This window comes from Triticum urartu, chromosome 7A, assembly GCF_056163025.1.
Source record: "Triticum urartu cultivar PI428250 chromosome 7A, HENAU_Tu73, whole genome shotgun sequence".
Lineage (NCBI taxonomy): Eukaryota > Viridiplantae > Streptophyta > Magnoliopsida > Poales > Poaceae > Triticum > Triticum urartu.
This window is the reverse complement of record NC_141879.1, coordinates 480,147,181-480,219,269: the sequence shown is the minus strand read 5'-3', so window position 1 is coordinate 480,219,269 and position 72,089 is coordinate 480,147,181.

The window sequence follows — 72,089 nt, the reverse complement described above, 5'->3', positions numbered from 1 at the left end:
ACAAGGTTTGGTAGTAACTTGATCTGAAGTTTCATGATCATCATCATTAGCTTCCTCACTGATTGGTGTAGGAATCACATGAACTGATTTCTGTGATGAATTACTTTCCAATTCGGGAGAAGGTACAATTACCTCATCAAGTTCTAATTTCCTCCCACTCACTTCTTTCGAGAGAAACTCCTTCTCTAGAAAGGATCCATTCTTAGCAACGAATATCTTGCCTTCGGATTTGTGATAGAAGGTGTACCCAACAGTCTCCTTTGGGTATCCTATGAAGACACATTTCTATGACTTGGGTTTGAGCTTATCAGGTTGAAGCTTTTTCACATAAGCATCGTAGCCCCATACTTTAAGAAACACAACTTAGGTTTCTTGCTAAACCACGGTTTATATGGTGTCGTCTCAACGGATTTAGATGGTGCCCTATTTAACGTGAATGCAGCTGTCTCTAAAGCATAACCCCAAAACGATAGTGGTAAATCGGTAAGAGACATCATAGATCGCACCATATCTAATAAAGTACGGTTATGATGTTCGGACACACCATTACGCTGTGGTGTTCTAGGTGGCATGAGCTGCGAAACTATTCCACATTGTTTCAAATGAAGACCAAACTCATAACTCAAATATTCACCTCCACTATCAGATCGTAGAAACTTAATTTTCTTGTTACGATGATTTTCCACTTCACTCTGAAATTCTTTGAACTTTTCAAACATTTCAGACTCATGTTTCATTAAGTAGATATACCCATATCTGCTCAGATCATCTGTGAAGGTTAGAAAATAACGATACCCGCCGCGAGCCTCTACACTTATCGGACCGCATACATCAGTATGTATTATTTCCAGTAAGTATGTTCCTCGCTCTTGTTCCGGAGAACAGAGTCTTAGTCATCTTGCCCATGAGTCATGGTTCGCAAGCATCAAATGATTCCAAAAGCCCATCAGGATGGAGTTTCCTCATGCGCTTTACACCAATATGACCTAAACGGCAGTGCCACAAATAAGTTGCACTATCATTATTAACTTTGCATCTTTTGGCTTCAATATTATGAATATGTGTATCACTACAATCGGGATTCAACAAAAATAGACCACTCATCAAGGGTGCATGACCATAAAAGATATTACTCATATAAATAGAACAACCATTATTCTCTGATTTAAATGAATAACCGTCTCGCATCAAACAAGATCCAGATATAATGTTCATGCTCAACGCTGGCACCAAATAACAATTATTTAGGTCTAAAACTAATCCCGATGATAGATGTAGAGGTAGCATGCCGACGGCGATCACATCAACCTTGGAACCATTTCCCACGCGCATCGTCACCTCATCTTTAGCCAATGTTCGTTTAATCCGTAGCCCCTGTTTCAAGTTGCAAATATGAGAAACAGAACCAGTATCAAATACCCAGGCGCTACTACAAGCTTTAGTAAGGTACACATCAATAACATGTATATCAAATATACCTTTCACTTTGCCATCCTTCTTATCCGCCAAATACTTTGGGCAGTTCCGCTTCCAGTGACCAGTCCATTTGCAGTAGAAGCACTCAGTCTCAGGCTTAGGTCCAGACTTGGGCTTCTTCCCTTGAGCAGCAACTTGCTTGCTGTTCTTCTTGAAGTTCCCCTTCTTCCCTTTGTCGTTTTTCTTGAAATTAGTGGTCTTGTTAACCATGAGCACTTGATGCTCCTTCTTGATTTCTACCTTCGCAGCCTTTAGCATCGCAAAGAGCTTAGGAATTATCTTTTCCATCCCTTGCATATTATAGTTCATCATGAAGCCTTTATAGCTTGGTGGCAGTGATTGAAGAACTCTGTCAATGACACTATCATCATGAAGATTAACTCCCAGCTGAGTCAAGTGGTTGTGGTACCCAGACATTCTGAGTATGTGTTCACTGACAGAACTATTCTCCTCCATTTTTCAGCTATAGAACTTGTTGGAGACTTCATATCTCACAACTCAGGCATTTGCTTGAAATATTAACTTCAACTCCTGGAACATCTCATATGCTCCATGACATTCAAAACATCTTTGAAGTCCCGATTCTATGCCGTAAAGCATGCCACACTGAACTATCGAGTAGTCATCAGCTTTGCTCTACCAGACGTTCATAACGTCCGGAGTTGCTCTTGCAGCGGGTCTTGCACCTAGGGTGCTTCCAGGACGTAATTCTTCTGTGCAACGGACACAGTCCGTGTAATTCCTACCATCGTGTTTCAACTTAGCTTTCTCTAGAAACACATTAAAATTCAACGGAACGGTAGCACGGGCCAATGATCTACAACAACATAGAAATGCAAAAAACTATCAGGTACTAAGTTCATGATAAATTAAAGTTCAATTAGTCATATTACTTAAGAACTCCCACTTAGATAGACATCCCTCTAGTCATCTAAACGATCACGTGATCCATATCAACTAAACCATGTCCGGTCATCATGTGAGATGGAGTAGTTTTCAATGGTGAACATCACTATGTTGATCATATCTACTATAGGATTCACGTTCGACCTTTCGGTCTTAGTGTTCTGAGGCCATATCTGGATATGCTAGGCTCGTCAAGTTTAACCCAAGTATTCTGCACGTGCAAAACTGGCTTGCACCCGTTGTATGTGATCGTAGAGCTTATCACACCCGATCATCACGTGGTGTCTCGGCACGACGAACTGTAGCAATGGTGCATACTCAGGGAGAACACTTGTACCTTGAAATTTAGTGAGGGGTCATCTTATAATGCTACCGCCGTACTAAGCAAAATAAGATGCATAAAGGATAAACATCACATGCAATCAAAATATGTGACATGATATGGCCATCATCATCTTGTGCCTTTGATCTCCATCTCCAAAGCACCGTCATGATCTCCATCGTCACCGGCTTGACACCTTGATCTCCATCGTAGCATCGTTGTCGTCTCGCCAACTATTGCTTCCACGACTATCGCTACCGCTTAGTGATAAAGTAAAGCAATTACATGGCGATTGCATTTCATACAATAAAACGACAACCATAAGGCTCCTTCCAGTTGCCGATAACTTTTACAAAACATGATCATCTCATACAACAATTTATATCTCATCACGTCTTGACCATATTACATCACAACATGCCCAGCAAAAACAAGTTAGACGTCCTCTACTTTGTTGTTGCAAGTTTTACGTGGCTGCTACGGGCTTATAGCAAGAACCGTTCTTACCTACGCATCAAAACCACAACGATTTTTCGTCAAGTGTGTTGTTTTAACCCTCAACAAGGATCGGCCGTAGTCAAACTCAATTCAACTAAAGTTGGAGAAACAGACACCCGCTAACCACCTGTGTGCGAAGCATGTCGGTAGAACCAGTCTCATGAACGCGGTCATGTAATGTCGGTCCGGGCCACTTCATCTAACAATACCGCCGAATCAAAGTAAGACGTTGGTGGTAATCAGTATGACTATTATCGCCCACAACTATTTGTGTTCTACTCATGCATATCATCTACGCATAGACCTAGCTTGGATACCACTGTTGGGGAACGTAGCATGCAATTTCAAAAAAATTCCTACGATCACGCAAGATCTATCTAGGAGATGCATAGCAACGAGACGGGGAGAGTCTGTCCATGTACCCTCGTAGACCGAAAGAGGAAGCGTTATGTTAACGCGGTTGATGTAGTCGAACGTCTTCACGATCCAACCGATCCAAGTACCGAACGTACGGCACCTCCGTGTTCAGCACACGTTCAGCTCGATGATGTCCCTCGAACTCTTGATCCAGTAGAGGGTCGAGGGAGAGTGATGACCCACAAGTATACGGGATCTATCGTAGTCATTTCAATAAGTAAGAGTGTCAAACCCAACGAGGAGCAGAAGGAAATGACAAGCGGTTTTCGGTAAGGTATTCTCTGCAAGCACTGAAATTATTGGTAACAGATAGTTTTGTGATAAGGTAATTTGTAATGGGTAACAAGTAATAAAAGTAAATAAGGTGCAGCAAGGTGTCCCAATCCTTTTTATAGCAAAGGACAAGCCTGGACAAACTCTTATATAAATGAAAACGCTCCCGAGGACACATGGGAATTATCGTCAAGCTAGTTTTCATCATGCTCATATGATTCGCGTTCGTTACTTTGATAATTTGATATGTGGGTGGACCGGTGCTTGTGTACTACCCTTCCTTGGACAAGCATCCCACTTATGATTAACCCCTCTTGCAAGCATCCGCAACTACAAAAGAAGTATTAAGATAAACCTAACCATAGCATGAAACATATGGATCCAAATCAGCCCCTTACGAAGCAACGCGTAAACTAGGGTTTAAGCTTCTGTCACTCTAGCAACCCACCATCTACTTATCACTACCCAATGCCTTCCCCTAGGCCCAAACAATGGTGAAGTGTCATGTAGTCGATGTTCACATAACACCGCTAGAGGAAAGACAACATACATCTCATCAAAATATCGAACGAATACCAAATCCACATGACTACTTATAGCAAGATTTCTCCCATGTCCTCAGGAACAAACGTAACTACTCACAAATCATATTCATGTTCATAATCAGAGGGATATTAATATGCATAAAGGATCTGAACATACGATCTTCCACCAAATAAACCAACTAGCATCAACTACAAGGAGTAATCAACACTACTAGTAACCCACAGGTACCAACCTGAGGTTTTGAGGCAAAGATTGGGTACAAGAGATGAACTAGGGTTTGAGAGGAGATGGTGCTAGTGAAGATGTTGATGGAGATTGACCCCCTCCCGATGAGAGGATCGATTGTGATGACGATGGTGATGATTTCCCCCTCCCGGAGGGATGTTTCCCCGGCAGAACAGCTCCGGCAGAGCCCTAGATTTGTTTCTCCAGGTTCCGCCTCATGGCTGCAGTGCTTCTCCCCGAAAGCTTGCTCCTGATTTTTTCCAGGGCGAAAGACTTCATATAGCCAAGGATGGGCACCGGAGGCCTGCCAGGGGGCCCACGAGGTAGGGGGCGCGCCCAGAGGGGTAGGGCGCGCCCCCCACCCTCGTGGATGGTGGGTGGCCCCCCTCTGGTACTTTCTTCGCCCAATATTTTTTATATATTCTAAAACTGACTTCGGTGGAGTTTCAGGACTTTTGGAGTTGTGCAGAATAGGTCTCTAATATTTGCTCCTTTTCTAGCCCAGAATTCCAGCTGCCGGCATTCTCCCTCTTCATGTAAACCTTGTAAAATAAGAGAGAATAGGCATAAGTATTGTGACATAATGTATAATAATATCCCATAATGCAATAAATATTGATATAAAAGCATGATGCAAAATGGATGTATCAACTCCCCTAAGCTTAGACCTCGCTTGTCCTCAAGCGGAAGCCGATAACAAAAAATATGTCCACATGTTTAGAGATAGAGGTGTCGATAAAATAAAATACGTACATGAGGGCATCATGATCATTCTTATAACAGCAACATATATATACTGTCATGTGATTTCTTATGCTAAAGTAACAATCTATTCACAATGTCAAGTATGAATCAGAAACTTCATTGAGAACCAACAAACTATAATCTCAGCCATTGAAGCAATTGCAATTTATCATAACATCGGAAAGAGTCAATATAAGAGCTTTTCAGCAAGTCCACATACTCAACTATCATTTAGTCTTTCATGATTGGTAACACTCACGCAATACTTATGGGTATGAGTTTTAATAGGACACAGAGAAAGATAGGGGCTTTAGTGTTGCCTCCCAACCTTTTACCTCAAGGGTAATGTCAACAATAATAGTTTATGATAACTTACATCCAATTGGATATATATATCAGGATCCTTCCAACACAATGTGCTTGCCAAAGGATAAAATGTAAAAAGGAAAGGTGAAGATCACCATGACTCTTGTATAAGGTATAAGACAAGAATAAAAGATAGGCCCTTCGCAGAGGGAAGCAGAGGTTGTCATGTGCTTTTATGGTTGGATGCACGAAATCTTAGTGCAAAATAATGTCACTTTATATTTCCACTTGTGATATGGACCTTTATTATGCAGTCCGTCGCTTTTATTGCTTCCACATCACAAGATCATATAAAGCTTATTTTCTCCACACTAATAAATCATACATATTTAGAGAGCAATTTTTATTGCATGCAACAATGACAACTTACTTGAAGGATCTTACTCAATCCATAGGTAGATATGGTGGACTCTCATGGAAAAACCGGGTTTAAGGATATTTGGAAACACATGTAGTATCTCTACTTGGTGCAAAGCATTTGTCTAGCATGAGGGGGAAAGGCAAGCTCAACATGTTGGATGATCCATGATAATATACTTTATTTCGGATATAAGAAAACATAACCCATTACGTTGTCTTCCTTATCCAACATCAACTTTTTAGCATGTCATATTTTAATGAGTGCTCACAATCATAAAAGATGTCCAAGATAGTGTATTTATATGTGAAAACCTCTCTTTCTTTATTACTTCCTATTAATTGGAACGATGACCAAAACTATGTTTGTCAACTCTCAACAACTTTTATTCATCATACTCTTTTATATGCGAAGTCATTACTCTCCATAAGATCAATATGATCTCTTTAATTCTTTTTGTTCTTTCTCTTCTCTTTTTATTTTTATTCCCTCAAGATCATAGCAAGATAACCAAGCCCTCGACTCAAAACTAATCTTTATTATATATAGCTACCGAACCTGATTACATAGAAGGATCATAAAGCATAACTCAAAACTAGATCATACTAAAACTTTGTTCTACTAAATCAAGATATTACTAAAAGGATCGAACTAAGAAAAACGGTAAATATAGGAGTGTGATGGTGATACGATACCGGGGCACCTCCCCCAAGCTTGGCAGTTGCCAAGGGGAGTGCCCATACCGGATACTCAATTCTCCTTCCTTGGAGGTGGTGATGATGGAGTTGTTGATGAAGTCGTGTCACACATAGAGCGTAGAAGATCTTCCAATTTGTAAATGATGCCCTTGAGTGTGGTGATGTATTCTTGCAACAAAATATTTTCACGAGTGAGATACTTGTTTTGCACCCGAACTATTTCAATCATCTTGAAAGCTTCAATTTCAGTAGGGGTAAGAAGATTGTAATGAGGTTGAAGGATGTCTTCTTCTTCTGCTGCCGGAGCTTGATCCTCCATGGCCTTCTTGATCCTATCATCCTTGTTGATCTCCCCCTTCTCTCTTCATCTCTATCTTCATTAGCGAAGCATCTTTGCCCTCATTGTTGGAGGAGGGGGACGACATGATGCATGGCCTTGACAACTCTGGCAGAAAACAACTCAAAACAAAAACAGAGGATATTTGCGTGGTACGGTAGTCAAAACCTTCGGGAGATTATATAATGAATTTTTACTGACCAAAAGAAGTATCGTGCAAGAAAACGGAGTCCGGAGGGCACACGAGGTGCCCGCGAGGCAGGGGCGCGCCCAGGGGGTACGACGCGCCCTCCACCCTCGTGGATGCCTCGTGTTCCTTTCGGACTACTTCTTATTTTCCTATTTTCTTAAATATTCCAAAACGGAGAAAAAATGCCATTAGAACTGTTTTGGAGTCGGTTTACTTACTATACCACATACCTATTCCTTTTTGGAGTCTGAAACGTTCTGGAAAGTGTCCCTTGTATGTTCCTCTAGGGTTACGGTTTCAATAACATTGGTTTCAACATTTATTGGATTACCTAAGATATAATGTTTGATTCTTTGACCATTCACCACCTTTGGATTTGTGCCCTCGAAGTTGTTGATTTTTATGGCACCGGAAGGATAGACATCCTCGATAACGTAAGGACCTTCCCATTTAGAGAGAAGCTTTCCTGCAAAAAACCTTAAATGAGAGTTGTATAGCAAAACATAATCACCTACGTTAAACTCACGCTTTTGTATCCTTTTCTCATGCCATCTTTTAACTTTTATTTAAACAGTTTGACATTCTAATAGGCTTGGGTTCTCCATTCATCAAGCGAGCTAATGTCAAATAGCCTCTTCTCACCGACAAGTTTGAAATCATAATTGAGCTCTTTAATGGCCCAATATGCCTTATGTTCTAGTTCGAGAGGTAAGTGATATGCTTTTCCATAAACCATTTTATACGGAGACATACCCATAGGATTTTTATATGCAGTTCTATAGGCCCATAATGCATCATCAAGTGTTTTGGACCAATTCTTTCTAGATCTATTAACAGTCTTTTGCAAAATTAATTTAATCTCTCTATTACTCAATTCTACTTGACCACTAGACTGTGGGTGGTATGGAGATGCAATTCTATGATTAACATCATACTTAGCAAGCATCTTACGAAAAGCACCATGAATAAAATGTGAACCACCATCAGTCATTAAATATCTAGGGACTCCAAACCTCGGAAAAATAACTTCTTTAAGCATCTTAATAGAGGTGTTATGATCGGCACTACTAGTTGGAATAGCTTCTACCCACTTAGTAACGTAATCAACATCAACTAAAATATGTGTATACCCATTAGAGGAAGGAAACGATCCCATATAATCAAAACCCCAAACATCAAATGGTTCAATAACAAGTGAATAGTTCATAGGCATTTCTTGACGTCTACTAATATTACCAATTCTTTGACATTCATCACAAGAAAAGACAAACTTACGGGCATCTTTAAAAAGAGTAGGCCAATAAAAACCGGATTGCAATACCTTATGTGCAGTTCTATCTCCAGCATGGTGTCCTCCATAAGCCTCAGAGTGACACTTGCGTAGGATCTGTTCCTGTTCATGCTCAGGTACACAACGTCTAATGACACCATCTACTTATTCTTTATAAAGGTGTGGGTCATCCCAGAAGTAATGTCTTAAATCATAGAAAAACTTTTTCTTTTGCAGGTATGTGAAACTAGGTGCTATAAATTTAGCAACAATGTAATTAGCATAATCAGCATACCATGGAGCAGTACGAGAAGCATTTATGACAGCTAATTGTTCATCGGGAAAGCTATCATCAATAGGTAGTGGGTCATCAAGAACATTCTCTAACCTAGATAAGTTGTCTGCAACGGGGCTCTCAGCTCCCTTTCTATCTATAATGTGCAAATCAAATTCTTGTAGTAGGAGAACCCATCTAATAAGTCTAGGTTTAGCATCTTTCTTTTCCATAAGATATTTAATAGCAGCATGATCAGTGTGAACAGTTACTTTAGAATCAACAATATAAGGTTTGAACTTATCACAAGCAAATACAACTGCTAAAAATTCTTTTTCAGTAGTGGCATAATTTCTCTGGGCACTGTCTAGAGTTTTACTAGCATATTGAATAACATTTAATTTCTTATCAACTCTTTTTCCTAGAACAACACCTATAGCATAATCACTAGCATCACACATAATTTCAAAGGGTAAATTCCAATCAGGTGGCTGAACAATAGGTGCAGAAATCAAAGCTTTCTTAAGTATTTCAAATGCTTCTACACAATCATCATCAAAGACAAAAGGAACATCTTTTTGTAAGATATTAGTCAGAGGCCTAGAAATTTTTTAGCAGTCTTTAATGAACCTCCTATAAAAACCGGCATGACCAAGGAAACTTCTTATACCTTTAATGTCCTTAGGACACGACATCTTTTCAATAGCATCAACTTAGCTTTATCAACTTCAATACCTCTTTCAGAAATTTTATGTCCCAAGACAATACCTTCATTAACCATAAAGTGGCACTTCTCCCAATTCAAGACAAGATTAGTTTCTTCACATCTCTGCAAAACTCGGTCAAGGTTGCTTAAGCAATCATCAAAAGAAGTTCCATAAACAGAGAAATCATCCATGAAAACCTCAACAATCTTTTCACAAAAGTCAGAGAATATAGCAGTCATACATCTTTGAAAGGTAGCATGTGCATTACGTAAACCAAAAGGCATACGTTTATAAGCAAAGGTACCGAAAGGACAAGTAAAAGTGGTCTTTTCTTGATCCTCTTTTGACACAGGTATTTGAGAGAAACCAGAATAACCGTCTAGAAAGCAAAAATGTGTATGTTTGGATAATCTTTCTAGCATTTGATCAATAAAAGGTAAAGGGTAATGATCCTTTTTAGTAGCCTTATTTAGTTTGTGAAAATCAATTACCATTCTATAACCTATAACAATTCTTTGTGGGATCAATTCATCTTTATCATTAGGGACAACAGTAATACCTCCCTTCTTAGGGAGACAATGGACAGGACTTACCCACTGACTATCAGCAACAGGATAAATTATACCTGCCTCTAGAAGCTTTAGTATTTCTTTCCTTACCACTTCTTTCATCTTAGGATTTAACTGTCGTTGGTGATCAACAACCGTTTTAGCGTCTTTCTCCAATTTTATTTTGTGTTGGCATAGAGTGGGACTAATGCCCTTAAGATCATCAAGAGTATATCCAATAGCAGCTCGGTGCTTCTTCAGAGTTTTCAATAATTTCTCTTCTTCCTGCTCTGAAAGGTTAGCACTAATAATAACAGGATATATCTTCTTTTCGTCAAGATAAGCATATTTAAGAGCATCAGGTAATTGTTTAAGCTCAAACACGGGATCACCCTTGGGTGGAGGAGGATCCCCTAGAATTTCAATAGGCAAATTGTGTTTCAAAATAGGTCCCTGTTTAAAGAATACTTCATCTATTTCCCTTCTTTCATTCATAAACATATCATTTTCATGGTCTAACAAATATTGTTCTAAAGGATCATTAGGAGGCACGGCAATAGAAGCGAGACCAATAATTTCATCTTTACTAGGAAATTCTTTATCATGGGGTTGCCTACGAAATTTAGCAAAATTAAAATCATAAGACATATCCCCTAAACCAATAGTAACAACATCCTTTTTGCAATCTATCTTAGCATTAACAGTATTCAAGAAGGGTCTACCAAATATAATGGGACAAAAATCGTCTTGTGGGGAACCAAGAACAAGAAAATCAGTAGGATATTTAACTTTCCCACACAAGACTTCAACATCTCTAACAATCCCAACCGGTGAAATAGTATCTCTATCGGCAAGCTTAATTGTAACATCAATACCTTCTAACTCAGCAGGTGCAATATCATGCATAATTTCTTCGTATAAAGAATGAGGTATTGCACTCACACTAGCACCCATATCACATAAACCATGATAGCAATGATATCCTATTTTAACAGAAATAACAGGCATGCCTATAACAGGTCTATGTTTATTTTTAGTGTCTGGTCTAGCAATTCTAGCAGCTCCATCACAGAGGTAAATGACATGCCCATCAATATTATCGACCAAGAGATCCTTAACCATAGCAATACTAGGTTCAACTTTAATTTTCTCAGAGGGTGTAGGTGTTCTAGCATTACTCTTATGAACCACATTTGAAGCTTTAGCATGATCCTTTATTCTAACAGGGAAAGGTGGTTTCTCAATATAAGTGGTAGGAACAATAGGATCAACATTATAAGTGATAGTCTTTTCTTCAACTTTAATAGGTTCAACTACTTTTACTTCAATGGGAGGATGATATTTAAACCACTTCTCCTTAGGGAGATCGACATAAGTAGCAAATGATTCACAGAAAGAAGCTACTATCTCAGAGTCAAGTCCATATTTAGTGCTAAATTCACGGAAAACATCGGTATCCATAAAAGATTTAACACAATCAAACTTAGGTGTTATACCTGACTCCTTACCTTCGTCGAGTTCCCAATCTTCAGATTTGCGTTTAATTCTTTCCAATAAATCCCATCTGAATTCAATAGTTTTCATCATAAAAGAGCCAGTATAAGAAGTATCGAGCATGGAGCGATTATTGAGAGAAAGCCGAGCATAAAATTTTTGAATAATAATTTCTCTTGAGAGCTCATGATTGGGGCATGAATATAACATTGACTTAAGCCTCCCCCAAGCTTGAGCAATGCTTTCTCCTTCGCGAGGCCAAAAATTATATATATATAATTACAATCACGATGAACCAGATGCATAGGATAAAACTTCTGATGAAATTCTAATTTCAATCGGTTGTAGTTCCGTGATCCAATATCATCACATAGCCTAAACCATGTCAATGCCTTTCCCTTCAAAGATAAAGGTAAGACCTTCTTCTTGATAACATCCTTGGGCATACCTGCAAGCTTAAATAATCCACAAACTTCATCCACATAGATTAGGTGCAAATCAGGATGCAATGTTCCATCTCCTATAAAAGGATTAGCTAGCAGTTTCTCTATCATACCCGAAGGAATTTCAAGGTAAACATTTTTAGTAGGTTCAGCAGGTTGAGGAGCAACTCTTTGCTCTACTGGGGGGTGAAGATACCCCGAACAAGCCCCTCAAAGGATTATGTTCCATAGTAACAAGTGAAAGTAAATTTCAGCACACTATACAAATTTTTCCTTACCAAATTCCACCTACCAAAGGCGCTTCACTCCCCGGCAACGGCGCCAGAAAAGAGTCTTGATGACCCACAAGTATAGGGGATCTATCTTAGTCCTTTCGATAAGTAAGAGTGTTCAACCCAACGAGGAGCAGAAGGTAATGACAAGCGGTTTTCAGTAAGGTATTCTCTGCAAGCACTGAAATTATCGGTAACAGATAGTTTTGTGATAAGGTAATTTGTAACAGGTAACAAGTAATAAAAGTAAATAAGGTGCAGTAAGGTGGCCCAATCCTTTTTATAGCAAAGGACAAGCCTGGACAAACTCTTATATAAAGGAAAACGCTCCCGAGGACACATGGGAGTTATCCTCAAGCTAGTTTTCATCATGCTCATATGATTCGCGTTCGTTACTTTGATAATTTGATATGTGGGTGGACCGGTGCTTGGGTACTGCCCTTCCTTGGACAAGCATCCCACTTATGATTAACACCTCTTGCAAGCATCCGCAACTACAAAAGAAGTATTAAGGTAAACCTAACCATTGCATGAAACATATGGATCCAAATCAGCCCCTTACGAAGCAACACATAAACTAGGGTTTAAGCTTATGTCACTCTAGCAACCCATCATCTACTTATTTCTTCCCAATGCCTTCCCCTAGGCCCAAACAATGGTGAAGTGTCATGTAGTCGACGTTCACATAGCACCATTAGAGGAAACACAACATACTTCTCATCAAAATATTGAACGAATACCAAATTCACATGACTACTTATAGCAAGACTTCTCCCATGTCCTCTGGAACAAATGTAACTACTCACAAATCATATTCATCTTCATAATCAGAGGGGTATTAATATGCATAGAGGATCTGAACATATGATCTTCCACCCAATAAACCAACTAGCATCAACTACAAGGAGTAATCAACACTACTAGCAACCCACAGGTACCAATCTGTGGTTTTGAGACAAAGATTGGGTACAAGAGATGAACTAGGGTTTGAGAGGAGATGGTGCTGGTGAAGATGTTGATGGATTTTGACCCCCTCCCGATGAGAGGATCGATGGTGATGACGATGGTGATGATTTCCCCCTCCCGGAGGGATGTTTCCCCGGCAGAACAGCTCCGCCCGAGCCCTAGATTGGTTTCTCCAGGTTCCGCCTCGTGGCGGCGGTGCTTCGTCCCGAAAGATTGCTCCTGATTTTTTCCAGGGCGAAATACTTCATATAGCCAAGGATGGGCACCGGAGGCCTGCCAGGGGGCCCACGAGGCAGGGGGCACGCCCAGGGGGGTAAGGCGCGCCCCCACCCTCGTGGATGGTGGGTGGCCCCCCTCTGGTACTTTCTTCGCCCAATATTTTTTATATATTCTAAAACTGACTTTGGTGGAGTTTCAGGACTTTTGGAGTTGTGTAGAATAGGTCTCTAATATTGGCTCCTTTTCTAGCCCAGAATTCCAGCTGCCAGCATTCTCCCTCTTCATGTAAACCTTGTAAAATAAGAGAGAATAGGCATATGTATTGTGACATAATGTGTAATAACAGCCCATAATGCAATAAATATCGATATAAAATCATGATGCAAAATGGATGTATCAGAGAGTTCCGTCAGCACGACGGTGTCGCAACAGTGTTGGTGATGTGATCCACGTAGGGCTTCGCCTAAGCACTACGACGCTATGACCGGAGGAGTAAACTGTGGAGGGGGGCACCGCGCACGGCTAAGAAACAACTGTTGTGCCTTTGGGGTGCCCCCTGCCCACATATATAAAGGAGGGGGGAGGAGGAGGCCGGCCCAAGGGGGCGCGCCAAGAGGGGGGAGTCCTACTAGGACTCTGTTCCTAGTAGGATTCGGACCCCCTTTCCTTCCAACGGAGAGGGGGAAAGGGGAAGGGAGAGAGAGGGAGAAGGAAAGAGGGGGGTCGCGCCCCCTCCCCTTGTCCAATTTGGATTAGGCAAGGTGCCCTGTGCCTCCTCCCGTGGCCTGCCTCATCTCCTCCACTATGGCCCATTAGGCCCATTAACTTTCCTGGGGGGGGGGGGGTCCGATAGCCTCCCAGTACTCCGATAAATCCCCGAACCTTATCGGAACCATTCCGATGTCCATATATAACCTTCCAATATATCAATATTTACCTCTCTACCATTTCGAGACTCCTCGGCATGTCCGTGATCTCATCCGGGACTCCGAACAAACTTCGGTCACCAAAACACATAACTCATAATACAAATCATCATCGAACGTTAAGCGTGCGGACCCTACGGGTTCGAGAACTATGTAGACATGACCGAGACACATCTCCGGTCAATAACCAATAGCGGAACCTGGATGCTCATATTGTCTCCTACATATTCTACAAAGATCTTCATCAGTCAAACCGAATAACAACATACGTTATTCCCTTTATCATCGGTATGTTACTTGCCCGAGATTCGATCGTCGGTATCATCATACCTAGTTCAAGCTCGTTACCGGCAAGTCTCTTTACTCGTTCCGTGATGCATCATCCTGCAACTAACTCATTACTCACATTGCTTGCAAGGCTTATAGTGATGTGCATTACCGAGAGGGACCAGAGATACCTCCCCGATACTCGGAGTGACAAATCCTAATCTCGATCTATGCCAACTCAACAAACACCTTTGGAGATACCTGTAGAGCATCTTTATAATCACCCAGTTACGTTGTGACGTTTGCTAGCACACAAGGTGTTCCTCCGGTATTCGGGAGTTGCATAATCTCATAGTTAGAGGAATATGTATAAGTCATGAAGAAAGCAATAGCAATAAAACTAAACTATCATAATGCTACGGTAACAGATGGGTCTTGTCCATCGCATCATTCTCTAATGATGTGATCTGATTCATCAAATGAAAACACATGTCTATGGTCAGGAAACATAACCATCTTTGATCAACGAGCTAGTCAAGTAGAGGCATACTAGGGACACTCTGTTTTGTCTATGTATTCACACATGTACAAAGTTTTCGGTTAATACAATTCTAGCATGAATAATAAACATTTATCATCATATAAGGAAATATAAATAACAACTTCATTACTGCCTCTAGGGCATAATTCCTTCAGTCGCGCCTTAGCAATTGCTAGATCAACTTCCGAGGGGTTATTGACCATGCCGAAGCACGATCAACCTGACCACGAGGGTCTATTTCCTGCAAGCAAACAAAGAACAAGCAAGAAACTGAGATTGCAATCTGGATACTGCGAATATAAGAGAAAAACTTTATTGATGAAGGTGGGGCTCTGTGGCATCTCGGTCTGGCCATTGAACACAATCTGGATACACGAACTTTTATTCTAAACAAAACCCAAAGTCTAAACGATGCCCTAAGGGTTGTATATATGGAGGAGTAAGGGGGAATTTCGTGGCCCCTTGTAGGAGGGGTCCGAAACCAACCCTAACTTTGTTTCCCCACACATACGGACTCTTAAAACAACCTTTACTTAAGTATTTCGAAATTACATGTGCCTAGCCCAAAAATAAGGTGGCGCAACACCTAAAATAAGTTATGGACAAAAGTTATGAAGGAGCATCTTGTATATTCTATCCATGTCCTTGTAGGTCATCAGTGAGGCTTCAAAGTGCTCAAATATGCACTAGAAACGCCATTCCGGATCCCTTCGCACGCGCCTTCATCTCCTTGCTTGATCCTACTCCAGTGTTCATCCCTCTTGTCCATGCTAGGCCCTTCATTAGTAATCAACACAAATGTATCCAATTTAGGAAGCATCATATTCTCATGAACATTAGAATTGTCACCAAGAAACGAAAGTACCTGGTAATTCAACTGGCGTGCGCGAGCTCTAGTAATTGGCTCTAGTAATTGGTCCAGTATGTATAACAACAGGGGTTATGGGTGTAACAATGGTATTGATATCCTCATCATCCTCCCCTTCTTGAAATGAAGTCGTCCTCGACGGAAGCTCATCTTCCTCACCCAAATAAGGCTTCAAATCTGCAATGTTAAAAGTGAGACTAACCCCCAAAATCTGCAGGCAGCTCAAGTTTATATGCATTATCATTTATTTTCTCTAACACCTTAAAAGGACCATCAGCACGTGGCATTATCTTTGATTTGCGCAAATCAGGAAATCTATCCTTACGCAAATGTAACCAAACAAAATCTCCAGGTGCAAACACAACACGTTTTCTACCCTTATCTCTAGCAAGTTTATGTTTAGCATTCATACGCTCAATGTTCTCCTTAGTTAACTCATGCATTTTTAAGATCAATTCAGCACGTTGTTTAGCATCAAAATTAACCTTCTCCGAAGATGGAAGAGACAAAAAATCTATAGGTGCAGGAGATAGGAAACCATTCACAATTTCAAAAGGGCACATCTTAGTAGTAGAATGCAGCTAACGATTATAAGCAAATTCAATATGAGGCAAGCATTCTTTCGAGATTTTCTTGTTATTCTTCAAAACAGCCTTAAGCATAGTAGACAATATTCTATTGACTACTTCAGTTTGTCCATTAGTTTGGGGGTGACAAGTAGTACTAAAAAGCAGTTTAGTCCCCAACTTAGCCCATAAACATCTCCAAAAGTGGATAAGAAATTTAGTATCACGATCGGAAACAATTGTATTTGGCACACCATGCAAGTGAATAATTTCACAAAAGAACAAATCTGCAACATTACCAACATCATCACTTTTATGACATGGTATGAAGTGTGCCATTTTCAAAAATCTATCCACGACAACAAATATGCTATTCCTCCCCTTCTTTGTTTGAGGTAATCCTAAGAAAAAATCCATAGATATATCCTCTCAAGGAACACTAGGTACAGGCAAAGGCATATATAAACTATGAGGATTGAGTGGTGACTTAGCTTTTTTTCAAAATAGAGTGACTTAGCTTTTTGACATGTAGTGCAGCGAGCAACAAAACGCTCAACATCCCGTCTCATGTTTGGCCAAAAGAAATGTGTAGCAAGTATATCCTCCATCTTCTTCATGCCAAAGTGTCCCATTAGTCCTCCTCCATGCGCCTCCTGCAACAACAAAAGACGAACGAAGCTAGCTAGAATGCATAGCTTGTTAGCACGAAACACAAATCCATCATTAACGACGAACTTGTTGCATGTTCTCCCTTCTTTACAATTCCGCAATACATATTTACATTCAACATCATGCACATATTGATCTTTGATGGTCTCCGAATCAAATATTCTAAAGTCAAGTTGTGAAAGCATAGTATAACGACGAGACAATGCATCAGCAATAACATTTTCTTTACCCTTCTTGTGTTTAATGACATAAGGAAAAGTCTCAATGAATTCGACCCATTTAGCATGTATATGGTTCAGTTTTGCTTGACTACTAATGTGTTTCAAAGATTCATGATCAGAATGGATAACAAATTCTTTGAGCCATAAATAGTGTTGCCATGTTTAATTCTAAAGTCCGAACAAGAGCATATAATTCTTTATAATAAGTAGAATAGTTCAGACTAGGCCCACTTAATTTTTCAGAACAGTATGCAACAGGTTTGCCATCTTGTAATAACACACCTCCTAATCCAATTCCAATAGCATCACATTCAAGCTCAAAAGTCTTATTAAAATCCGGAAGTTGAAGTAAAGGAGCATGTGTTAACTTACCTTTCAATACCGTGAAGGCTTCTTCCTGTGCGGTACCCCAAAAAAAAGTCACATCCTTCTTTGTAAGCTCATTCACAGGTGCATCAATGGTGCTAAAATCTCTCACAAAACTCCTATAGAAATGGCGAGTCCAAGAAAACTCCTCACTTATGTGACCGTTTTGGGCTGCGGCCAACTCTCAATGGCTTCAATCTTGGCTTTATCAACTTCAATTCCCTGTGGAGTAACAACATATCCAAGAAAAGATACTCGGTCGGTGCAAAAGGTGCACTTCCCAAGGTTACCAAACAAACATGCATCACGTAGAGCAATGAAAATAGCTCGTAAGTGTTTCAAATGTTCTTCCAAAGATTTGCTATAAATCAGTATATCATCAAAATAGACTACCACAAATCGTCTAATAAAAGCACGTAAAACTTGGTTGGCTTGATGATTCTTTTCCAGTTTCTTGCTTGTCCTCAGCTGACTGACATTGTTGTAGACAATTGGTTGGTGGTGTGCTGCCAGTTAGTCACTTATCAGTATTATAGTTCATCTGTTTTAGGTGAGAGATAATTTCATGGGTAAAAAGTATAGTTAGGGGGTGATCCACCATTCCACGAGACTTGCACTTGCCTCTGCTTTTGGATGCTTTGTTCTTTTGAGTTTTCTGTATCAGCAGTACTTTGTGTTAGAGGCTTGGCGTGCTCTCCACTGCCCAGATGCCTTTAGTCGGCGGTCAATGGAGTGGATCATGTCCACTGGAAAAGGCTACGCGCGTGAGCAATTGAGCATGTTGGATCTCTATCGCTCCTACCTCGTCAGTCATGGATCATGTTCACATCGTTCCTTACACATTCTTGTATCAAAGTTATATATTTTTGTTAGTCCAACTCCAACGGACGTCCGTTTTGTCCGGATTATGTCCGTTTGCGGTCGTCCACCCATTTGGTATGCCCAACGGGCCGCAGCATCTCAATTTTTTCGCATTTGGACTTTGAATTTAAACAAAAAAATATTAAAGATAATTTGAAACGATATATATTACATTAACTTAAACATCCATGTCCACAAAGTCACGTCTGAAATATTGAAAATAAACCTGAAATAAAAAACAATGAAAATAAACCTAGAATTAAAAAAGAAAAAAGAAACCCTAGATCGGGTCGTCCGTCGTCCATGGTGAGGTCGTTGTACATGGTGGATGCCATAGGTAGGGTCGTCGTCCAACCATGGTGAGGTCGATGTACGTGTTGGCTGCCATAGGTGGGGTCGTCGTCCAACAATGGTGAGGTCGATGTATGTGGTGGCTGCCATAGGTGGGGTCATCGTCCAACCATGGTGAGGTCAATGCACGTGGTGGCTGCCATAGGTGGGCTGGTGGCCTCGTCGGTGCCTGCCGAAGTGGGGCGGGCGACGCCTTCGGTGGCCATCGAAGTGGGGCGGGCGGCTCCTACTCTGGTTGTGGCAGGCCCGGTAGCCCTGGCTCGGCGGCCGCCCATGGGGACGACAATGATGGTGGGCTGCATGGCACCGTGGATGTCCACGTCCATGAGTGCGCACCAACGTCGGGTTCTAGGTCATGATGGGGGGCTCCTCCATCACCTGCCCCGTGACCTCCAGCTTTGGTATGACGATGTTTTCGGCGGTCGACAGGGCCATCATGAAGTCTAGGCCCTCCCACTGGGCGCAGTCGTGCCCCGCACAGAGTCGATGAGCACCTTCCTCACCAGCTCCTCCTCCTCGACGGACATGGTGGGAGGTGGTGGTGGCGGGGACGACGAGGGGAAGGGTGTGGGAAAGTGCGCGCGAACCTGCGTGCGGTCGTGTGACCGGGCAGTCTGGGAGCATGCGCGCAGCTAGCAGAGCATGCCCATGGTGGGCTCGGAGCACGACCGACAAAATAGGTTTGCCAACGCAGATCGTGCTCGTCCCAGAACAAGTGTCCCGCATGGGGGAATCCACGACGTACATGGACCTGTTAAGGAGGTTCGGACGAAGGCACGTGCGGCGGCGGTTGATCTCCACCAAGCAGGTGCGGCCACTCACCGGGATTGGCGGCATGGGCACCTCATCTGGACTTACGTGCTAGTTGTTTGGGAGATGCATGTCGCTCCACTTCCTGTCTCTCAGTAGCGCAGGCAAATCTCCGCCTTGATATATGGCCACGCGCGATGGGGCCGCCGACGGGAAGATGGAGAAGGCGGGCGGCAAGGTGGAGTGGACGGCGACGCTCCACGGTGACGTGGAGGATGAACACGCCTCATGGTCGTGCTTCCCCTTCTTGTCGAGGATCCACTTCCACATCCCCATGGCAAGAGGCAGCGGCGGGGGAGGGGGGGCGAGGGTGGTGCAGCGGCCGGAGCTAGGGTTTGGGTGTTAAGGCTTGAGGAGGCAGTAGTGGATGGAAGTGGAAGTGCACTGGCCGGTCCACGACTTCCACATTAAAAAGGACGGGTGGGACAGCTGGGCGGCTGACTTGCGGGCCTCATCCGGCGTGCGGATTAAATGGTACCAATGGAAAACAGTTGGAGGGCCGACAGACGGGCCCGGGGCAGACGAGGAGACAACACGCGTGCGTTCGTCCAGTGTCCGTGTGGATGCAAATCCGTCCCAAGTTTGCGCCGGATTTGGGTCGAGCCGGACACGAGCTGGATAGTATTTGCGGTTGCGGCTGATACGTACATTTTGCATCATGTTTTCTTACTGTTATTTATAATATTTTTATCCATAATAATGCTTTTTGGAGTAATTCTAATGCCTTTTTCTCTCATAATTTGCATGGTACACACTAAGAGGGAGAATTTCGGCAGCTGGAAATCTGGATCTGAAAAAGCTACGTCAGGCCACCTATTCTGCACAACTCCAAATGAGCTGAAACTTCACGGAGATTTTTTATGGATTATTTAAGAAATATTGGAGCCAATAAACACCTGGGCGCGCCCTGGTGGGTTGTGGCCTCCTCGGCCCACCTCCGGTGCCCATCTTCTGGTATATAAGTAATTTTGACCTAGAAAAAATAAGGAGAAGACTTTCGGGGCGGAGCGCCGCCTTCTCGAGGCGGAACTTGGGTAGGAGCACTTTTTCCCTCCAGCGGAGTGATTCTGCCAGGGGAACTTCCCTCCCGGAGGGGGAAATCATCATCATCATCATCATCAACAACAACTCTCCCATCTTGGGGAGGGCAATCTCCATCAACATCTTCACCAGCACCATCTCATCTCAAACCCTAGTTCATCTCTTGTATTCAATCTTGTTACCGGAACTATAGATTGTTGCTAGGGGGGGTGACTAGTAGTGTTGATTACATCTTGTAGTTGATTACTATATGGTTTATTTGGTGGAAGATTATATGTTCAGATCCATGATGCTATTTAATACTCCTCTAATCATGAGCATGTTCATTATTTGTGAGTAGTTAATTTTGTTCTTGAGGTCACGGGATAAATCATGTTGCAAGTAATCATGTGAATTTGATATGTGTTCGATATTTTGATAGTATGTATGTTGTGATTCCCTTAGTGGTGTCATGTGAACGTCGACTACATGACACTTCACCATATTTGGGCATAAGTGAATGCATTGTGGAGTAGTAAATAGATGGTGGGTTGTGATAGTGACAGAAGCTTAAACCCCAGTATATGCACTATTCCGTAAGGGGCTGATTGGACCCAAAAGTTTAATGCTATGGTTAGAATTTATTCTTAATACTTTTCTCGTAGTTGCAGATGCTTGCGGGAGGGTTAGTCATAAGTAGGAGGTTTGTTCAAGTAAGAACAACACCTAAGCACCGGTCCACCCACATATCAAATTATCAAAGTAGCGAACACAAATTAAACCAACATGATGGAAGTGACTAGATGAAATTCCCGTGTATCCTCAAGAACCCTTTGCTTATCATAAGAGACTGTTTGGCCTGTCCTGTGCCTCAAAAGGATTGGGCTACCTTGCTTCATACTTATTGCTACTATCGTTACTTACTCGTTACAAATTATCTTGCTATCAAACTACTCACTACTTACCGTTTCAGCACTTGCAGACATTACCTTACTGAAAACTACTTGTCATTTTCTTCTGCTCCTCGTTGGGTTTGACACTCTTACTTATCGAAAAGAGCTACAGTCGATCCCCTATACTTGTGGCTCATCAAGGCTATTTTCTAGCTCTGTTGTCGGGGAGTGAAGCGCCTTTTGTAAGTGGAATTTGGTAAGGAAACATTTATATAGTGTGCTGAAATTTATTGTCACTTGTTACTATGGAAAACAATCCTTTGAGGGGTTTGTTCGGGGTATCTTCACCTCGTCGGGAACCACAATTAGTTACCCCTCAACCTACTGCACCTACTGAAAATATTGAATATGAAATTCCTTCGGGTATGATAGAGCAACTGCTAGCTAATCCTTATGCAGGAGATGGAACAGAACATCCTGATATGCACTTGATATTGAAGGAAATATGCCCTAGAGGCAATAATAAAGATGTTATTTATATTTCCTTATATCATGATAAATGTTTATTATACATGCTAGAATTGTATTAACCGGAAACATGATACATGTGTGAATACATAGTCAAAACAAACTGTCCCTAGTATGCCTCTACTTGACTAGCTCGTTAACCAAAGATGGTTAAGTTTCCTAACCATAGACATGTGTTTTCATTTGATGAATGGGATCACATCATTAGGAGAATGATGTGATGGACAAGACCCATCCGTTAGCTTAGCATCATGATCGTTAAGTTTTATTGCTATTGCTTTCTTCATGACTTATACATGTTCCTCAGACTATGAGATTATGCAACTCCCGAATACCGGAGGAACACTTTGTATGCTATAAAATGTCACAACGTAAATGGGTGATTATAAAGATGCTCTACAAGTGTCTCCAAAGGTATTTGTTGGGTTGGCATAGATCGAGATTAGGATTTGTCACTCCGTGTTTCGGAGAGGTATCTCTGGGCCCTCTCGGTAATGCACATCACTATAAGCCTTGCAAGCAATGTGACTAATGAGTTAGTTACGGGATGCTGCATTACAGAACGAGTAAAGAGACTTGCCGGTAACGAGGTTGAACTAGGTATGTGCTACCTCTTGAGCATGCGTTGGTTTTCCCTTGAAGTGGAAAGGGTGATGCAGCAAAGTAGCGTAAGTATTTCCCTCAGTTTTTGAGAACCAAGGTATCAATCCAGTAGGAGACTACACGCAAATTGCCTAGTACCTGCATAAACAATCAAGAACCTTGCAACCAACGCGATAAAGGGGTTGTCAATCCCTTCACGGCCACTTGCAAGAGTGAGATCTGATAAAATATAATAAGATAAATATTTTTGGTATTTTTTTTGTATAGATTGAAAAGTAAAGATTGCAAAATAAATACTAAACTAGAATTATAGATTGGCAACAATAGGTAGACCCCAGGGCCATAGGTTTCACTAGTGGCTTCTCTCAAGATAGCATATATTATGATGGGTGAACGAATTACTGCCGAGCAATTGATAGAAAAGCGCATAGTTATGAGAATATCTAGGCATGATCATGAACATAGGCATCACGTCCGTGTCAAGTAGACCGAAACAATTCTGCATCTACTAACATTACTCCACACATCGACCGCTATCCAGCATGCATCTATAGTATTAAGTTCATAAGAACATAGTAACACATTAGGCAAGATGACATGATGTAGAGGGATAAACTCAAGCAATATGATATTATGATATAAACCCCATCTTTTTATCCTCGATGGCAACAATACAACACGTGTCGGTTCCCTTTCTATCACTGGGATCGAGCACCGCAAGATTGAACCCAAAGCTAAGCACTTCTCCCATTGCAAGAAAGATCAATCTAGTAGGCCAAACTAAACCGATAATTCGAAGAGACTTGCAACGATATCAAATCATGCATATAAGAATTCAGAGAAGAACCAAATAGTTTTCATAGATAATCTTGATCATAAACACAATTCAACGGATCTCGGCAACACACCGCAAAAAGTATTACATCGAATAGATATCCAAGAACATCGGGGAGAACTTTGTATTAAGAACCAAAGAGAGAGAAGAAGCCATCTAGCTAATAACTATGGACCCGAAGGTATGTGGTAAACTACTCACACATCATCGGAGAGGCTATGGTTTTGATGTAGAAGCCCTCCGTGATCGAATCCCCCTCCGGCAGATCGCCGGAAAAGGCCCCAAGATGGGATCTCACGGGTACAGAAGGTTGCGGCGGTGGAAAAGTGGTTTCCTTGCTCCCCCCGATGTTTTCAGGGTATAAGAGTATATATAGGCGAAAGAAGTAGGTCGGTGGAGCTACGAGGGGCCCACGAGGGTGGGGGCGTGCCCGCCTGCCTCGTGGCCGCCTGGTTGCGTCTCTGACTTCCACTCCAAGTCTCCTGGATTGCGGTTGTTCCAAGAAAGATCCTCGCGAAGGTTTCATTCCATTTGGATTCCGTTTGATATTCCTTTTCCGCTAAACACCGAAATAGGCAAAAAACAGCAATTTGCACTGGGCCTTCTGTTAATAGGTTAGTCCCAAAAATAATATAAAAGAATATATTAAAGCCCATTAAACATCCAGAACAGATAATATAATAGCATGGAACAATCAAAAATTATAGATACGTTGGAGACGTATCAAGCATCCCCAAACTTAATTCCTGCTCGTCCTCCAGTAGGTAAATGATAAAAACAGAATTTTTGATGTGGAATGCTACCTAACATAATTTTTAGTGTAATTCTCTTTATTGTGGCATGAATGTTTAGATCCAAAATATTCGAGACAAAAGTTTAATATGACATAAAATAATAATACTTCAAGCATTCTAACCAAGAAATAATGTCTTATCAAAATAACATAGCCAAAGAAAGCTTATCCTTACAGAATCATATAGTTTGGCCATGCTTCATTTTCGTCACACAAAATGCTCCCATCATGCACAACCCCGATGACAAGCCAAGCAATTGTTTCATACTTAGCCTTTTCAAACTCTTTCAACTTTCACGCAATATATGAGTGGGAGCCATGGACATAGCACTATGGGTGGAATAGAATATGATGATGGAGGTTGTGTGAGAAGACAAAAAAGAGAAAGTCTCACATTGACGCGGCTAATCAACGGGCTATGGAGATGCCCATCAATTGATGTCAATGCAAGGAGTAGGGATTGCCATGCAACGGATGCAGTAGAGCTATAAATATATGAAAGCTCAACAAAAGAAACTAAGTGGGTGTGCATCCAACTTGCTTACTCACGAAGACCTAGGACATTTAGAGGAAGCCCATCATTGGAATATACAAGCCAAGTTCTATAATGAAGAATTCCCACTAGTATATGAAAGTGACAAAATAAGAGACTCTCTATCATGAAGATCATGGTGCTACTTTGAAGCACAAGTGTGGAAAAAGGATAGTAACATTGCCCCTTCTCTCTTTTTCTCTCATTTTTTTGGGCCTTCTCCTTTTTTATGGCCTCTTTTTTTGGGCTTGTTTGGCCTCTTTTAATTTTTTTATTTTTCGTCTGGAGTCTCATCCCGACTTGTGGGGGAATCATAGTCTCCATCATCCTTTCCTCACATGGGACAATGCTCTAATAATGAAAATCATCACACTTCTATTTACTTCCAACTCGATACTTAGAACAAAATAGGACTCTATGTGAATGCCTCCAGCGGTGTACCGAGATGTGCAATGAATCAAGAGTGACATGTATGCAATAATTATGAAGGTGGCTTTGCCACAAATACGATGTCAACTGCATGATCATGCAAAGCAATATGACAATGATGGAGCGTGTCATAATAAAGGGAACGGTGGAAAGTTGCATGGCAATATATCTCGGAATGACTATGGAAATGCCATAATAGGTAGGTACGGTGGCTGTTTTGAGGAAGATATAAGGAGGCTTATGTGTGATAGAGCGTATCATATCACGGGGTTTGGATGCACTGGCGAAGTTTGCACCAACTCTCGAGGTGAGAAAGGGCAATGCACGGTACCGAAGAGGCTAGCAACGATGGAATGGTGAGAGTGCGTATAATCCATGGACTCAACATTAGTCATAAAGAACTCACATACTTATTGCAAAAATATACAAGTCATCAAAACCAAGCACTACACGCATGCTCCTAGGGGGATAGATTGGCAGGAAAAGACCATCGCTCGTCCCCGACCGCCACTCATAAGGAAAGCAATCAAAAAACACCTCATGCTTCAAATTTGTCACACAATGTTTACCATACGTGCTTTCTACGGGACTTGCAAACTTCAACACAATTATTTCTCAATTCCACAATTACTCAACTACCATGACTCTAATATTACCATCTTTATATATCAAAACAATTATCAAGTATCAAACTTCTCATAGTATTTAATGCACTCTATATGAAAGTTTTTATTATACCCATCTTGGATGCCTATCATATTAGGACTAATTTTATAGCCAAAGCAAATTACCATGCTGTTCTAAAAGACTCTCAAAATAATATAATTGAAGCATGAGAGATCAATAATTTCTATAAAATAAAACCACCACCATGCTCTAAAAAGGTATAAGGGAAGCACTAGAGCAAAATTATCTAGCTCAAAAGATATAAGTGAAGCACGTAGAGTATTCTAATAAATTCCGATTCATGTGTGTCTCTCCAAAATGTGTGTACAGCAAGGATGATTGTGGTAAACTGAAAAGCAAAGACTCAAATCATACAAGACGCTCCAAGCAAAACACATATCATGTGGTGAATAAAAATATAGCCTCAAGTAAAGTTACCGATAGACGAAGACGAAAGAGGGGATGCCTTCCGGGGCATCCCCAGGCTTAGGATTTTGGTTGTACTTGAATTTTACCTTGGGGTGCCTTGGGCATCCCCAAGCTTAGGCTCTTTCCACTCCTTATTCGAAAATCGATCAAATCTTTACCCAAAAACTTAAAAAACTTCATAACACAAAACTTAAACAGAAAATCTCATGAGCTCCGTTAGTGTAAGAAAACAAACCACCACTTTAAGGTACTGTAATTAACTCATTCTTTATTTATATTGGTGTTAAACCTACTGTATTCCAACTTATCTATGGTTCATACCCCCCGATACTAGCCATAGATTCATGAAAAATAAGCAAACAACACACGAAAAACAGAATCTGTCAAAAACAGAATACCCTGTAGTAATCTGTATCAAACGTATACTTGTCGAACTCCAAAAATTCGGAAATAAATTGGTGGAGGTGATTAATTTATCTATTGATCATCTTCAAAAAGAATCAACCTAAAATCACTCTCCAGTAAAAAATGGCAGCTAATCTCGTGAGCGCTAAAGTTTCTGTTTTTTATAGCAAGATCACAAAGACTTCACCCATGCCTTCCCAAAGGTTCTACTTGCCACAAACACTAACCAAAACATAAAACCACATATAAACAGAGTCTAGATGAATTATTTATTAGTAAACAGAACCTAAAAAGCAAAAGCAAAAATAAAATTGGGTTGCTTCCCAACAATCGCTATTGTTTAACGCCCCTAGCTAGGCATTGATAATTTTAATGATGCTCACATCAAAGACAAGAATTAAAGCACAAAGAGAGCATCAAAGAACACGTGATAAACACATATAAGTCTAATATACTTCCTATGCATAGGCATTTAAGAAGCAAAGAAATTATCATATCAAGCAAAAATTAGCATATGCAAGGAAGAAGAAAGAGACGATAGCAATCTCAACATGATGAGAGGTAATTTAGTAAGATAAAAATTTCTACAACAATATTTTCCTCTCTAATAATAATTACATGTATGATCATACTCAAATTCAACAATATATCTATCACATAAAATTTTCTCTTCATGATCTACATGCATGCAAAGTTGACACTCTTCCAAAATAGTGGGATTAACATTAACTAAAGTCATGACCTCTCCAAACCCACTTTTAGCAAAAAATTCATACGACTGAAAATCCTCCAAATATGTGGGATCTAAAAGTTGATACTCTTCCAAACCAACTTTCAATATTATTGAAAACACTATTATCAATCTCATATTCATCATGGGGCTTAAATAAATTTTCAAGATCATAAGAAGAATCACCCCAATCATGATCATTGCAACAAGTAGTAAACATAGAAAAACTAGCATCCCCAAGCTTAGGGTTTTGCATATTATTAGCACAATTTACATCAAGAGAATTTATAGTAAAATCATCGCAATCATGCTTTTTATTCAAGGAGCTATCGTGAATCTCTTCATAAATTTCTTCATCACAATTTTCAGATTCACGAATTTCAAGCAAAACCTCATAAAGATAATCTAGTACACTCAAATCACTAGAAATTTGTTCATCATAATTGGATCTCTTAAAAAGATTAGCAAGGGGATGAGGATCCATAACCTTTTAGCAAGCAAAGGTGCAAGCAAAAAGAAGGCACATGGTAACACAAGATCGAATGGGAGGAGGGCGAATAAAACGGCAAAGGTGAAGTGGGGGAGAGGAAAACGAGAGGCACATGGCAAATAATGTAATGGGAGGGATAAGAGTTTGTGATGGGTACTTGGTATGTCTTGACTTGAGCGTAGATCTCCCCGGCAATGGCGCCAGGAATGGCTAGTTGACGGGATATCAAATCTTAACTTGACTTGGCGCAAATCTCCCCGGCAACGGCGCCAGAAATCCTTCTTGCTACCTCTTGAGCATGCGTTGGTTTTCCCTTGAAGAGGAAAGGGTGATGCAGCAAAGTAGCGTAAGTATTTCCCTCAGTTTTTGAGAACGAAGGTATCAATCCAGTAGGAGACTACACGCAAATCGCCTAGTACCTGCACAGACAATCAAGAACCTTGTAACCAACGCGATAAAGGGGTTGTCAATCCCTTCACGGCCACTTGCAAAAGTGAGATCTGATAAAAGATAATAAGATAAATAATTTTGGTATTTTTGTTGTATAGATTGAAAAGTAAAGATTGCAAAATAAATAGTAAACTAAAATTATAGAGTGGCAACTTATATGATGTAAAGTATATCCGGGGGCCATAGGTTTCACTAGTGGCTTCTCTCAAGATAGCATATATTACAGTGGGTGAACAAATTACTGTCGAGCAATTGATAGAAAAGCACATAGTTATGAGAATATCTAGGCATGATCATGAACATAGGAATCACGTCCGTGTCAAGTAGACCGAAACAATTCTGCATCTACTACTATTACTCCACACATCGACCGCTATCTAGCATGCATCTAGAGTATTAAGTTCATAAGAACAGAGTAACGCATTAGACAAGATGACATGATGTAGAGGGATAAACTCAAGCAATATGATATAACCCCCATCTTTTTATCCTCGATGGCAACAATACAATATGTGTCGGTTCCCTTTCTATCACTGGGATCGAGCATCGCAAGATTGAACCCAAAGCTAAGCACTTCTCCCATTGCAAGAAAGATCAATCTAGTAGGCCAAACTAAACCGATAATTCGAGGAGACTTGCACAGATATCAAATCATGCATATAAGAATTCAGAGAAGAATCAAATATTGTTCATAGATAATATTGATCATAGAACCACAATTCATCGGATCTCGGCAGACACACCGCAAAAAGTATTACATCGAATAGATCTCCAAGAACTTCGAGGAGAACTTTGTATTGAGAACCAAAGAGAGAGAAGAAGCCATCTAGCTAATAACTATGGACCCCGAAGGTCTGTGGTAAACTACACACACATCATCGGAGAGGCTATGGTGTTGATGTAGAAGCCCTCCGTGATCTAATCCCCCTGCGACAGATCGCTGGAAAAGGCCCCAAGATGGGATCTCACGGGTACAGAAGGTTGCGGCAGTGGAAAAGTGTTTTCCTGGCTTCCCCCGATGTTTTCAGGGTATAAGAATATATAGGCAAAAGAAGTTGGTCGATGGAGCTACGAGGGGCACATGAGGGTGGGGGCGCGCCTACCCCCTGGGGCACCCTCCTGCCTCATGGCTGCCTCGTTGCGTCTCTGACTTCCACTCCAAGTCTCCTGGATTGCATTTGTTCCAAGAAAGATCCTCGCGAAGGTTTCGTTCTGTTTGGATTCCGTTTGATATTCCTTTTTTGCGGAACACTGAAATAGGCAAAAAAACAGCAATTTGCACTAGGCCTTCGGTTAATAGGTTAGTCCCAAAAATAATATAAAACAGATAATATAATAGCGTGGAACAATAAAAAATTATAGATACGTTGGAGACGTATCAGTATGATGATACCGACGATTGAATCTCGGGCAAGTAACATACCGATGACAAAGGGAACAACGTATGTTGTTATGCGGTTTGACCGATAAAGATCTTCATAGAATACGTAGGAGCCAATATGAGCATCCAGGTTCCGCTATTGGTTATTGACTAGAGATGTGTCTCGGTCATGTCTACATAGTTCTCGAACCCGTAGGGTCCGCATGCTTAACGTTCGATGACGATTTGTATTATGAGTTATGTGATTTGATGAACCGAAGTTTGTTCAGAGTCCCGGATGAGATCACGGACATGACGAGGAGTCTCAAAATGGTCGAGACATAAAGATTGATATATTGGAAGGCTATATTCGGACATCGGAATGGTTCGGGAGATGTTCGAGTATTTTCGGGAGTACCGGGAGGTTACCAGAACCCCCGGGAGAAGTTATGGGCCTTATGGGCCATAGGAGGGAAGCACACTAGCCCACAAGGGGCTGGTGCGCCCCCCCCCCCCGCCTTGGGCAGGAGGCCTATTAGGACTAGGAGAAGGGGGCCGACCCCCCTTTCCTTCTCCTTCTCCCTTCCCCCTTTCCTACTCCGTGTGGGAGGTGGAATCCTACTAGGACTAGGGAGTCCAAGTAGGAATCCACACCTTGGCGCGCCCCCCTAGGGCCGGCTGCCTCTCCCTCTCCCTCCTTTATATACGGGGGCAGGGGGGCACCCTAGGACACACAAGTTGATCTTTTAGCCATGTGCGGTGCCCCCCTCCACAGTTACACACCTCGGTCATATCGTCGTAGTGCTTAGGCGAAGCCCTGCGCCGGTAACTTCATCATCACTGTCACCATGCCGTCCTGCTGACGGAAATCTCCCTCGGCCTCAACTAGATCAAGAGTTCGAGGGACGTCACCGAGCTGAACGTGTGCTGATCGCGGAGGTGCCATACATTCGGTACTTTGATCGGTTGGATCGCGAAGACGTTCGACTACATCAACCGCGTTACTAAACGCTTCTGCTTTTGGTATACGAGGGTACGTGGACACACTCTCCCCTCTCGTTGCTATGCATCTCCTAGATAGATCTTGCGTGATCGTAGGAATTTTTTTTGAAATTACTGCGTTCCCCAACAGTGGCATCCGAGCCAGGTCTATGCGTAGATGTTATATGCTCGAGTGGAACACAAAGAGTTCTGGGCGATAATAGTCATACTGCTTACAAGCAACATCTTACTTTGATTTGGCGGTATTGTTAGATGAAGCGGCCCGGACCGACATTACATGACCACGTTCATGAGACGGGTTCTACCGACGTGCTTCGCACAGAGGTGGCTAGCGGGTGTATGTTTCTCCAACTTTAGTTGAATCAAGTTTGACTACGCCCAGTCCTTGTTGAAGGTTAAAACAACACACTTGACGAAAATCGTTGTGGTTTTGATGCGTAGGTAAGAATGGTTCTTGCTAGAAGCCCGTATCAGCCACGTAAAACTGGCAACAACAAAGTAGAGGACGTCTAACTTGTTTTTATAGGGCTTGCTATGATGTGATATGGTCAAGACATGATGTGATATAAATTGTTGTATGAGATGATCATGTTTTGTAACAGAGTTATCGGCAACTGGCAGGAGCCATATGGCTGTCGCTTTATTGTATGCAATGCAATCGCCATGTAATTGTTTTACTTTATCACTAAGCGGTAGCGATAGTCGTAGAAGCAATAGTTGGCGAGACGACAACGATGCTACGATGGAGATCAAGGTGTCGCGCCGGTGACGATGGAGATCATGACGATGCTTCGGTGATGGAGATCATGAGCACAAGATGATGATGGCCATATCATGTCACATATTTTGATTGCATGTGATGTTTATCTTTTATGCATCTTATTTTGCTTAGTACGGCGGTAGCATTATAAGATGATCCCTCACTAAAATTTCAAGGTATAAGTGTTCTCCCTGAGTATGCACCATTGCTACAGTTCATCGTTCCGAGACACCACGTGATGATCGGGTGTGATAAGCTCTACGTTCACATACAACGGGTGCAAGCCAGTTTTGCACATGCAGAATACTCGGGTTAAACCTGACGAGCCTAGCATATGCAGATATGGCCTCGGAACACTGAGACCGAAAGGTCGAGCATGAATCATATAGTAGATATGATCAACATAGTGATGTTCACCATTGAAAACTACTCCATCTCACGTGATGATCGGACATGGTTTAGTTGATATGGATCACGTGATCATTTAGATAACTAGAGGGATGTCTATCTAAGTGGGAGTTCTTAAGTAATATGATTAATTGAACTTTAATTTATCATGAACTTAGTTCTGATAGTATTTGCATATCTATGTTTTAGATCAATAGCTCGCGTATAACTCCCCTGTTTTATTTTTTGATATGTTCCTGGAGAGAACTAAGTGGAAAGATGATAGTAGCAATAATGGGGACTTGGTCCGTGATCTGAGGATTATCCTCATTGCTGCATGATGACCCACAAGTGTAGGGGATCTATCGTAGTCCTTTCGATAACTAAGAGTGTCGAACCCAACAAGGAGCAGAAGGAATTGACAAGCAGTTTTCAGCAAGGTATTCTCTGCAAGCACTGAAATTATCGGTAACAGATAGTTTTGTGATAAGGTAATTTGTAACGGGAAACAAGTAATGAAAGTAAATAATGTGCAGCAAGATGGCCCAATCCTTTTTGTAGCAAAGGACAAGCCTGGACAAACTCCTATATAGAGAAAAGTGCTCCCAGGGACACATGGGAATTATCGTCAAGCTAGTTTTCATCACACTCATATGATTTGCGTTCGTTACTTTGATAATTTGATACGTGGGTGGATGGTGCTTGGGTACTGCCCTTCCTTGGACAAGCATCCCACTTATGATTAACCCTATTGCAAGCATCCGCAGCTAGAAAGGAAGTATTAAGGTAAACCTAACCATAGCATGAAACATATGGATCCAAATCAACCCCTTACGAAGCAACTCATAAACTAGGGTTTAAGCTTCTGTCACTCTAGCAACCCATCATCTACTTATTACTTCTCAATGCCTTCCTCTAGGCCCAAATAATGGTGAAGCGTCATGTAGTCGACATTCACATAACACCACTAGATGAGAGACAACATACATCTCATCAAAATATCGAACGAATACCAAATTCACATGACTACTTATAGCAAGACTTCATGTCCTCAGGAACAAGCGTAACTACTCACAAATCATATTCATGTTCATAATCAGAGGGGTATTAATATGCATAAAGGATCTGAACATATGATCTTCCACCAAATAAACCAACTAGCATCAACTACAAGGAGTAATCAACACTACTAGCAACCCGCAGGTACCAATCTGAGGTTTTGGGACAAAGATTGGATACAAGAGATGAACTAGGGTTTTAGAGGAGATGGTGCTGGTGAAGATGTTGATGGAGATTGACCCCCTCCCGCTGAGAGGATCGATTGTGATGATTTCCCCCTCCCGGAGGGATGTTTCCCGACAGAATAGCTCTGCCGGAGCCCTAGATTGTTTCCGCCAAGGTTCCGCCTCGTGGAGGTGGTGTTTATCCCAAAGCTTCCCTTGATTTTTTCCAGGGTGAAAGACTTCATATAGCAGAAGATGGGCACCGGAGGCCTGCCAGGGGGCCCACGAGGCAGGGGGCACGCCCAGGGGGGTAAGGCGCGCCCCCACCCTCGTGGATGGTGGGTGGCCTCCCTCTGGTTGATTCTTTTGCCATTATTTTTTATTAATTCCAAAAACTGCCTCCGTGAAGTTTCAGGACTTTTGGAGTTGTGCAGAATAGATCTCTAATATTTGCTCCTTTTCCAGCCAGAGTTCCAGCTGTCGGCATTCTCCCTCTTCATGTAAACCTTGTAAAATAAGAGAGAATAGGCATAAATATTGTGACATGATGTGTAATAACAGCCCATAATGCAATAAATATCGATATAAAAGCATGATGCAAAATGGACGTATCAACTCCCCCATGCTTAGACCTCGCTTGTCCTCAGGCGGAAACCGATAACGAAAAATATGTCCACATGTTTAGAGATAGAGGTGTCGATAAAATAAAATACGAACATGAGGGCATCAAGATCATTCTTATAACAGCAGCCTATATAAATATTGTCATATGATTTCTTATGCTAAAGTAACAATCTATTCACAATGTAAAGTATGAATCAGAAACTTCATTGAAAACTAACAGACTATAATCTCAGTCATTGAAGCAATAGCAATTTATCATAACATAGGAAAGAGTCAATATAAGAGCTTTTCAGCAAGTCCACATACTCAACTATCATTTAGTCTTTCACAATTGCTAACACTCACACAATACTTATGGTTATGGAGTTTTAATCGGACACAGAGAAAGATAGGGGTTTATAGTGTTGCCTCCCAACCTTTTACCTCAAGGGTAATCTCAACAATAATAGTTCATGGAAACTTACATCCAATTGGATATATATATCAGGATCGTTCCAACACAATGCGCTTGCCAAAGGATAAAATGTAAGAAGGAAAGGTGAAGACCACCATGACTCTTATATAGGGTAAAAGAGAACAATAAAAGATAGGCCCTCCGCAGAGGGAAGCAGAGGTTGTCATGTGTTTTTATGGTTGGATGCACGAAATCTTAGTGCAAAAGAACGTCACTTTATATTGCCACTTGTGATATGGACCTTTATTATGCAGTCCGTCGCTTTTATTTCTTCCATATCACAAGATCATATAAAGCTTATTTTCTCCACACTAATAAATCATACATATTTAGAAAGCAATTTTTATTGCATGCAACGATGACAACTTACTTGAAGGATCTTGCTCAATCCATAGGTAGGTATGGTGGACTCTCATGGAAAAATTGGGTTTAAGGATATTCGGAAGCACAAGTAGTATCTCTACTTGGTGCAAAGGATTTGGCTAGCATGAGGGGGAAAGGCAAGCTCAACATGTTGGATGATCAATGATAATATACTTTATTTCGGATATAAGAAAACATAACCCATTACGTTGTCTTCCTTGTCCAACATCAAATCTTTAGCATGTCATATTTTAATGAGTGCTCACAATCATAAAAGATGTCCAATATAGTATATTTATATGTGAAAACCTCTCTTTCTTTATTACTTCCTATTAATTGCAACGATGACCAAAACTATGTTTGTCAACTCTCAACAACTTTCATTCATCATACTCTTTATATGTGAAGTCATTACTCTCCATAAGATCAATATGATCTCTTTATTTCTTTTTATCCTCTCTTTTTCTTTTATTCCTCAAGATCATAGCAAGATAACCAAGCCCTTGACTCAAAACTAATCTTTATTATATATAGCTCACGAACTCGATTACATAGATAAGGATCAACAAAAAAATTCAAAGCTAGATCATACTAAACTTTATTCTACTAGATCATGATATTACCAAAAGGATCGAACTAAGAAAAACGGTAAAGATAGGAGTGTGATGGTGATACGATACCGGGGCACCTCCCCCAAGCTTGGCAGTTGCCAAGGGGAGTGCCCATACCCATGTGATTATGTCTCTTTCCTCGGAAGTGGTGATGATGGGGTTGTTGATGATGTAGGCTCGTCGTCCATCTTCCAAGGCATAGGATCACCATCATAGAAGGATGATCGAGTCTCCGGGATCCTCAAATCTGCAGCCAAACTCATCCTCTTGAATCTATATTCATGCTCACAGTTTTGGTTTTGCAGGTCATAGATCTGGGCTTGGAGGTGCTCGATTTTCTCGTGAAGCTTGAAGATGGCCTCCCCAATAATCTTGGCATCCAGCTTGTGGTTGTTGGTGAACTCCTGTTGGAAAAATGAGCAAATTACTACGAGATTTAATCCAAATAAACAGAAGATAAATCATGACTACAGTAGCAAAGATTAAACTAGTCATGCGAACTAACATAGCAGATGAACCGATCACATCTAGGGCACATACTAGAAACATGAATTCTACCACGATCTCGAACAGGAAGGATAGAATCACATACGATGCAGCGGGAGCAGCACCGCCGGCGTTGACGTTGTCGCCCATGTCGTCGAGGATGAGGTTGCCGAGGTCGGAGAAGAAGTCGCCGTTCGCGAAGTCATCGCTGCTAGCAGTCGCGCGAGTGCTCTCCCCAAAAACCTGATCACCCCTCTCCCGTACAGGATCACGAGAGGCAGGGTTCCGGAGGCCTGCTGTCCCTTCTGCTGGTGCACGCCGAAAGGAGGGATGGAGAAGACTTGCTTGGCGGCGCAATGATCTGGAACAGTGGTGAGAAACCATACGAAGCGGCCGCGGCTAGGGTAGACGTCTGCCTGACTATATAGTGCGGGCCGGGTAGGTCGTGGAAGTAAACCCCACGTCTGAGTCGTCACGATCGAAAAGAATCGGAAAGGATTCACTAATTAATGCGTCCGTTAATTATTAATTAATGACTCATTAATTTTTCCCGAGCAGCAAAAATATAGACAACGTGCATAGCTCTGTCCTCGGCTCGGCTCAATCCCGCAACCCGCGATGCATCATGACGAGGCGTGGCGTGGCGAGGCGAGCGAGGAGGAGGAGCGCGCGTGTAGGTCTCCTCTTCTCATGCTCATACAAGTGGTAGAAGAGCTCACCTTATAAAGAGGTGCAACTCTCTCTCAACTTATGAGGTGAGACTAAACTTTAGCCTCACTCACTCCACTCACATGTGTGCATGAATGGGCCAAGAGAATTTCAGAATTTTAGTTGGGCTTTGGGCCAAAGGCCTACTAGCAAAATTCCAAAAATCCCCCACAAAATCCCATTGGCACATCTCATAATTTAGTTCCAAAACATTGTTTATATACCGGTGCTTAGTGGAGACTATGAAGTTGAACTTGCACTTAGAGATTTATGCTACACTAGATCACAACTTGAATAGTGGACTATGCCTTGAACTACAAGTTTTCTGCGAGACTAGTTTCACACAAATTCTTGACTGATATTGGGCTGCCGCAAGGCTTCCCCGCGGGTGGAGCGTATAGGTCGTACACCAAGGCCTTTTCATTAATTTATTAGAGAACACCCAATTCTCACAGACTGCGACATTAACAGTCAAATTCATATAGCTGTGTTCCTGAGTAGATGTTCTGCAGGACAACATCTCTGCTTACCCAAATAAGCCACTTGGAACACATTAAGATAAGTATCAACCTGCCATGCAGATCAGGAGAGTATTGCATGTTCACGGAGTGGGATAGTTAATATAGGGATACTCTCCTCCCAGCTGACCAACAGCTTGTCTCCCACTTCTACTTCACGGTATCTCCGATCACATAGAGTGGGTTACCACTATGGACAACTCATGCCGTGGGTCTCAAACCCATCTCCATCGATGCATTATCTATCACATTACGTGATAGACCCTTTGTGAAGGGATCTGCCAAGTTTTTCGACATTTGGATATAATCCAACATAATAACTCCGGAGTTCCTCAATTTTCTGACAGATTTTAGTCTCCTCTTCTCATGTCTTGAGGACTTCATATTGTCCTTCGAACTGTTTATCTTGACAATCACAGTTTGATTATCACAGTTCATCAGGATAGGGGGTATTGGTTTTTCAACCATAGGTAAGTCCATCAAGAGTTCACGAAGCCACTCTGCTTCAACAGTGGCCGTGTCTAATGCTGTGAGTTCTGCTTCCATAGTTGACCTCGTTAAGATGGTCTTCTTGCAAGACTTCCAGTAAACAGCGCCACCACCAAGTGTAAAAACATAACCACTTGTGGCCTTTATCTCATCAGCATCAGATATCCAGTTTGAGTCACTATAACCCTCCAGTACCCTTGGATACCCGGTGTAGTGAATCCCATAGCTCGCGGTGCCTTTCAAATAGCGCATAACTCTCTCAAGCGCATGCCAATGATCATCTCCCGGTTTTGACACAAACCGACTCAGCTTGCTCACACCAAAAGAGATGTCAGGCCTCGTGGCACTCGCCAAATACATAAGCGAGCCAATAATCTGAGAATACCTCAGTTGATCTCTAGCAATCCATCGATTCTTTCGAAGCAACAACTAGCATCATATGGAGTTGGAGAAGGTGTGTAGTCGCTATACCCAAAACAACTCAAGACCTTTTCCACATGGTGAGACTGAAGCAGTGTGATCCCACCATTCTCATCTCTCAACAGCTTGATGTTTAAGATAACATCAGCTACTCCTAGATCCTTCATCTCAAAACAGCGAGATAAGAAATCCTTAACCTCCTTGATTAAATCAAGTTTGGTTCCAAAGATCAATATGTCATCGACATATAGAGAAAGAATAACTCCTTCGCCCCCACCATAGCGATAGTACACACACTTGTCACCATCATTTACTACAAAGCTGACAGGGGTTAATGTTCTTTCGAACTTTTCATGCCACTCCTTAGGAGCTTGTTTAAGGCCATATAAAGATTTTAATAACTTGCACACCTTTCCTTGCTGACCAGGTACTACAAATTCATCTGGTTGATCCATGTAAATTTCCTCCTTCAACTCTCCATTGAGGAAAGCCGTCTTAACGTCCATTTGATGAACGAAAAGACCATGTGAGGCAGCCAGTGATAGTAGCACCCGAATTGTGGTCAGTCTAGCCACAGGTGAGTAAGTATCAAAGAAGTCTTCACCTTCTTTCTGGGTATAACCCTTAGCCACAAGTCGTGCCTTGTACTTTTCAATCGTACCATCAGGTCTAGGCTTCTTCTTGAACACCCACTTACATCCTACAGGTTCGCACCCATAAGGACGGTCAGTGATCTCCCAGGTTCCGTTAGCTAATATGGAGTCCATCTCGCTACGTACAGCTTCCTTCCAGTAGTCAGCATCAGGAGATGCATAGGCTTCTGAAATAGTCCTGGGTGTGTCATCCACGGGGTACACAATGAAATCATCACCAAAGGACTTTGCAGTCCTCTGTCTCTTACTCCTCACAGGAGTTCCATTGTCACCCTCAACATGATTCTCAACGTGTACCATTACAATGGTGGATTCAGGAATTACAACGAATTCCTCACTAGATGGAGTAGGTATCTCCTGATTTGATGAACTCAACATATCCTTCATAGGAAATATGTCCTCAAAGAAAGTTGCATCATTCGATTCCATAATCGTACCAACATGCATGTCGGACACCTTAGATTTTATTATCAAAAATCTATAGCCGATGCTATGAAAAGCATAGCCCAGAAGAACACAATCCACGATTTTTGGTCCAAGCTTGCGCTTCTTGGGAATTGGTATATTGGCTTTCTCCAAACAACCCCAAGTATGTAGGTAAGAGAGTTTCAACCTTTTCCTTTCCCATTCCTCAAATGGATTCATGGTCTTATGCTTTGTTGGAACTCGGTTTAGGACATGACACGGAGTCATTAGCGCCTCCCCCCACCATTCCTTGGATAGACCCGAAGTGTCTAACATGGTGTTAACCATATCAGTTAGAGTTCGGTTCTTTCTTTCGGCTACCCCATTTGACTGGGGTGAGTAGGGAGGCGTCCTCTCATGGATTATACCATGTTCCGCACAAAACAGATCAAATTCATTGGAAAAATACTCTCCACCACGATCAGACCTAAGCCGTTTAATTTTTTGATCAAGTTGGTTCTTTGCCTTAGCTTTATAGTTTTTGAAGAAAGTTAAAGCCTCATCTTTTGATTTCAGAAGATACACATAACAATATCTAGTGGAGTCATCAATCAACGTCATGAAGTATCTCTTTCCACCTTTTGTCAACACACCATTCATCTCACAAATATCAGAATGTATAAGCTCTAGTGGCGCCAAGTCTCGTGCCTCTGCAGTCTTATGGGACTTGCGAGGTTGCTTAGCTTGCACACATACTTGGCACTTAGATCCTTTGACAGTAGAGATTTTCGGAATTAAATTCATATTGGCTAGCCGCGTCATGCAACCAAAGTTAATGTGACAAAGTCGTGAATGCAAAATATCAGACTCATTGTTGTGGCAAACATTATTAATAACTTTAGTGCAAATATCTGACAAAGACAGGCGGAACAAGCCTCCGCTCTCATAGCCTTTTCCAACAAATTGTCCATACTTAGAAATTACAACTTTATTGGATTCGAAAACCAACTTAAAACCATCTCAACATAGATGGGAACCGCTAACGAGATTTTTATTGATGGACGGCACATGATGAACGTTCTTCAGACCCACCGTCTTCCCCGAAGTAAACTTCAGATCGACCGTACCAACACCTCGAACGATGGCCTGTGACCCGTTCCCCATCAGCACGGGTGAAGTCCCTGTTGCCTGGTAAGAAGAAAACATGGAGGCATCAGGACAAACATGTACATTGGCAACGGTATCAATTAACCAATTAGGAGATTGGAATACAGAAAGGATGGTAGGTAAAATACCGTACCCTGATTCCTTCATATCAGTATCACCGATGACAACATTAGCGGACATGCCGCTCTCCTCATGTTCACGCTCCTCAAAGCGGTTAGGACACTTCGGAGCCCAGTGATTAGGATCACCGCAGACATGGGAAAGTCCCTTCCCCTTCTTATGAGAATTCTTCTTGAAGTTGGTAGAATGTGATGGCTTGTTCTTTGTATCAAACTTGCCTTTGCCCTGAGTTTTGTTCTTGTTGGTTTTGAACTTGTTGGGCTGGAAGTTCTTCTTCTGTACCATGTGGGCACTAGAACCTCCCTCAGCAACTCGAGCACGTGTGTCTTTTTCTCTCGCCTTCTCTTCAACATCAAGAGTACAAATGAGATCCGCAACGGAAAACTCATGTCTCTTGTGTTTCAGGGAAGTAGCAAAATTGTTCCACGAAGGTGGAAGCTTACCAATGATGCCTCCGGCAACAAATTTGTCCGGCAACACACACTAGAAGTACTCAAGTTCTTTTGCGAGCGACTGTATCTCATGAGCCTGCTGTACAACAGGGCGCTCTTCAGTCATCTTGTAGTCATAGAATTGCTCCATGATGTACAACTCGCTGCCGGCGTCCGAGGCACCAAACTTGGCCTCGAGTGCAGCCCACATGTCCTTGCCGTTGTCAAACGACATATATGAATCCACAATGGAGTCATCAAGAACACTCAGAAGAGCGCCTTTAAAGAGGGTATCGATCTTCTCAAAAGCTTCCAGCTGTGCTGGATTAAGATCGCCCTCAGGCTTGCCATTGGTGGCGTCATAGCAGCCCATGGTCTGAAACCAGTAGACTGCTCTCGTGCGCCACCTCTTATGTTGCGCCCCCTTAAAGGCAGGCAGCTTCAGATGCGCAGCAAAACCACTCGTAGTAAATTGCCTATAATTAGGTTTTTGGATTGTTGGAAAAATGAGCAAATTACTACGAGATTTAATCCGAATAAACAGAAGATCAATCATGACTACAGTAGAAGAGATTAAACTAGTCATGCGAACTAGCATAGCAGATGAACAGATCACATCTAGGGCACATACTAGAAACATGAATTCTACCACGATCTCGAACAGGAAGGATAGAATCACATACGATGCAGCGGGAGCAGCACCGCCGGCGTTGACGTTGTCGCCCATGTCGTCGAGGATGAGGTTGCTGAGGTCGGGGAAGAAGTCGCCGTTCGCGAAGTCGTCGCTGCCAGCAGTCGCGCGAGTGCGCTCCCCAAAAACCTGATCGCCCCTCTCCCGTACAGGATCACGAGAGGCGGGGTTCCGGAGGCCTGCTATCCCTTCTGCCGGTGCATGCCGAAAGGAGGGATGGAGAAGACTTTCTTGGCGGCGCAATGATCTGGAACGGTGGTGAGAAACCATACGAAGCGGCCGCGGCTAGGGTAGACGTCTGCCTGACTATATAGTGCGGGCCGGGTAGGTCGTGGAAGTAAACCCCACGTCCGAGTCATCATGATCCAAAAGAATCGAAAACGGTTCAGCAATTAACGCATTCGCTAATTATTAATTATTAACTCATTAATTTTTCCCGAGCAGCAAAAATATAGACAACGTGCATAGCTCTGTCCTCGGCTCGGCTCAATCCTGCAACCCACGGCGCTTCGTGATGAGGCGTTGCATGGCGAGGCGAGCGAGGAGGAGGAGCGCGCGTGTAGGTCTCCTCTTCTCATGCTCATACAAGTGGTAGAAGAGCTCACCTTGTAAAGAGGTGCAACTGTCGGCGTTCTGGGAACGGGGGTCCCCAGACTTGCCTGCCTACGGCCTGTGGCCTGTCTTAAAGGGGGCCCAGCACGGCCCATCTTCATCAACACAAGACCCAAGACCCATGTGAGGGGCCAAGCCTCACGGGGCGGATGACGCGGAGCTTCCTCAGGCGCGGCCTCATCAGGCCGGCTCACGAGGAGGCGGAGAGATCAAGGCGGGGTACCTCACGAGGTGCCCATGACGCAAGCCATGACGACCAAGGGCGCTAGGCGGGCGCCAGCCCGCGCAGTGTCCTCCTTTCCTCTTTGGTGCAAAGGGGGCAGGCGCAGGCGAGAGGATCAAGCAAAGGCACCCATTTCGGTGCAACGAGACCAAGACCAGTCCAACAGTGGGAAGGAGGTCATCGTGGAGCCCAGGACGGCGTCACCACAGGGCCTTTGGCAGGCGAGGACCAACTTTAGTCAGGATAAGTGTACCAGATGTTCCCCTTCAAAATGGCCAATTGTTGGCGCCCTTCCCGCTCAATATTTGGGAAGAGGCCTAGGGCCCTTGCCTATAAATAGGACTAGACACCCCCAGGGTAGAGGATTCAGCATCAAAGGACGGCCAGAGAAGAGGACATCTAGAACCTGGGCAAGCGGAGAATCAAAGAGAGAGAGAGAGAGAAGGGCGGCTGAGCTCCTCCTAGCAGTTCATCGCCCCAGCCAAGAACAAACCCTCGCGAGGCTGTTCTTCCTTGTATTGTTCATCATCATCAGCCCAAGAGGCAATCCAGCCACCACAAACTAGAGTAGGGTATTAAACCACAATGGTGGCCCGAACTAGTATAAACCTTGTGTCTCTTGTGCTGTTCTTTCAGGAGTTTAGATCTTTGCGAGACGGAGAGGTAGAGGGCGTAATCTCCGTGCGCACCCCAGAGTTCGAACCTCAAGGGTCTGGCGGAACACGAAATCCGACATTTGGCGCGCCAGGTAGGGGTGCGCCGGAATTTGTCTTCCACCGCTCCGCTCTCCTCCGACCGTCGCGTCCATGTCCGACGCTCGTCGGGCCCGCGCCGAGCGCCGGGCCGCCATCGCTTCCCGCGTCGCCCAGACGGCTCCCGTCGGCGGGCGTCCTCGTCGTTCCCCGTCGCCCGCCATCAACGCCGCCACCGGCTCGGCGGCGAACGAGCAGCAAGCGTCGTCTCAACATCCATCCGTGCGGCAAGACGGCCGCACCGCTACTCCGTCGCTCACACCAGCTGGTTCTTCGTCCCGCGCGCTCCGTGCACCCTTGGAGGCCCGGGCTGCGCTCATCACGGCAAACGAGCTCCTGCGCTACCGTCCTGTCGACGACGTCTACGAAGAGTGGCTCGACGGCGTTGCCGAGCTCGTCCGCGCCGCAGGAGGCTCTCCCGCGCCGTCCGTTCCGCTGTGCCGCACCCCGCCCCGCGCGGGCAACGACGCTCCGGGGGCATACCAGCCGCCTCCTCTTCAAGAAGACGCCATGGCTCCAAGGCGCGTGGCCCCTGGGCGGAACCCGCTCCGTCAGGCGCCAGCGCAGCAAGAGCGGAGCTGCCAAGAGGTTCCTCGCCCGCAAGAAGCTGCCCGGGCGCTCCCCGCTCCGGCACGTCGCGACCCTGATCCAGCTCTAGCACACCAAGACCCCGCGCTTCTCCCAGCTGCAGCGCAAGGGGACCCGCAAGACCAAGCTCTCCGCCAGCCAAGGCCCCCCGTGGCCACAGCAGGCTGCCGTGCCTACACCACTGAGCTGCGTAGCGTCGCATGGCCCGGCAAGTTCAAGCCAGACCTGCCTCCTCGCTACGACGGCACGACCGACCCTACGGAGTTCCTCCGGCTCTATGAGCTGGGCATCGAAGCTGCCAGCGGGGACGAGAAGGTCATGGCGAAGTGGTTCCCCATGGCGCTGAAGGAAGGAGCTCGCACCTGGCTCCTGAATCTGGCCCCAGGCACGATCTCTTCCTGGGACCAGATGCGCACCCGCTTCATCGCCAACTTCCAAGGTACTCGCGACCGGCCGCCCGCCATGAGCGACATACGCCGCATCAAGCAACAACCCGGAGAAACCCTGCAAAAGTACATCCAGCGCTTCAATAGTGCGTGCCTCAAGATCCCCAAGGTGTCCAAGGAGGCCATCATCTCAGCCTCCTCCGACGGTGTGCACGACGTCAAGATGAAGGAGGAGCTGGCGATGCATGAAGACCTGTGCACCTCCCTGGAGCTGTTCAACTTGGCGACCAAGTGCGCCAGGGCTGAGGAAGGACGTCTCTCCCTCCTCGAGCTACCTGCCGCAGACCCAGAGGAGAAGAAGTCCAAGGCCAAGGACGTGAAGCGCAAGGGGGCTGCCGTGCTCGCGACAGCACCAGACACCAAGCGGGGCAAAGATCTGCCCGAATCCTCCAGGGGCAGCCGGTACTGTGTGTACCACGACCTCCACACCCACAACACCAATGAATGCCAAGAACTCCACGCCGTGCCAGAAGGAAGGATCAGCCGTCGTCCCGACCGTGCTGACCGGGGCTACGGCCGAGGAGGAGGAAGAAACACAGGACGCTGGGAAGACCGCGGCCCGCGCCAAGGATGGCGCGATCAACCTCGCGAGGGGGACTGGAGGGATCAGCCTCATGAGGATCGCCCACAAGGCAACGTAGGCCTCCCTCCACTGCCGCCACAGCCAAGGAGGAACGAGGACCGCCATCAAGACAAGGGGGCTGGGGGCTTCCAGGAGCCACGCTTGATTGCCTGCATCCTGGGCGGAGCTCAAGCCCCAGCCTCCCAACGCATATTCAAGTAGTTTGCCCGTGAAGTGAATGCAGTCCTCCCCAAGCTCAAAGCAACGCGCCCTCTCAGGTGGTCGGCGTGCGCCATCACGTTCAGCTCGGTGGATCAACTCAAGTGTGCGGCCACGGCAGGAGTCCTCCCGATGCTTTGCTCCCTAGTCATCAGCAACGTACTGGTCACCAGGACCCTCATCGATGGTGGGGCAGGGCTCAACGTCCTGTCCGTGGAAACATTCAACAATCTCCAAGTGCCCTATGACCAGCTTCAGCCAACCAAGCCTTTCTCCGGAGTCACCGACGGTTCCACGGTCCTGATTTGGCAGGTCCGCCTCCCTGTCACCTTCGGGGCACGCAACAACTACCGCACCGAGCTCATCGACTTCGACGTCGCCCACATCCGCCTGCCGTACAATGCCATCCTCAGGTACCCAGCGCTGGCCAAGTTCATGGCCGTAACTCACCATGGCTATAATGTCCTCAAGATGCCAGGAAGTGGCGGAGTCATCACGGTGCCCTGTGAAGAGAAGGATGCAATGTGTTCCCTGGAGCGAGCCTTTCAGGCCGCGTCGCTGGAAGACCCAGATCACGGAAGCAGGAGGATTCCCGAGACCACCCCCAAGAAGAAGAAGACATCGTCTGGACCGGGCCCTTAGGAGGCGGGTCCCTCAGGGCCTGCGTCTGCCCAAGGGGACCCTCCTTCCATCGCATAGGAAAGCGCGCTCGGTGCCCTCCTCAGGCAGGGCTCGGGGGCTCTCCCCTCGAGGGCCACCGACCTAGCCAGGGTCACGACGGAGGTGCTAGGGCACCACGTGGAGGCGTGTTTCGAAGCATGCTTCCCTGAAGAAGGAGCAAGGCAAGGAAGGTCAGACCAGTAGGAGTTCGTCAACAAGTCCGTTCTAGAACTATGGGAATCAAAAGTCATGAGAGGCTGCCGCCGTCTACCAGCTGTGGCTCCCCATCCAGGCGAGGATGGTGGGCCGCGTGTCTGCATCGACGTACCAGGGCTCAACCGAGTCGCCTCGCTGGAGCGCCTCTGACCCTCGCAGGTGGGGCGCTGCGGAGGTCCGCCTCACAGCTACGCTCGCATGCCTTACGGCTTGCCGAGCGCGGCTGCTACGTACCAGCGCCTCATGAGGGGCATCATGGAGGCTCAATAAGAAAGGTGTTCTACAGCCTTGGCGGAGATGGAAATGATTCGTGAGGAGCCACCAGTGCCTCTGGAGCCTCACGAGGCCCCTAGGCCTGGGGGCTCGTGAGAATCGGCTTCCGCGGCCCACCGAGTCTGGTGCACCAACACCCCTTCATCCTTGACATCTTCAGGTGACATCTTTCAAGTTTCATTCCCAGCTGGGAGCGCCCTCCCAGGGCTGCATCATTCCCAGGCCGCGTGGGTCCGTCCCTGCGGCATGTATCCCTTTTTATTTTTCAGTCATTAGCTTGCTTTGTTGGGGGCGCCCCTCGGGCTGCATCATCCCCAAGTCGCTCGGGCCTGACCCAGCGATGTCTACCTTCCCAGCATCTATTTGAATGAATCCACTCTTCCTCAGCTAATGTGTTTGATCTAGCTGCCTGTTCAACTGACGCCAACTGACGGAATTGCTCCCACAACGGCACGACGCTTGCGCATGGGTCCGTCCCTGCAACACCGACAAACCTGAACGGCTGAGCTCTGGCCGCGGCAGCCCCGCATGGTGCCACCTCGTCAAGCCTTCAGTGCCTCACCTCCCCTCGGAAGCAACTAACGGCTGACTGATAATTGTCATGGCAACCTCTTGTTCCTTCTATGATGATTTTACAGGATCTCCCAAGAGAGCTGCGCCAGGCGAGGCCCTTGTGGCGTCTCCTTCACTCTCGTCCGCGCGAACCTCTTGCACGTTAAAGGGGGGGGGGTGCCTAAGCATCGCGACTCAGGGCTCCTACTGGCTCTCCAGCCCTCACCCTCTGGCCTTGACCACGGCATCGCGACCTGGCATACCAGCGACGGCTGAGACTAGCTCGAGGGCCGGGACTCGAGGACGTAGAGCAGAAAGGGGAGCAAAGGCGAGTGGGAGGGGGCGCGCAAGGACCTTGCCAAGCGATTCCGCTCCTGCCGACGCGCGGACCTGACGACACACCAGGAATAATCCCCGATTCTCGAGATAAGTCACCACTCGAAAGCACCGACTACCGTGGCGCTACCCCCGCACCTAATGCAATTCCGTATTAGCGACGCCGCTCTCCTTTCTCGCTGAGCGACGGCTACTTGGGCGCCAAAGGGGACCTCCTGAGCATCGCGACTCAGGGGCTCTTACCGGACCCCGGGTCGCTCACCTCCTGGCCTTGACCACGGCATCGGGACCTGGCATACCAGCGATGGCTGACGCCGCCTTGGGACTGGGACCTGTCGACGCAGAGCACCAAGCCCTCGCGAGGTTCGAAAGGGAGAACTGAGCTAAAACGGAATCAGCAACTCACACAGCTCTACCGCAAGGGTTATATATTAACAAACAGGATCACAGGCACCTTACAAGCCCCCATGGGGCGCATTTTGATTCCTCGCAGGGAACGGATCCTAAGGGATGCTAACTACACGCGCCCCTGCAAAAGACGCCATCATCAACAGTGGGCCGTCAAGCGCCGGCGCCAACCCCATCCAGATCAGAGTTGGCGACGGCTAAACGAGCCCGCCCTGCTCCAGGAGTGGCGTTGGCTCGTAGGCTCGTAGCTGTCGTCGCTCGTCTCTGGAGTTGCGAAGATCTTGCTGGAGTCGCTGGATCCTCCGGCGCCTCTGTCGCCTGTGGAGCCGCCAAGGGAGCGGTCGACGGGCCTAGCCCTCACCATGGCGAGGTCCTGGCCACCTCTCCCGGGGCAGGACTCCAGCCGGCTCCCGTTCGCGTCGAAGACCTTGAAGAGCATCACCGAAGCGCCATCATACTCCAGGTGGATCGTGAGGGCGCCCCTTGCTCTGCAACCCCGGGCGATCTCACCCCAGCCTTGAGTCATGAAGACCTCGCCCGAGGCAACGGCCGCAACCTCTGCCTCAGTCGCGGGGGTGCTGCAGCCGGCGTGCTGCAGCCATAGTTCCAGGAGTTTTCCCTACGGGATGACGGAGGCAAAGAAGGGAGGAAAGTGAATCCAAGATCGAGGGGGCATGGCGGCATGTAGCATGAACTCGCGGGAGGAGCCCTCGGCATGGATCCCAGGAGGAACAACCCACACCTTCATGACCCATCGGCATCGACGACAGCGCTGACCGCGGTGATCGGCATCGACTCCATCAAGGCCCTCGACATGGGAGTACAAGGGAAGCGGGAACCCTGGCGGAGGCCGCTCGCACCAAGGTCTCGACACCACCAGACGGTCCTCCTGTCCCGGCCGCGAAGGGCAGTCCATTTCTTCGGCGGAAGCGGGCCTGGTTCCTCTCGAGGGGCCTTTCCCTTCTCCGCTGCAGAGAACCGGCGGATCGGAGCCATCGCAGCAAGACGGAGCAAGAATCGGGAAGAAGGAGAAGCAAGGAGGAATGGACTAGAAGGGCACGCGCAGTGCCGTACTTATAGCCGGCGAAGGCCAACCGTCGGCCTCCATGATCATAGGTAATCATGACACGATCTGCATGCAGGGACTTGTCGAATCCGCGCGATCACCGAGGCATCGTGGGGAAGCGGAGACGCCCACGTCCCATCAACCGCCACATGGCGCCCAAGGCCGCAGGCTGTTAGGGCCCGTGGCGCTTCGCCCTTGCCCTTTCGCCTCTCAGCACGGCCAAGTCCGTGCGCGCCTTCGGCCCGGGGGCTACTGTCGGCGTTCTGGGAACGGGGGTCCCCAGACTTGCCTGCCTACGGCCTGTGGCGTGGCTTAAAGGGGGCCCAACACGGCCCATCTTCATCAACACAAGACCCAAGACCCTCGTGAGGGGCCAAGCCTCGCGGGGCGGACGACGCGGAGCTTCCTCAGGCGCGGCCTCATCAGGTCGGCTCACGAGGAGGCGGAGAGATCAAGGCGGGGTACCTCACGAGGTGCCCATGACGCAAGCCATGACGACCAAGGGCGCCAGGCAGGCGCCATCCCGCGCAGTGTCCTCCTTTCCTCTTTGGTGCAAAGGGGGCAAGCGCAGGAGAGAGGATCAAGCAAAGGCGCCCATTTCAGTGCAACGAGACCAAGACCAGTCCAACGGTGGGAAGGAGGTCATCGTGGAGCCCAGGACGGCGTCACCACAGGGCCTTTGACAGGCGAGGACCAACTTTAGTCAGGATAGGTGTACCAGATGTTCCCCTTCAAAATGGCCAATTGTTGGCGCCCTTCCCGCTTAATATTTGGGAAGAGGCCCAGGGCCCTTGCCTATAAATAGGACTAGCCACCCCCAGGGTAGAGGATTCAACATCAAAGGACGACCAGAGAAGAGGACATCTAGAACCTGGGCAAGCGGAGAATCAGAGAGAGAGAGAGAGAGAGAGAAGGGCGACTGAGCTCCTCCTAGCAGTTCATCGCCCCAGCCAAGAACAGACCTTCGCGAGGCTGTTCTTCCTTGTATTGTTCATCATCATCAGCCCAAGAGGCAATCCACCCACCACAAACTAGAGTAGGGTATTACACCACAATGGTGGCCCGAACTAGTATAAACCTTGTGTCTCTTGTGCTGTTCTTTCAATAGTTTAGATCTTTGCGAGACGGAGAGGTAGAGGGCGTAATCTCCGCGCGCACCCCAGAGTTCGAACCTCAAGGGTCTGCCGGAACCTGAAATCCGACAGCAACTCTCTCTCAACTTATGTGGTGAGACTAAACTTTAGCCTCACTCACTCCACTCACATGTGTGCATTAATGGGCCAAGAGAATTTCAGAATTTTAGTTGGGCTTTGGGCCAAAGGCCTACTAGCAAAATTCCAAAAATCCCCCACAAAATCTCATTGGCACATCTCATCATTTAGTTCCAAAACATTGTTTATATACCGGTGCCTAGTGGAGACTGTGAAGTTGAACTTCCACTTAGAGATTTATGCTACACTAGATCACAACTTGAATAGTGGACTATTCTTTGAACTACAAGTTTTCTGCGAGACTAGTTTCACACAAATTCTTGACCGATATTGGGCTGCCGCAAGGCTTCCCTGGGGTGGAGCGTATACGTCATAGTCCAGGGCCTTTTCATGAATTTATTAGAGAACACCCAATTCTCACAGACTGCGACGTTAACAGTCAAATTCATATAGGTGTGTTCCTCAGTAGATGTTCTGCAGGACAACATCTCTGCTTACCCGAATAAGCCACTTGGAACACATTAAGATAAGTATCAACCTACCATGCAGATCAGGAGAGTATTGCATCTTCACGGAGTGGGATAGTTAATATAGGGATACTCTCCTCCCAGCTGACCAACAGCTTGTCTCCCACTTCTACTTAACGGGATCTCCGATCACATAGAGTGGGTTACCACTATGGACAACTCATGCGGTGGGTCTCAAACCCATCTCCATCGATGCATTATCTATCACATTACGTGATAGACCCTTTGTGAAGGGATCTGCCAAGTTTTTCGACGTTTGGATATAATCCAACGTAATAACTCCGGAGTTCCTCAATTTTCTCACAGATTTTAGTCTCCTCTTCACATGTCTTGAGTACTTCATATTGTCCTTCGAACTGTTTATCTTGACGATCACAGTTTGATTATCACAGTTCATCAGGATAGGGGGTATTGGTTTTTCAACCATAGGTAAGTCCATCAAGAGTTCACGAAGCCACTCTACTTCAACAGTGGCCGTGTCTAATGTTGTGAGTTCTGCTTCCATAGTTGACCTCGTTAAGATGGTCTTCTTGCAAGACTTCCAGTAAACAGCGCCACCACCAAGTGTAAAAACATAACCACTTGTGGCCTTTATCTCATCAGCATCAGATATCCAGTTTGAGTCACTATAACCCTCCAGTACCCTTGGATACCCGGTGTAGTGAATCCCATAGCTCGCGGTGCCTTTCAAATAGCGCATAACTCTCTCAAGCGCATGCCAATGATCATCTCCCGGTTTTGACACAAACCGACTCAGCTTGCTCACACCAAAAGAGATGTCAGGCCTCGTGGCACTCGCCAAATACATAAGCGAGCCAATAATCTGAGAATACCTCAGTTGATCTCTAGCAATCCGTTGATTCTTTCGAAGCAACACAGTAGCATCATATGGAGTTGGAGAAGGTGTGCAGTCGCTATACCCAAAACGACTCAAGACCTTTTCCACATAGTGAGACTGAAGCAGTGTGATCCCACCATTCTCATCTCTCAACAGCTTGATGTTTAAGATAACATCAGTTACTCCTAGATCCTTCATCTCAAAACAGCGAGATAAGAAATCCTTAACCTCTTTGATTAAATCAAGTTTGGTTCCAAATATCAATATGTCATTGACATACAGACAAAGAATAACTCCTTCGCCCCCACCATAGCGATAGTACACACACTTGTCACCATCATTTACTACAAAGCCGACAGCAGTTAATGTTCTTTCGAACTTCTCATGCCACTCCTTAGGAGCTCGTTTAAGGCCATATAAAGACTTTAATAACTTGCACACCTTTCCTTCCTGACCAGGTACAACAAAACCATCTGGCTGATCCATGTCAATTTCCTCCTTTAACTCTCCGTTGAGGAAAGCCGTCTTAACGTCCATTTAATGAACGAGAAGACCGTGTGAGGCAGCCAGTGATAGTAGCACCCGAATTGTGGTCAGTCTAGCCACGGGTGAGTAAGTATGAAAGAAGTCTTCACCTTCTTTCTGGGTATAACCCATAGCCACAAGCCATGCCTTGTACTTTTCAATCGTACCATCAGGTCTAAGCTTCTTCTTGAAAACCCACTTACATCCTATAGGTTTGCACCCATAAGGACGGTCAGTGATCTCCCAGGTTCTGTTAGCTAATATGGAGTCCATCTCGCTACGTACAGCTTCCTTCCAGTAGTCAGCATCAGGAGATGCATAGGCTTCTGAAATAGTCCTGGGTGTGTCATCCACGGGGTACACAATGAAATCATCACCAAAGGACTTTGCAGTCCTCTGTCTCTTACTCCTCGCAGGAGTTCCATTGTCACCCTCAACAGGATTCTCAACGTGTTCCATCGCAATGGTGGATTCAGGAATTACAGCGAATTCCTCACTAGATGGAGTAGGTATCTCCTGATTTGATGAACTCGACATATCCATAGGAAATATGTCCTCAAAGAAAGTTGCATCATTCGATTCCATAATCGTACCAACATGCATGTTGGATACCTCAGATTTTATTATCAAAAATCTATAGCCGATGCTATGAAAAGCATAGCCCGGAAGAACACAATCCACGGTTTTTGGTCCAAGCTTGCGCTTCTTGGGAATTGGTATATTGACTTTCACCAAACAACCCCAAGTACGTAGATAAGAGAGTTTCAACCTTTTACTTTCCCATTCCTCAAATGGAGTCATGGTCTTATGCTTTGTGGGAACTCGGTTTAGGACATGTCACGCAGTCATTAGTGCCTCCCCCCACCATTCCTTGGATAGACCCGAAGTGTCTAACATGGTGTTAACCATATCAGTTAGAGTTCGGTTCTTTCTTTCGGCTACCCCATTTGACTGGGGTGAGTAGGGAGGCGTCCTCTCATGGATTATACCATGTTTCGCACAAAACAGATCAAATTCATTGGAAAAATACTCTCCACCACAATCAGACCTAAGCCGTTTAATTTTTCGATCAAGTTGGTTCTCTGCCTCAGCTTTATAGTTTTTGAAGAAAGTTAGAGCCTCATCTTTTTATATGTAGTGGAGTCATCAATCAACGTCACGAAGTATCTCTTTCCACCTTTTGTCAACACGCCATTCATCTCAGAAAGATCAGAATGTATAAGCTCTAATGGCGCCAAGTATCTTGCCTCTGTAGTCTTATGGGACTTGCGAGGTTGCTTAGCTTGCACACATACTTGGCACTTAGAGCCTTTGGTAGTAGAGATTTTCAGAATTAAATTCATATTGGCTAGCCGCGCCATGCAACCAAACACTACAGGAATCAGCTACTTTGCCGTCCGCCACGGCGGACGGCAAAGGCACGGACGGCGGACGGCAAAAGCCTTTGCCGTCAGCCGCGGACGGCAAAAGGAGGGGGGCTCACCTGGGGCAGGGCCGGTGGAGGAGGGGGAAGGGGCGGTGGAGGAGCTGGCCGGGGCGCCGGGGCGGCCTGGGGCGGCGCGGGGCCGGGCCCGGGGCGGTGGAGGAGCTGGCCGGGGCGCCGGGGCGGCCTAGGGCGGCGGGGGGCTGGGCCCGGGGCGGTGGGGCGCGGGGCGGCGGGGCGCCGGGGTGGCGGAGGGCCGGGGCGGCGTGGGGCCGGGGCGGGGAGGGCGACGGGGCGGTGGGGGGCCGGGGCGACGGGGGCGACGGGGCGGCGGCGGCGGGGGCGAGAGGCGGCGGCGGTGGGGTGGTGGGGCGAGGAGAGAACAGAGAGGGGCGGGGGGCACGGGCCATTAGATACTGCCTCTTTGCCGTCCGCCCCTCTTTGCCGTCCGCCCTTTTGCCTATTTGTCGTCTGCTGGCAGACAACAAAGAGGTGGGCTGTTAAGTTTTTCCCAAACGGGCGGGGGGTGGGGGCCACCTCTCTCTTTGCCGTCCGCCAGCTGACGGCAAAGATTCTTTGCCGTCTGCTGGCGGACGGCAAAGATCTGGCGGACGGCAAAGAGCTTCTTTGCCGTCAGCCTGATCTTTGCCGTCCGCTTTTTGGTAGCTGATGGCAAAGAGCTTCTTTGCCGTCAGCTAGCAGACGACAAAGAGCTGGCAGGTGGCAAATTAGCTGATTCCAGTAGTGAAAGTTAATGTGACAAAGTCATGAATGCCAAATATCAGACTCATTGTTGTGGCAAACATTATTAATAACTTTAGTGCAAATATCTGACAAAGACAGGCGGAACAAGCCTCCTCTCTCATAGCCTTTTCCAACAAGTTGTCCATACTTAGAAATTACAACTTTATTGGATTCGAAAACCAACTTAAAACCATCTCGACATAGACGGGAACTGCTAACGAGATTTTTATAGATGGACGGCACATGATGAACGTTCTTCAGACGCACGGTCTTCCCCGAAGTAAACTTCAGATCGACCGTACCAACACCTCGAACGATGGCATGTGACCCATTCCCCATCAGCACGGGTGAAGTCCCTGTTGCCTGGTAAGAAGAAAAAATGAAGGCATCAGGACAAACATGTACATTGGCACCGGTATCAATTAACCAATCAGGAGATTGGAATACAAAAAGGATGGTAGGTAAAATACCGTACCCTGATTCCTTCATATCAGTATCACCGATGACAACATTAGCGGACTTGCCGCTCTTCTCATGTTCGCGCTCCTCAAAGCGGTTAGGACACTTTGGAGCCCAGTGATTAGGATCACCACAGATATGGCAAAGTCCCTTCCCCTTCTTATGAGAATTCTTCTTGAAGTTGGTAGAATGTGATGGCTTGTTCTTTTTATCAAACTTGCCTTTACCCTGAGTTTTGTTCTTGTTGTTTTTGAACTTGTTGGGCTGGAAGTTCTTCTTCTGTACCATGTGGGCACTAGAACCTCCCTCGGCAACTCGAGCACGTGTGTCTTTTTCTCTTGCCTTCTCTTCAACATCAAGAGTACCAATGAGATCCGCAACGGAAAACTCATGTCTCTTGTGTTTCAGGGAAGTAGCAAAATTGTTCCACGAAGGTGGAAGCTTGGCAATGATGCCTCCGGCAACAAATTTGTCCGGCAACACACACTTGAAGTACTCAAGTTCTTTTGCGAGTGACTGTATCTCATGAGCCTGCTGTACAACAGGGCACTCATCAGTCATCTTGTAGTCATAGAATTGCTCCATGACGTACAACTTGCTACCGGCATCCGAGGCACCAAACTTGGCCTCGAGCGCAGCCCACATGTCCTTGCCGTTGTCAAACGACATATACGAATCCACAATGGAGTCATCAAGAACACTCAGAAGACCGCCTTTAAAGACGGTATCGATCTTCTCAAAAGCTTCCAGCTGTGCTGGATTAGGATCGCCGTCAGGCTTGCCCTTGGTGGCGTCATAGCAGCCCATGGTCTGAAACCAGTAGACTGCTCTCGTGCGCCACCTCTTATATTGCGCCCCCTTAAAGGCAGGCGGCTTCAGATGTGCAGCAAAACCACTCGGAGTAAATTGCCTATAATGAGGTTTTGGGATTGTTGAAAAAAATGAGCAAATTACTACGAGATTTAATCCGAATAAATAGAAGATAAATCATGACTACAGTAGCAGAGATTAAACTTGTAATGCGAACTAGCATAGCAGATGAACAGATCACATCTAGGGCACATACTAGAAACATGAATTCTACCACGATCTCGAACAGGAGGGATAGAATCACATACGGTGCAGCGGGAGCAGCACCACCGACGTTGACGTTGTCGCCCATGTCGTCGAGGATGAGGTTGCCGAGGTCGGGGAAGAAGTCATCGTTCGTGAAGTCGTCGCTGCCAGCAGTCGCATGAGTGCGCTCCCCAAAAACCTGATCACCCCTCTCCCATACAGGATCACGAGAGGCGGGGTTCCGGAGGCCTGGTGTCCCATCTGCCGGTGCATGCCGAAAGGAGGGATAGAGAAGACTTGCTTGGCGGCGCAATGATCTGGAACGGTGGTGAGAAACCATATGAAGCGGCCGCGGCTAGGTTAGACGTCTGCCTGACTATATAGTGCGGGCCGGGTAGGTCGTGAACCCCACGTCCGAGTCGTCATGATCCAAAATAATCGGAAACGGTTCAGTAATTAACACGTCCGTTAATTATTAATTAATGACTCATTAATTTTTCCCGAGAAGCAAAAATATAGACAACGTGCATAGCTCTATCCTCGGCTCGGCTCAATCCCACAACCCGCGGCGCGTCGTGACGAGGCGTGGCGTGGCGAGGCGAGCGAGGAGGAGGAGCGCGCGTGTAGGTCTCCTCTTCTCATGCTCATACAAGTGGTAGAAGAGCTCACCTTATAAAGAGGTGCAACTCTCTCTCAACTTATGAGGTGGGACTAAACTTTAGCCTCACTCACTCCACTCACATGTGTGCATGAATGGGCCTAGAGAATTTCAGAAATTTAGTTGGGCTTTGGGCCAAAGGCCTACTAGCAAACTTCCAACAACTCCGTGATCATTATATGATTGGCGTCGAGTCCACGTTCCACCATCTCCTGGCACTTGAAAACTTGTTGCTCCATTGCCTCGAGCCTTGTCTCCACGCTTCCGTTCCTCCTTGGTCCCTCAACATCGCGGATGTGCAGCAACCCCTCACGCATCTCAATGGTTTGAGGATGTTGCAACACTTCCGCGAGGTAGGGGTTGATGACCTTCTCGAAGAACTTATCCTTGGGGAACTTGGAGACGTCATGGTGATCTAGATCTGTCAGAAAAATAGCTCGAAACAAAAACAGAGGATATTTGTGTGGTACAGTGGTCAAAACCTTTGAGAGATTATATAATGAATTTTTACCGACCAAAATAAGTATCATGCAAGAAAACGGAGTCCGGAGGGCACACGAGGTGCCCACGAGGCAGGGGGGCACGCCCAGGGGGGTAGGGTGCTGAGGGAGTCCTGGATTAGGGTGTCCTCGGACAGCCGGACTATATACTTTGGCCGGACAATTGGACTATGAAGATACAAGATTGAAGACTTTGTCCCGTTTCCGGATGTGACTCTCCTTGGTGTGGAAGGCAAGCTTGGCAATACAGATATGTAGATCTCCTCCCTTGTAACCGACTCTGTGTAACCCTAGCCCCCTCCGGTGTCTATATAAACCGGAGGGTTTAGTCCGTAGGACAACAACAATCATGCCATAGGCTAGCTTCTAGGGTTTAGCGTCTATGATCTCGTGGTAGATCAACTCTTGTAATACTCATATCAGCAAGATCAATCAAGAAGGAAGTATGGTATTACCTCCATCGAGAGGGCCCGAACCTGGGTAAACATCGTGTCCCCCGCCTCCTGTTACCATCCACCTTAGATGCACAGTTCGGGACCCCCTACCCGAGATCCGCCGGTTTTGACACCGACATTGGTGCTTTCATTGAGAGTTCCACTGTGCCATCACCATAAGGCTTGATGGCTCCTTCGATCATCGGTAACGATGCGATCCAGGGTGAGGTTTTCCTCCCTGGACAGATCTTCGTATTCGGTGGCTTCGTACTGCGGGCCTACTCGCTTGGCCATCTGGAGCAGATCGAGAGCTACGCCCCTGGCCATCAGGTTAGGTTTGGAAAGTTGAACTATACAGCCAACATCCGTAGAGACTTGATCTTCGACGGATTCGAGCCCATGTCAGGTGCGCCGCACAGTCACGACGAGCATGACTTAGCTCTGTCGTCGGACAGTGTTCGGGAAATCACACCTGCAACTACTCCGGCCCTCAATCTGGAACAAATTGCGCCGCCCGAGGATGGTTAGATGGACCCCGCCACGAAGGTCGCACACTCAGCGGCGATAGAGCCAAATGCTGACGTCACTTCCTATGAGACCCGTGTTGCCGGACACTTGGATTTTTCCCCGGCCACGGGCTCCGAGCCGCCTGCGTCCGTGCCTATTGAATCCGATTGGGCACCGATCATGGAGTTTACCTCCGCGGATATCTTTCAGCACTCGCCCTTTGGCGACGTGCTAAACTCGTTGAGGTCTCTCTCCCTGTCAGGAGACCCTTGGCCGAACTATGTACGGCTAGAATGGGATGCGGACGACGAAGAAATTCGCTCCCCACCCGCCACCCACTTATTAGCCACTGTCAACGATTTAACCGACATGCTCGACTTCGGCTCCGAAGACATCGACGGTATGGACGACGATGCAGGAGACGAACAAGAACCACCGCCCACAGGGCGCAGGACTGCCACCTCATCGTATGACATATACATGGTGGACACCCCCAAAGAAGGCAATGGCGATAAGACAACGGAGGATAATCCCTCCAAGAAGCAATCCAAGCACCGACGTCAGCGGCGCCGCTCTATGTCCCTCCATAGCAAAAGCAGCGATACCGGCACAAGAGACAATAACGCTCCGGATAGTGCCGAAGACGACAACAATCCCCTCCTCTCAAGCGGGAGGATGAACAAGCTAGCCCTCCGGAACAGGCAGCAGACGGAGAATCAGAGGATCACAATTACATGCCTCTCTCCGAAGATGATGTGAGCCTCGGCAACGAAGAATTTATCGTGCCTGAGGATCCTGCCGAACAGGAGCGCTTCAAGCGCCGGCTTATAGCCACAACAAACAACCTGAAGAAAAAGCAACAACAGCTTCGAGCTGATCAGGATCTGCTAGCGGATAGATGGACTGAAGTCCTGGCGGCCAAGGAATACAAACTCGAACACCCAACCAAGAGTTACCCAAAGCGCAGGTTGCTACCCCAACTCGAGGAGGAAGCATTACAACCTACATTACCAACGTATGATGCGGCTGATCGGCCACCTCGTGGCCGAGACAGAGGGGCATATCAGCCCGAAGTCCAGCCCGCACCCCGTCGCCAGACAAACAAAAACAACAAGGCCCGAGGCAGTACGCGGGACCTGCGAGACGTATTGGAAAACAAAGCAGGACATACAACATCGATCTACGGATCACGGGGTCGCGCCCCAACGCGTGACGATGATTGTCACGCCGGATACGCTAAAAGCAAATCCGGTCGGGACGAATACAGCAGACAGGACTCGTATGAACTGCGACATGACATAGCCCGGCACAGAGGCGCCGCACACCCCCTATGCTTCACTGATGAAGTAATGGATCATGAATTCCCAGAAGGATTCAAACCCGTGAACATTGAGTCATACGATGGCACAACAGACCCCGCGGTATGGATCGAGGATTTCCTCCTCCACATCCACATGGCTCACGGTGACGATCTACATGCCATCAAGTACCTCCCACTAAAACTCAAAGGACCAGCTCGGCATTGGCTGAATAGCCTGCCAGCAAACTCCATTGGCAGTTGGGAGAATTTGGAAGATGCATTCCTTGGCAACTTCCAGGGCACTTATGTGCGACCACCAGATGCTGATGACTTGAGCCACATAACCCAACAGCCAGGGGAATCGGCCAGGAAATTCTGGACTCGGTTCCTAACTAAAAACAACCAAATTGTCGACTGTCCGGATGCCGAGGCCTTAGCGGCATTTAAACATAACATCCGGGATGAGTGGCTCGCCCGACACCTCGGCCAAGAGAAGCCGAAGTCCATGGCAGCCCTCACTACACTCATGACCCGCTTTTGCGCAGGCGAGGATAGCTGGCTGGCTCGCAGCAACAACACATCAAGGAATCCTGGCACTTCAGATGCCAAAGATACTAACGGCAGGCCACATCGTAACAGACACAAGCGCCGCAACAATGGTGATAACACCGAAGACACGACAGTCAATGCCGGATTCAGTGGCTCTAAATCCGGTCAGCGGAAAAAACCGTTCCAAAGGAGAAATCCGGGCCCGTCCAGTTTGGACCGCATACTCGATCGCTCGTGTCAAATTCACGGCACCCCGGATAAGCCAGCCAATCACACCAACAGAGAATGCTGGGTGTTCAAGTAGGCTGGCAAGTTGAATGCCGAAAACAAGGACAAGGGGCTGCATAGCGACGACGAGGAGGAGCCTCGACCGCCGAACACAGGAGGACAGAAGAGGTTCCCTCCACAAGTGAAAACGGTGAACATGATATACGCAACCCATATTCCCAAGAGGGAACGAAAGCATGCACTAAGGGACGTCTATGCGATGGAGCCAGTCGCCCCAAAGTTCAACCCATGGTCCTCTTGTCCGATCACCTTTGATCGCAGGGACCACCCCACTAGTAACCGTCATGGCGGATCTGCCGCATTGGTCCTTGACCCCATCATTGACGGATTTCACCTCACGCGAGTCCTTATGGACGGTGGCAGCAGCCTGAACATGCTCTATTAGGATACAGTGCGCAAAATGGGCATAGACCCCTCAGGGATGAAACCCACAAAAACTACCTTTAAAGGGGTAATCCCAGGTGTAGAGGCCTGTTGCACGGGCTCAATCACACTGGAAGTGGTCTTCGGATCTCCGGACAACTTCTAAAGCGAGGAGTTAATCTTCGATATCGTCCCCATTCGCAGCGGCTATCACGCACTGCTCGGACGAACCGCATTTGCCAGATTCAATGCGGTACCACATTACGCATATCTCAAACTCAAAATGCCTGGACCGCTCGAGGTTATAAAAGTTAATGGAAACACAGAGCTCGCTCCGCACGGAGGAGCACACTGCGCCTCTCGCAGCAGAAGCGCAAAGCAGCCTTATTAGGTAAGCCGACAATTCGGCGAAAAAGACCCCGGACACCTTCAAGGGAGTCCGGAGTACCCTGCAGGCGGATCAGCAGGTATGTTTTGATCTCGACTAGCAATTCGTCCTCCGTCCTAGTCCCAGTCAAGCGGCGAAATCTGCGCCACGCGTACATAACTACGCACTCAAGATACCATGGGCATAGGCGGAGGCACCACTACGGCACGTCCCACAATGCAGCTCAACCGCCTCCGGGGCTATATACCTTTATCATTTTTCTCTCTTTCAGGACCTTACTCTCTGGAAGCCCTTTCCGGCAGTCTAGTTGTTGGACTCATTGCGGTAAGGAAATACCAAGGAAGCAAGACGGTCTGACGTACAAGGGAATCCTCAGGTGGTCTCTGATAACGATCGATATACCTATTTCACATACCCATAGGCAGCTTGCCCTTGGATAGGACATGTCAAATAGTCCTATTTTTTTCTTATTGCACTACTTGTATCCGTACGCTTCGGCGTACTATTTAATAACAGTACATAGCGTTAGCCTATTATTGCATTACCCTTTATTTTTTTCTTGTCTGCTTATTTATGATGGATTGCACCCGTACATTCTGGTACGACTAGTACGCCATGGGCTTCAGTATACCCCATATTACGGCGTGAGAAGTCCAAACACTTTCAACAGTGCGGCACCCCGAACTTATAGCATTATATGCATCAGCTCTGAATCATGTCTTGGGTCAATAGTTGCGTTTGCCCGGCTCCCATGTTTTGGTACCTTACGTTCCGCAAATCGGCTAAGGTAGCACTGGGAGAACTACTGCGATTGTGTCCCGGTTCTTCCGGACGGGCACCTTAGTAGAGAAAGCCGAAAACTGACTGTCATGATGCGGCGAGAGCTGGTCGCTGTTCGAGAGGTCTCAAGTCCTTAAAGACTTTTTCCGCTTCGAGCGAGGAGTCGGCCTTGCCCAACTTAGGCGTATATAGCGCCCCAAATTCAGCCTTCCGAATACTAGGGGCTTCGCCAAAATTTAAAATTGTAGACTTCTATGGCTAAGTGAGAGTGATAAAGTTGTATAGTCCGATTGCCTGGTTCGTTGTGCTGAACACCTCCTTCGATGGACCCAAAATTGGGATAAAAAGTGCTCAGGTTATGCCGAACACCTCAGTACTAGTTACATGGGGGCAGAGATGACTGGCCAACTCTCAGATTTTATAAACGGCCGCACAGAAGGTAATATTTTAAATTAACAAGCGTTGCATAGCGCAAATGAACTCGTTTCATATTACAGGATCACATAGTACATTCATTCGAATATTACATCCTTAGCACATTCCTCCGCCACAAGGCGGGCACCCTTCAGGACACTGTCATAATACTTTTCGGGGTGGCGATGCTCCTTGCCTTCCGGCGGCCCCTCCTTCACCAGCTTCTCAGCGTCCAACTTCGCCCAGTCCACCTTCGCCCGGGCAAAAGCCCTGCGCGCACCCTCGATGCAGACGGACCGCTTTATGACTTCAAGCTGTGGGCAGGCATTCACAAGCCGCCTCACCAGACCGAAGTAGCTACCCAGCAGGGGATCACCAGGCCACATCTGGGCTATAAGACCCTTCATGGCCTATGAGGCCGCCTTGTGAAGCTCGACCAGTTGCTTCAACTGGTCGCTCAAGGGCATGGGATGTTCGGCCCCAGTATACTGAGACGAGAACAACTTCTCCGTCGAGCTCCCCTCCTCGGCCCGGTAGAACTCCGCGGCATCCGACACACTGTAGGGTAGATCTGCGAATGCTCCTGGAGAGCTCCGAACTCGGGTAAGTAAAAATAAAGTTTCCTTCACATGCTTGCTTTGCATAAATAATGCCTTACCCGCCGCTATCTTCTTAACTGCCTCAATTTCCTAGAGGGCCTTTTGGGCTTCGGCCTTGGCATGTTGCACATTTTCAAGGGCCTTCGCAAGCTCGGACCCTTGCGTCTTCGAGTCATGCTCCAAGGACTCGTGTTTCTTGACAAGAGCCTGGAGCTCTTGCTGCACCTCACCTACTCGGGCCTCTTGTTTCTCTCGCTCGAGGTGCTCCTTGGCCGCTTTGTCTTTGGCCTCGAATAACGCCTTCTTCAGGGCCGCCACTTCGGTCATGGCCCCTAGCAAAATTCATGATGATCCTATCATTCCAAAACCATATTTCTCTTTATCAATATACAGACGGGGTATCACTTAACTTTGTTCTCTTCGAGCTGCCTCTTGGTAAGGCCGAGCTCTTCCTTGGACCGCTCAAGGTCCTGCTTTAGTGCGGCGACCTCCACGGTATGTGCGGCAGCGGCCAGCAGTGAAGCCTGCATATGCACATAGACATATTCCGATTAGACTCCTGCGGTTATTATTTGATCCTCTATTCAGCCTTTCTTCATGAACGCCAAATAGAGTATCAAGGGCTACCGTCTATGTGGTAACATTCTCTTATAATCTGGTTATTCACCTCAAAGCCTGTTAGGAGGCTGACACAGGCTTTAGTCAGTCCGCTCTTGATGGACGGAACCTTTTTTGACCACTGCACTCATAATAGTGCGGTGCTCTTCGTCAATGGAAGCGCCACGAAACACTTCCGGCAAGTTGTCCGATGCCTCCGGACGGACAGAGGCCATCGGCACAGACGGCTTGCCCCCCTTAGCGAGGGGTTGCTGATAACCCACAAGTATAGGGGATCGCAACAGCTTTCGAGGGTAGAGTATTCAACCCAAATTTATTGATTCGACACAAGGGGAGCCAAAGAATATTCTCAAGTATTAGCAGCTGAGTTGTCGATTCAACCACACCTGGAAACTTAATATCTGCAGCGAAGTGTTTAGTAGCAATGTAATATGATAGTGGTGGTAACGGTAACAAAAGAGCAATGAAAGCAAAGTAATATTTTTGGTATTTTGTAGTGATTGTAACAGTAGCAACGGGAAAGTAAATAAGCGTAAACCAGTATATGGAAAGCTCATAGGCATTGGACCGGTGATGGATAATTATGCCGGATGCGGTTCATCATGTAACAGTCATAACATAGGGTGACACAGAACTAGCTCCAATTCATCAATGTAATGTAGGCATGTATTCCGAATATAGTCATACGTGCTTATGGAAAAGAAGTTGCATGACATCTTTTGTCCTACCCTCCCGTGGCAGCGGGGTCCTATTGGAAACTAAGGGATATTAAGGCCTCCTTTCAATAGAGAACCAGAACAAAGCATTAGCACATTGTGAATACATGAACTCCTCAAACTATGGTCATCACCGGGAGTGGTCCCGATTATTGTCACTTCGGGGTTGCCGGATCATAACACATAGTAGGTGACTATAGACTTGCAAGATAGGATCAAGAACACACATATATTCATGAAAACATAATGTCCCTTTTCTCTTTTTCTCTCATTTTTTTATATTTTTTTATTTGGGCCTTTTCTCTTTTTTTATGGCCTCTTTTCTTTTTTCTTTTTTTTTATTTTGTCCGGAGTCTCATCCCGACTTGTGGGGGAATCATAGTCTCCATCATCCTTTCCTCACTTGGGACAATGCTCTAAAAAATGATGATCATCACACTTTTATTTTTCTTACAACTCAACAATTACGACTCGATACTTAGAACAAAATATGACTCTATGTGAATGCCTCCGGCGGTGTACCGGGATATGCAATGAATCAAGAGTGACATGTATGAAAGAATTATGAATGGTGGCTTTGCCACAAATACTATGTCAACTACATGATCATGCTAGCAATATGACAATGATGGAGCGTGTCATAATAAACGGAACGGTGGAAAGTTGCATGGCAATATATCTCGGAATGGCTATGGAAATGCCATGCTAGGTAGGTATGGTGGCTGTTTTGAGGAAGGTATATGGTGGTTGTATGATACCGGCGAAAAGTGCGCGGTATTAGAGAGGCTAGCAATGGTGGAAGGGAAGAAAAGTGCATATAATCCATGGACTCAACATTAGTCATAAAGAACTCATATACTTGTTGCAAAAATATACAAGTTATCAAAGCAAAGTATTACGCGCATGCTCCTAGGGGGATAGATTGGTAGGAAAAGACCATCGCTCGTCCCCGACCGCCACTCATAAGGAAGACAATCAATAAATAAATCATGCTCCGACTTCATGACATAACGGTTCACCATACGTGCATGCTAGGGGAATCACAAACTTTAACACAAGTATTCCTCAAATTCACAACTACTCAACTAGCATGACTCTAATATCACCATCTTCATATCTCAAAACAATTATCAAGCATCAAACTTTTCTTAGTATTCAACGCACTCAAAAGAAAGTTTTACAAATCTCGAATACCAAGCATATTAAGATTTTAAGCAAATTACCATGCTAATTAAGACTCTCAAAATAATCTAAGTGAAGCATGAGAGATCAATAGTTTCTATAAAACAAATCCACCACCGTGCTATAAAAGATATAAGTGAAGAACTAGAGCAAAACTATATAGCTCAAAAGATATAAGTGAAGCACATAGAGTGTTCTATCAAATTCAAATTCATGTATGGCTCTCTCAAAAGGTGCGTACATCAAGGATGATTGTGGTAGACTAACAAACAAGGACACAAATAATACAAGACGCTCCAAGCAAAACACATATCATGTGGTGAATAAAAATATAGCTCCAAATAAAATTACCGATGGAAGTAGACGAAAGAGGGGATGCCTTCCGGGGCATCCCCAAGCTTTGAATTTTTGGTGTCCTTGGATTATCTTGGGGGTGCCATGGGCATCCCCAAGCTTAGGCTCTTGCCACTGCTTGTTCCATAATCCATCAAAATATTTCACCCAAAACTTGAAAACTTCACAACACAAAACTCAACAGAAATCTCGTGAGCTCCGTTAGCGAAAGAAAACAAAAGAACACTTCAAGGTACTGCCATGAACTCATTCTTTATTTATATTGGTGTTAAACCTACTGTATTCCAACTTCTCTATGGTTTATAAACTATTTTACTAGCCATAGATTCATCAAAATAAGCAAACAACACACGAAAAACAGAATCTGTCAAAAACAGAACAGTCTGTAGTAGTCTGTAACTAACGCAAACTTCTGGAACTCCAAAAAAATCTACCAAAATAGGACGACCTAGACAATTTGTTTATTGATCAGCAGCAATTGGAATCAGTATTTTATCACGTTCTGGTGATTTTTAACAATTGTTTTCGTGAATAGAAAGTTTCTGGAAATTACAGCAAGATCAAATAACTATCATCAAGAAGATCCTATAGGTTTAACTTGGCACAAACACTAACTAAAACATAAAACCACATCTAAACAGAAGGTAGATGGATTATTTATTCCTAAACAGAAGCAAGAACGAAAAAAACTAAAAATAAAATTGGGTTGCCTCCCAACAAGCGCTATCGTTTAACGCCCCTAGCTAGGCATAAAAGCGAGGATAGATTTAGGTATTGCCATATTTGGTAGGAAATCCATAAGTGGCTCTCATGATAGATTCATATGGTAATTTTATTTTCTTTCTAGGGAAGTGTTCCATGCCTTTCTTTAATGGAAATTGGAATCTAATATTCCCTTCCTTCATATCAAAAATTGCACCTACCGTTCTAAGGAAAGGTCTATCAAGAATAATAGGACATGAAGGATTGCAATCTATATCAAGAACGATAAAATCTATGGGCACATAATTCCTATTGGCAACAATAAAAACATCATTAATTCTTCCCATGGGTTTCTTAATAGTGGAATCCGCAAGATGCAAGTTTAGAGAGCAATCATTGTTGTAGCTGGACTCGGGCTCGATGAACTCACACACACACACGAGAGAGGGAGGTTTTGCGCTGCGTACTGCCTTTGCAGCTTTTCTGTTTTCTCCTTTTATTAACAGCTCAAGGCTTAACCGAACTGATCCTAGCTTTGCACCATAACCATGCTAATCGGACGTGCCATCCCACGTCCTTGACCACGCGCAAGGGATCGTGCTAACTACCTAGCTACTGCCCCGATCCAGCCATGAACAGACTCACGTTGCATGGACCGGTTTATTTGCTGAAAACAAAACCTAAACAGCTAGTGTAACAGGATTACAGAATTTCCAATAAATCACCACCTAATCCTGTCGCCTAAGATCCCTTCACTTCGACAACACCAAGCCACTGACGCAGCAAACTGAATCTGACGCGTCCCAGTGCCTTGGTGATCAGGTCAGCAAGCTATAACTCAGTCCCAACATGCTCGACCTGCACCTTTCCATCCTCGATGCACTCACGAATGAAATGAAAACGTATGTCAATGTGCTTACTCCGATCGTGATGCACTGGGTTCTTGCTCAACGCGATTGCTGACTTGTTGTCGATGAACAGCTTCACCGTCATGGGGTCACTCCCAGCCAGCTCGCCATAGAGACGGCTCAGCCAGATGCCTTGGCACGCCGCTGTCGCCTCCGCCATGTACTTTGCTTCACAAGAAGAGAGGGCGACGACTTTCTGCTTCTGTGATGTCCATGTGATCGGGCTGCCATTGAGGAAGAACACCACCCCAGTTGTGCTCTTGCGATCGTTGACGTCACCGGCGAGGTCACTGTCGCTGTACCCCACCAGTTCGGCTTCCTCCAAGGTCCTTCTGTAGCAGCATCGATAGCCAGAGGTCCCTTAGACGTAGCGGAGGATCTGCTTCACTGCCGCCCAGTGCGGCGCGCTCGGTGCCTCCATGTGTCGGCTGACGATGCCGACGGCATGTGTAATGTCCGGCCTAGTGTTGCAGAGGTAGCGTAGGCTCCCAACAACACTCCGGTACTTGGTGACGTCGATGCCGCCGCCGGTGTCGCCCTTGATCAGCTGCAGCCGGTGCTCCATGGGCGTGTGGCTCGGGTTGCAGTCTTTCATACCTGCCTGCTCCAGCACCTTCTCTGCATAGGTGCTTTGACACAAGGTGATCACGCCCTCACGCTGTTTAACCTCGATCCCCATGTAATAACTCAGGAGACCAAGGTCGCTCATGTCGAACAGCTGGTGCATCTGCTCCTTGAAGTTCTCGATCTCCTTCTCGTCAGTGCCGGTGATCACCAGATCATCAACGTACACGCCGACCAGCAAGACGCCCGCTTCTGTTGCCCTTCGATACACGGCGTGCTCCAAGGGGCTCCGTTCGAAACCCAGGTTGGTGAGCTCGCCGTCGAGCTTGGCGTTCCAGGCGCGTGGGGCCTGGCGCAGCCCGTAGAGCGCCTTGCGCAGCCTGAGCACCTTGTGCTCGTTGTCAGAGTCGATGAAGCCGGGGGGGGGGGGGCTGGTGCACGTACACTTCTTCGACCAGCTCGCCGTTGAGGAACGCAGACTTGACGTCCATGTGGTGGACTTGCCACCCAGAGTGCGCGGCGAGCGCGAGCAGGACGCGCACGGTCTCCATGCGCGCCACTGGAGTGAAGACCTTGTCGAAGTCCACCCCCTGCCGCTGCACATATCCCTTCGCGACAAGCCTTGCCTTATGCTTTACAATGTTGCCAGCTGGATCCTTTTTACCTTAAACACCCACTTGAGGCCAATGGCGACGTGACTAGGCGGGAGCGCGGCGAGCTCCCAGGTGCCATTGCTCCTGATCGCGTCAAGTTCATCCTCCATCGCGCGCCTCCAACTGGGATCCCCTCTTGCCTCCTCAACGCCGCCTGGTTCTTCCGCAGCTAGCAAGCAGAGGTGGTTCACCTCCATCTGCTCTTCCTCCCAGGCGTCGTCGAGCTCCTGCTCGATGCTGGCCATGCGCCTGTACCGCAGCGCAGCGCCGGCCGCTGCGTCATGCCGTCCTGTGTCATGCGACAGTGGCGTCACCCAGTTGTGGGACCGCGGGGCCGTCGTGCCCGGTGTCGCCTGCGGTGGGCTGTCCAGCCCTGGTCCGTCGGGCGTGGCGGGCTGCAGTGTCGCGCCCAGATCATGGTGCCCGCCGGTCGGCAGGTCACGGTACACCACCTCAAGTGCGGCGTACGGCGCAGGCGTCGTCCCGTCGCCGCCGTTCCAGTCCCATCTCCGATGCTCCTCGAACACCACGTCGCGCGTGACGCGCAACTGCTTCGTCGCCGGGTCATACACCCGGTAGGCCTTGGCGCCGTCCTCGTAGCCGACGAAGACCATGGGCGTCGAGCGATCGGCCAGCTTGTCGATGCCGGGGCCGAGGCGCTTCACATGTGCAACACATCCAAACACACGAAGATGATGTACCTTGGGCTTCCGATTGTGCCATGCCTCGTACGGAGTTCGCCCATCCAAGCTGCGTGTGGGCGCGCAGTTCAGCAGGTAGACCGCGGTGCGCACGGCCTCACCCCAGAAGATCGCCGGCACGCCCATGCTCTTCAGAAGGCAGCGTGCCATCTCCACCACCGTCTGATTGCGGCGCTCGACGACGCCGTTTTGCTGCGGTGTGTAAGGGGCGGTGGTGCAGTGTTTGATGCCGTGCTCGTCGCAGTACTCTCGGAACGCCCCGGAGTTGAACTCGCCACCGCGATCGGAGCGAAACGCCATGAGCCTCCTGCCTGGCGTTGCCTCTGCGAGTGCCTTGACCCGCTTGAAGCGTGTGAACGCCTCATCCTTGGACTTGATCACCTCGATCCACATGAAACGGCTATGATCATCGACCATTAGCAAAAAGTACCTGTTGCCGCCCGCCGTGGCTGGCTTGATCGGCCTGCACAGGTCGCTGTGGACCAGTTCGAGTCCGCGCTCTGCGCGGTACTTGGACGCCTGCGGGAACGGGACGCGGTGATGCTTCCCAAGAGCGCACCCCGCAAAACTCCTCAACGCGCTCGATCGTCGGCACCCCCTCCGCCATGCCCTTCTCTGCAAGAGTGCGGAGAGAGCGGAAGTTGAGATGGCCGTAGCATCCATGCCACAGCCATGCCTCATCCTGCATGACGGACAAGAGGCAGACGGGCGCCGCCATCTTTAGCTTGATGGTGTACAGCCTGTTCCTGGAGCGCGTCACCTGCGCGAGCAGCGCGCGGTCGCGGTCGAACAACTCCAGCACGCTGCCCTCGACCACCGTCTTGCAGCCGAGCTCGTCCAACTGGCCGAGGCTTATGATGTTGCTACGCAGCCTCGGGATCAAGTACACGTCCGTGAGCACGCGGTGACCCTTCTGGCGACACTCGAAGACGATCATGTCGCGCCCGCAGATGCTGACGAGCGATCCATCCCCGAACTTGACCGTGCCCTTGATCGTTTCGTCGAGCGTGGCGAACAGCTCTTTGTCGCCGGTCATGTGGTTGCTCGCGCCGGTGTCGAAGTACCACACCCCGGCGCCCACGTCCACCGGCATGACGCGGTCCTCGTTGAGGTTCACCACCTCAGTCGCGCCCAGACTATTTCCGCGGCTGCCGCTCGGCGCTAGCGCCGCGCCTGTTGGGGCGTCATCGCGCCCGCTGCTTTCCTCCGGCACCGCGTCGTGCACGACCTCGTCGCACACCTGGGCCAGCAAGATTGCTGGTTGGTTATCTTCTCCTTGGGCGAGGTGGGCCTCCTCGCCGCCTTCACGCCGCTCCTGGCGCGGCCTGTAGCATTCGCGAGCGAAGTGCCCCCAAATGCCGCAGTTGTGGCACTTGCCGTTCCGTTTCGGTGCCTTGTCGCGCCCGCCGCCGTTGTGTCCGCCGCCACGGCCACGGCCACGGCCGCGGCCACGTCCATGTCCACCGTTCCCACCGTAGGAGCTGCTGCCTTGCTCCTTGTCCTTTAGGCGGGCGTACCACTCCTCCTCGGTGAGGAGTAGGCGGCCACCCGAGCCGCCGTCATTGTTGTCCTCCTCCAGGCGATCCTCGATGACGCGCAGCCGGCCGGTGAGCTCATCCACCGACATGGTCGTGACGTCGAGCATGGTCTCGATGGCGATGGCCACCTGAGAGTACTTGGCGGGAACCACACGCAGAAACTTGCGAACAATCTTTACCTCTTCAAGTGTGTCCCTGAGCGAGCGGAGAGAGCCAGCGAGCCCCGAGATGTGCATGGAGAACTCATCCACCATCTCGCCATCCCGGAATGAGATGGCTTCGAACTCCTTGCGGAGCTTCTGCGCGTTCGCCTCTCGGACGCACTCAACACCGACGCAATGAATCTTGATGGTGTCCCACGCCATCTTCGCAGTCTCCTTGGTGGCAAGCGACGCATGCATCTCCTCCGACGTGGAGCGCAATATCGCTGCCAGCGCACTGCGATCCTCACGGACCGGGGCATCCCCCATCTCGACCGCATCCCAGAGCATCTTCTCCTGCAGGTTCACCATCATGACCACGGACCACTGGGCATAGTTGGTCCGCGTAAGCATGGGCCAAACGACGTCGCCGCCGCCAACCTCCCTAGTGTTCTCTCGAACGACGACAGCACGCCCACCATGCCGCACAGGACTCCGTCCGCGGCTCTGCGTGCGGGCGCGCTGATCCACCGGCGTCCCAGCCGGCGCCTGCGCACCTCGTCCGCCGGCCATGGCCCTTGATCGGAGGTTCTGATGCCACCTGTTGTAGCTGGACTCGGGCTCGATGAACTCACACACACACACGAGAGAGGGAGGTTTTGCGCTGCGTACTGCCTTTGCAACTTTTCTGTTTTCTCCTTTTATTAACAGCTCAAGGCTTAACCGAACTGATCCTAGCTTTGCGCCATGACCATGCTAATCGGACGTGCCATCCCACGTCCTTGACCGCGCGCAAGGGATCGTGCTAACTACCTAGCTACTGCCCCGATCCAGCCGTGAACAGACTCACGTTGCATGGACCGGTTTACTTGCTGAAAACAAAACCTAAACAGCTAGTGTAACAGGATTACAGAATTTCCAACAATCATCAAAATCACGGAAATCTAGCAAATCACACAAAGTTTTGGGAATAGTGGAAACACTAGCACCCAAATCACACAAAGCATAAAACTCATGATTTTTAATTTTAATTTTAATAGTTGGTTCCCACGCATCATAAAGTTTTCTAGGGATAGGAACTTTCAACTCAAGTTTTTCTTCATAAGATGGCTTCAAGGCACCAACGATATATTCGGTAAAGGCTTTATTTTGACTATAAGCATGAGGAGAATTTAGCACGGATTACAACAAGGAAATACAAACAATTAAAGAGCAACGTTCATAGTTAAATTCCTTGAAGTCCAAAATAGTGGGTTTAGCAACATCTAGGGTTTTATTCTTTTCAATCCCACTTTTATCAAATTCATCATTAAGATCTAAAAACTCCGAATTTTTGGCACGCCTTCTAGGTAAAGGTAGATCATAATCAATCTCATCATTATCAAGATTCATATTGCAAAACAAAGATTTAATAGGAGACACGTCAATAACTTTTAGATCTTCATCTTTATTCTCATAGGAATTGGAAGAACACGCTTTAATAAAGGCATCTTCCGTAGCACGCATCCTAGTGGTTCTTTCCTTGCACTCATCAATGGAAATTCTCATGGCTTTGAGAGACTCATTGATATCATGCTTAGGAGGAATAGATCTAAGCTTTAAAGAATCAACCTCAAGAGAAATTCTATCAATGTTCCTAGCCAAATCATCAACTTTAAGTAATTTCTCTTCAAGCGAAGCATTGAAATTCTTTTGCGAATTCATAAACTCTTTAACACTATTCTCAAATTCAGAGGGCATCTTATTAAAATTTCCATAAGAGTTGTTGTAGGAATTTCCATAATTATTAGAGGGATTACTAGGATAAGGCCTAGGATTAAAGTTCCCTCTATACGCGTTGTTACCAAAATTATTCCTACCAACAAAA